Raw genomic sequence first — 72,089 nt, 5'->3', positions numbered from 1 at the left:
TTTCTTGGGTTTTTGGTATTTGAAAATGTTGTGAAGGCAAGAATGTATTATGCGGTGCTGGCGCTCACCATAGGGAGTGACCTGGTGGTTGGACAGATGACCAGACATTGTTCGTAGGATAATACTGAACTGGATTATGTGGAGCTCGGGATATGTTTGGGCATGATGGACAAAAAATTGTGGCTTTGGTGGGTAGTAAGGTTGTGGGGGTCTGGATTGGTAGCAGGGTGAAGGACCTCTAGATCTGGACCAAGTACTCGCTTCGACTGTTGCGACTTCTTCCCCTTCTTCTTCCCGAGCACACCTCCCGTGCCGCTCTGAATGGCCTGAGTTGTTGCCTTAATTGCCGAATAGCTCAGGATTTTGTTGGACTTAAGTCCCTCTTCGATCATACCGCCCATTTTCACCACCTCGTTGAAGGATTTGCCAACTGACGTCACCAAGTGACCAAAGTAAGTTGGCTCTAGAGTTTGCAGAAAGTAGTCTACCATTTCCCCCTCTCTCATCGGAGGATCAACTCTGACTACCTGTTCTTTCCACCGGAACCCAAATTACCCGAAGCTTTCCCCGGGCTTTTTCTCAAGTTTCAGTGATATGAGACGGTCTGGGACGATCTCAAGGTTGTACTGAAAGTGACCTGGGAATGCATGTGCTAGATCGTCCCAGGTGTACCACCTGCTCGGATCTTGTCTTGTGTATCATTCCAGTGCAGAACCGCTCAGACTCTGCCCAAAGTGAGCTATCAGCAGCTCATCTTTACCACCTGCTCCTCTCATCTTGCTACAAAAGCCCCGCAGATGTGCATAGGATCGTCGTGCCCTTCGTATAGATCAAACTGTGGCATCTTGAATCCTGCCGGCAATTGAACGTTAGGGAAAGGGCACAGGTCCTTATAGGCCATGCTAACCCGGTTGCCTAACCCGTGCATATTCCTGAAGGATTGCTCCAGGCTTTTAAATTTTCGAAGCACTTCGTCCTGCTCTGGGCTCTTAGCCGACTTTTCAATCTCTACCGGGACCTTAAAGTGGGGATTATAGGCATGTGGCTCGGGTGCTTTGAATGTAGGTTCAGGGGGGGTAATATTGGTTATCGTGAGCCTGAAACAATGGCTCACTGGACAATCTTTGTAGCGTGGCTGGTGGGGGTGCCACGAAAATAGGAACATTTGGGGGAAGGTTCTGATTGAGTGGTGGAACTTGGGGATCGTAGGCATTTCTTCCCTGATAGTAGTGGTGACTCGGGAAGCTTGTCGAAGGGCCGGGTGGAGGATATTCCGGCGTGTGTCCTGGTGGGAGAGTAGGAGTAACGGGTGGTTCGGGCCCCTTTTGTACCTTAGCCAAGTCTAGCTGCATTTCGTTCATCTCCAATCTCATTTTTTCCATTTTTTCCATTGCCTCCTTCAGCATCTGACTTTCCGTCTTTTCCTCCTCAACACTGTTTTCTGAGTTAGTCATGTTTTTTGGTATGGGCCCTTTAGATCTTGTTTGATAATGGTATGGTGCCAGTACGTTCTAACAAACTAACTGTTTGAGATTGGAAAAACAACAAACTCATCAGAGTTAGAGTTTTAACACATATTGCAATTGCACGTTGGAATGCAATGTACCTAGGCAGTTTAACCATTTCTATCATGTATTTTTCTCTTTTCTCTTTTTTTTTTTTTTTGCTTTTTTAGTTGTGCTCGAATCTTATGGAGATTGCCTACGTATCATGACCCCGCATGAATCAGACCTTGCATAGTTTGGACCAATGCAAGGTAAAAAAAACATATTTTGGAACTTTCAATTTTTCATAGTAAAACACACTTTGATTATAATGATTTAAAAAAAACTGACAAACTTAGACCGAACTAACAGACTCTGGTGAAAGACGAGATACAGACTTGAACATTAAACAACCCACATACTCTAATGAAAAGAAATTAAAAAACAGACTGATAGATTCCTTCCCCCATTTGCCACTTTCAACCAAATGGTTGTTTTTTTGCAGACGTGGCCCCTACCCAATTTTTCATGAATTTTGAGACCGGGGAGGATCTAATTTATGACACTTTTACAAACTTGTCCATTCTTTTACGAAAATAGTCTTTCAACAATTGAAAGATATTCTAAGGCTATCTCGGCAAGAACAGTTTAATACATTGCCGAAGCTGGCTCGGCTTATTTTGACCAACACATCCAAGCGGCATTCACTTGCCCACTGACAATTTTTCTTCTTATTTTTTTTCTTTTAAATTAAAATAAAAGACCTAGTATTGCAAACACGACCTTTCAGCGCCTCGGGGACGAAGATTTTAAGGTTGTGTAGGTCAATCGGTCAAAATCCAAAAAAGACCCAAATGTGGCTGTTTATACAAAGTCAGCCTTCCGGCGTCCCTTTCGGGAACATTCGGCTATTTTTGACAAAAATAGCATCACCAGACTTATTTATGACTCTTTCTCTTGTTTTTCAAAATAGGAAACCCGATATAGCAAACACGGCCTTTCAACGCCTCGGGGACGTAAATTTTTAAGGTTGTGTGCGTCAATTGGTCAAAATCTAAAAAAAAATGACCCAAAGGTGGCTGTTTATGCAAAGTCAGCCTTCCGGCGTCCCTTTCGGGAACATTCGGCTATGTTTTGACAAAACAGTGTCACCCGACATATTTATGACCTTTTCTTGTTTTTCAAAATAGAAAACTCAATATTGCAAACACGGTATTTCAGCGCCTCGGGGACGAAGATTTTTAAGGCTATGTGGGTCAACTGGACCAAATCTAAAAAATTGACCCAAAGGTGGCTGTTTATGCAAAGTAAGCCTTCCGGCGTCCCTTTCGGGAACATTCGGCTATGTTTTGACAAAATAGCGTCACCCGACTTCTTTATGATGAAATTAAAATTTGACATATTTTTTGGCTATTTTAGCAAAAGGGAAGGTTGGACCCGATGAAGGGTTGCCTACGTATCTCACGCCCTGTGAGAATCAAACCATGCGTAGTTCGGGCAAATTAACTGAACTATTTTAAAACAGGACTTTTTTTTATTTTAATTTTTGGCAGCAAATAACAAAACCACTTTCAAAATACGACGCTTTTCATTTTCATTTTTGGCATTTTCATAAACAAATAAAAAAATTATTTTAAAAATAAGACTCTTTTTCATTTTCATTTTTCATGGCAAGACAAACTATTTTCCTTTTCTATTTTTGAAAACAAGACAGAACAACGACTCTTTTTTTCTATTTTTCCTTTGCTTTTAGTAAAACAAACTAATAAAATATTTTTTTTTCATTTTCTCAAAATTTCGGCAGAGTTTCGACAATATTTGGGCATTGAGGTTTTCAAAAATAAACAATTAACTCCCTAACCGCTATTTCTCTCTCTTTTTTCTTTTCCTCAATTTCACAATATTCCTGATATTCAAAAGCAGGTCAGCATGCGGGCGCGAGACAAATAAATGCAAGGAAAACAAATAGGATGCATTAGGATGGCCTTTTCATTTCAGGTTGCTAGTCCTAGACGGACCCAACCCTTGTGTTGAGTCCCCTAAGTCAAATGCAACGTGATGCAAATAAGCGTTCCTACTAGGGATCCGGCATGAAGTCACGTTATTCTATGTTCAAAACCTGGGTCGGTGTTCTAGACTGTGTGCCCGAGCAGACAACTCGAGTCGAGGAGGGGGCAACTTTCTGGGAACCAAAAGGCCATCCGACTTAGTAACTTATCCGAGCCTATTTCTTATTTCAAGGTATGACACTAACAGAATAGGGAGTCGCAACCAGTAAGCATATCCCCGGAGGTGAAGAGAGAAGGGTGTCGGCACAATTTATATACAGTTCAGATAATATCAAAGCGATAACATATAGCACGTTCAGCACAAAACATGTAGGAAAATCATATATAACCAAATACAACAATTTATCTAAGCTCGAATTCTGAACCCTGAACAAAACGTTCTGGGTTCTTGTCCCCAGCGGAGTCGCCAGAGCTGTCACACCTCCTTTTGGCGCGCCCACCCCGAGGGATAAACGCACAAGGGAGTTTTTCCAATTTAAGTGACAATATTCAAAATGGGATTTGTTTATTTATTTCAGAGTCTCCACTTGGGATAGGTTTGGCTTTTGGTGTCCCAAGTCACCGGTTTATCTTGAATCCCAATTCGAGGAAAATATTCGACTTTCCAAATGAAGTTTGCGAACCAGAAATTCTAAGTAAGGAATTCTGTTGACCCGAGGGAAGGTGTTAGGCACCCCCGGATCCCGTGGTTCTAGCACGGTCGCTTAAATTGTTGTAATGACTAAAATATCTGATTTTAATACATGTTCAAAACTATAGTGCAATTTTAATTATTTACCGCTTTATTATTATTTTTTAAAGGAATTGCAACGTCGTGAAAATGCGTCTCGAACTACGTCGCAATCAATGCACCCGTGGTTGTTGAACATTTCGACTCCGTTAAAGTTTGGATTTGGGTCACATAAATGTGCACCCGAGTTTAGGGAGATAACATTATTAAATACGCGCCTAAAGATACTAACGCTTTATTATTTTGGGAAGGCCGCAAAATTCGCTAAACGGCATGTCCCGAAATCTAAGCATTTAAAATAACCATCTATTGAGGGCCTCGCAATTTATGCATTTTATTTGGCGAGACACATCTCATTTTATTAAAGGCCAATCCTAAAGTGACTACGATTTCTACTCTACCTCTTGTCTCTAATAATAAAAGCAATATCCTAATTGATAAATGAGTCGGATTGTACCATGTTAAACTATATATTGCAATCTTTAAATCAGGCCTCAAATCAGATTATTCCCTCATGGCCTATGTCATCAAAGCTTTAATCACAGTCAACTTTGTTATCAATCCCAAACAAGAAATACCCAATAACAAAATCATTCTAACAACATTACTCAAAAGTAATTCAATATCAATCTATGAGGACATTGCAAACACGAGCAATTAAACCCAAATAACAAGAAAAAAGCAAAGTAAACATGATATATTCCATGAAAGTATAAACTAAATCTTCACAAATAATTAAAACAATAACATAAAGGATAAGGAAGAAACCGACCTTAAAAGAAGCTTTCTTTATATTTAGCCTTTGTTCGGAGGTACAAGTAAGCAACCGAAATGAGAAACTGAATGGAAAATCAACGAAACAGCAACAACAGAAACAACGAGAAATATACTCGGAATCGCAGATCGGACTACGAACGGGATCGGAACCTCTTGGCCAAACACGAGCATCTCATTGCAACTCCGGTTTTGTTTCGATTTTTCTTCCTCTTGAAGTAAAATCTAATCAAAGTGAAAAATGGATATAGCTCTCCACTCTTATGGTGTGAGATTGTTCTCCATATTTATGAGTATTTGTGTGGCAGATAATTCTCAAGAATGAGGGGGTCTACGCCATTTTTAGTTCTTTCTGCCGCTGTATATTCCTTGTATGCAAAATGTATATCGTGTATATCCTATGTATATTTACTGTATATCCAGTGTATACAGAGTGTATACCACTCCCTTTTTAGCTCTAGAGGCTAACTTTCTATCCTCTTTTTTCTCTCTTTGGTGATCGATTTGAGGTGATTTTATGGCTATTTTTGGGGTGGCCGAAAATGGAGACATGGCTGTCACTTTTTTTTGCTTTTCATCCATTTTGTGTGTTGTTTTTTGTGTGCTTGTAGAGTGTGAGTTGTAAAGTGTAGAGAGTGTGTGTGTTCATGTGCTAGCATGTATTGGCATGTTTTAGTATGTGTTGGCATGTGTTGACATGTGTTAGCATGTGTTGGCATGTGTTAGCATGTGTTGGCATGTGTTAGCGTGTGTTTTCATGTGTGTCTCGACTGAAAATGTTTTGGGCTAGGTCCGAAAATTAGGCCTAAAAATGGATCTTTTGAATCCAAATGTTATTCTTTCCCCGCAACCGAGAACAAAAACACGATCCTATTTAATTAGTCCCACGTAAACAAAATAACTATTAAACTGAGAGTGATAATTAAAACAAAACTATTTTTGGATATTTTTCAAGATTAAAATGACTACAAAACATTAATGAATTTTTTTTTTTTTGTAATTTTCGTTTTTATATAGAGATAAAAATATAAAGTACAATTTTTTTTTATTTTTAAGGACTAAAAAGACTACAAAATATTAATGAAATTATTTTTTGTAATTTTCGTTTTTCTATAGAGATAAAAATATAAAGTACTATTTTGGTATTTTTAGAGTATGAGAAATACATGAACTAAAATTTATATATCCTTTTTTTTGTAATTTTTCATTTTTGTGACTAAAATAAAGTAAAGAAGTCAAAAATAGTTGAAATAGCTATATTAGGCCTAAATTAAATATTTACGCTAAAAATGTGAAAATTCTCGGGGAGGGTAAAAAATCACACGTCTACACTTGTCACCCGGTGAAAGATTTTTAGTCACACTTATTTTAGGCGGGGAGCACCACCAGCAAAGCCGGAAAGCAATGCTACCAGTACGCTGACCCTCCTCGGCTCGAGTTGTTCGCTCGAGTAAGCTAGTCTAGATACATTCTCCAATAGGATCTAAACCTAGAAGAACAAACCTTATGCCGAATATCCCTAGTAGGTTTGCTTTATTTGCATCACGTGCATTTGACTTAGCGAAACTCGACACTGGGATCGGGTCCGTATAATATAGGTATCCTCTTTGAGACCATCATGTTCACGTATGTGCTACTTGATACATCATTCGGAAGGCTTACTTGCATTGTCGACCGATTTTAAAAAAAATTAGTGTAATTATTAAAAATGAAAAAAAAAGAGAATAATTCTCCTAGTTTAGTGCAAATAAACCTTTTTTTAAAAAAAAATATATTTTGTAGTAGTCTGGTGTGAGTTGTAAAGATTAATTTTCATTAAATAAAACAAAAAGGGAGAGTACCCTATTTTACTGAACTACGCGGGTTTGATTCTTACCGGATGTGAGATACGTAGGCAACCTCCATCGGGTTCATCCCACACTTTTCAAAAAAATGGGAGCATAAAATTCTGCATTTGCGAAAAAATTTCGAAAAAAAGAGAGCCTATTTTGGTCAAATTTTTATTGTCTTGCCCTCATGTTCCGGTTGTTTTGCCAAGACATCCTTAAAATTTTCCTGGGAAGTGCCGAAGGGTCGTTTTTGTAAAAAAGGTTACTTTATTCATATTTATTCACCTTTTACCATTTTGCCCTTATGTCTGGCCATTTTTATCGAAGCAGCTTTAAACCTTTCCGGAAGTACCGAAAGGCTGTTTTCGCAAAAGTAACCATTTTTATCCAGTTTGTCTGGTTATATTTGCTGAAACAACTTTTGAACCCCTCTCGGAGTAGCAAAGGGTCATTTTCGTAAAAATAATTTTTTATTTATTATCTTGTCTATTGTTTTATCATTTTGTTCCTCTGTTTGGCTGTTTTTGCCGAGACATCCTTTATGCCTTCTATGGAAGTATCAAAGGGCCGCTTTTGTAATAGCAGCCATTTTTCCGCTTTTATCATCTCAACTTTTGTGTCCGGTAATTTCAAAATATATATTATAATAATAATAAAAAAATAGATTGAGTCCTAAATTGAAAAAAAAAAAGAATGATCATAATTTGCATATAGTTTAGGTAAGTCCTAACCCTTTTTATCTTATTCTTAGGATCACCGTGAGTTCTCCACAAAGAAACAGTCAGAAAAGGGTAAGGGACGAGAAACCTCCTATGTTCTTGATCAGAGATAAGACCCCGAGTAGTCTCTGTAATTAGTGGGCTAGTTTTGCTACATGGGAATGGAATCGAGTATTTAAGCACCTTAAGTTCCTCACAAACATCATGAGAATTAAGCCTAACAGAGATTTAATCGAGACTCTTGTGGGTTTTTGGGACCCCGCGAACAATGTCTTCAGGTTCAAAGATTGTGAAATGACGCCCACATTGGAATAATTAGGTGGGTTCACCGGATTGGGGAGAGACCTTCGTGGGAAAAAGCGTGCTGCTCCGAGATAAGTTGGTGTAAACAACTTTTTAAAGAAGTTATGCCTCCGTCGAATTCCAATGGTTTGCTTAAACGAAGGTTGGGTTCCGTCGGAATATCTTTATGACAGATTTGGGGACGAGAAAGGGTTTGAGAACTTCTCGGGCACAGAATTCGTCAACCAGTTGTCAGATGCTTTGGATATGTATTGATTGATATGGCGGGGCCCTGTCCCGACCTTTATGATTTTATGTACTTTTAGAGGCTTGTAGACAGATGTCAGGTTTATGGATGTTTGTATGGCCTTGTTGGCCTATGTGTTGAGTTTACAAATGGTCGTGTTGGCCCTATAGGCCCGTATGTCACATGTATGAGTCTCTACATCATATTAGGTTGTCTCATGTCTGTATTCTTTTATGTTTTATTCTGGTGATCTCATGACGACCCTTTTGGCCCATTTACCCATGATAGTATGTTAAGAAATGAAAAGCTACGTTGGTACTCGGTTGAGTAAGGTATCGGGTGCCCGTCACGGCTCTCCTATTTGGGTCGTGACAAAATCTGCTCCAAATCACTTCAAATTTGAGTTTTGAACTCCCCTTGACGATCCCAATCAATTGGGCCAACACCCAATCCAAACAACTAACAAAATCGAAAAATCCAATTTCTGAAATTGAAGCTTCAAATGACCTTTAATGGTAACTCCAAAAATAATAATTCTCTTAAGTGGTATTTTTTCTTCTCATCTTAATAGTGATTATCAACTTTGAATTTGAAAGGAGAATTGAAGAATATATATAATGGTAGAGAAATTTTGTGGTGCAAAGTCGTGAAAGAGGAAGAAGAAGAACGAAGAAAAGAAAAAAAATTAATTAAATAGGGTAGGTTAACTGGTGAAAAATAATTTTCAGATTATGTAACCTGGGCCATATCAGGTAATGGCTTCAAACGTGGACCATTTTTTGATGGACTGTTGGGCCAAGTGACGAGGAGTGTAATTCCCCCAATATAAAACTATAGGAACATTGTGTAAGCTCTAGTAATGAGAATCTTAGACTGAAATTATAATTAATAATACTGGCTTGAAAAATTTTCCAAATAATAAATTTTCAGAAGGTTGAAGCCACAAATCACATGGTAGGTTTAAATTTATTTTTATCGATATAGAAAATGCTCACACGATGTAGAAACCAGCACGTCCCTGTTCTTCCTAATTAAACTTAATAAGATTAATAAACTTCAATTTATATAAACTTTGGTCAACCATATTGCACATGTATATATCTTACACTTAATCACAGTTGTAATCCTTTCGTCCTTAACAACCATGTGAATTTGGAAATCTCTACCAAATTATCACGTTACTTCTCCTTCTTTCCGTTTCTCTTTTTTTTCCACCTTGTCTTAGTTTACTCTAAAATAATTAACAATTTTTGAGCTCCTTAGGCATAATTAAAGGCATTGTGATATTACTTGTTTCTCAAATTAGAAATGTACTTGTATTGAAGTTATTAGTTATAGAAGTGTTCAAAATAATTATTGAAACGTATAAAAAAGAAAAGGAAAGAGATAGATTAAGAAATAGCACACCAAAATCAAAATGATATATACAGTATCAGCAACTTTAGTTTTTACTTGAAAGAAATCGTCTATTAGCGAAAAGAGTCAAGACTTTTATATTAAGTGTTCAAATTAATTGTTGAAACGTACCAACAAGCAAGCAAGCAACTTAGTTTATTACTACTTGATAGCAATTCATGAATATGTGATAGATCTTCACTTAGGAGAATAAAGAAAGGGGAAATCCTAAGATTAAAAAAAGCTCACCAAATACTTTGCAACACAAAATGAATAAGTTTATATATGTTATTTTGTGGCTTGAATTATTTCCTTATAAATTATAATCCTTGTAGGTTTAGGAAAACTCATTGCCCTAATAGATTTGGGAAAGGAAAAACTATTGTCCTTGTCAAATTGGGAAACATTTTTCTTATAGGTTTGGGGCTATTTGGGATCTATATATAGGGGTTGTAATTGGGGATTCTATAGATTGTATTGTGTTTTTCTTTCATTCATAATGGAAAATTTTCTCTGCTTTTGCCCCAAGAATTAGGCTTAGCCAAACCTCATTAAATACTTCTGTTGATTTTTCTTCTCTATTTGTTTTGTGTGTCATGTGTGCTAGTTAACCCGAAATAGAGAAATTTGACGGGGGTTCTAGTTTCAGTCTATGGAAGATTAGGATGAAATCGTCTCTGGTGTTACAAGGGTTATGGAAGGCAATTGATGAGGATTTTCCTGAAGAGATGAAAGAGACAGAGAAGGCATGCCTGGAGGAGAGGGCTTTGAGTGCGATCTTCATGCGCTTTACAGATAGCGTTCTTCGGGAAATTGCTGAAAAAACTTCTACAGCAATGGCATGGAAGAAGCTGGAAAATCTGTATTCTAAGAAATCGCTGACAAACTACCTCTACCTAAAAAAAAGGTTATACAATCTCAGTATGAATGAAGGTACACCTGTTAAAACTCACATTGATGAGTTTAATTCAATTATAATGGACCTGAAGAACGTGGATATCAAAATTGAGAGTGAGGATCAGACCTTGATTGTGTTATGTTCTTTACCACCGTCTTATGATACTTTTGCTGATATTCTGTTATATGGGAAAGAAGTATTTCACTAGAAGATATTAGTAATGCACTAAAATCTAAAGAGTTGAAAAAGAGCTTTCCAAACAGCAGAACTGAGGGTGAGGGTCTTGTAAGTAGAGGAAGAACACAACAAAAGGACTTTAATAGGAAAAAGTCAACTGCCAGATCGAAGTCCGGAGCAAGGAAGCAGAACTTTTATGAGTGCGGGGAGCAAGGTCACTACAAGAGAGAGTGTCCTGAGCTGAAAGAGAAAAGAAGAAAGCAGGAATAAAATAATTCAGCAAATGTTATTGGCACTGGCAATAATTCTGATGATAGTGATTATGTAGGGGAAGTCTGTTCTGTGAGTTCTAGTCATGGGCAGAATTCTTGGGTTCTTGATTTTGGTGCTACTTTCCACATGTGTCCACACAAGAATTAATTTGCAATTTACAAGCAAATGGGTAGGACTGTCTACATGGGAGATGATATTCCATTACCAGTAGAGGGATTGGTAACATCAAATTGAGAATGTTCGCTGGAATTATCAGAAACATTGAGTGTTGGCATGTTCCTCAGATAAAAAGAAATTTGATTTCTCTGTCGACTTTGGGTGATCAAGGTTATAAATTTCACTCCGATAATGGAATACTTAAAGTGTGTAAAAGGCTCCATGGTCCTTATAAAGGGCAAACTGCATTCTAAATTGTATCATCTTCAGGCCAGTGTAGTTAAAAGGGAAGTTGTTGTAGCTTCTGGGAAAGGTGATCTGAATCAGTCTCAGTCGTGGCACTTGCGACTTGGCCACATGAGTGATAAGGGATTGTCTTTGTTGAGTAAGCAGAATTGGATAAATGGGTACAAAAATCAAGTTTTAAATTTTTGTAAGTACTGTGTGTTTGGTAAACAGACAAGGGTAAAGTTCAGCAAGAAAGCCGAGCACAAGATGAGAGACAAGTTAGATTATATACACTCAGACTTGTGGGGTCCAAACAAAGTTCCCTCCAAGAGTGGTGCTAGGTATTTTATGACTTTGATTGATAATTACTCAAGTATGGTGTGGGTGTATTTTCTGAAAACAAAAGATAAGGCATTTCTGACATTTGTTAAATGGAAGACGATAGTTAAGAGGCAAACAGAAAGGAAAGTTAAGCTTCTTCAAACTGACAATGGGTTGTAATTTTGTAATTCTGAGTTCGATAATTTCTACAGCAGAGAAGACATAGTGAGACACCACACTTTTGTCTGAACACCATAACAAAATGGTGTTGCAGAACGTATGAACAAAACGCTTTGTGATAGGGCACGAAACATGCTTTCACACTCATGTGTTAGCAAGGATTTTTGGGCTGAAGCAATCAATACAGCTTGTTATTTGGTCAATAGATCTCCATCCACAGCTATTGAGTTCAAAACTCCTTTTGAGGTATGGTCCGGTTCGCCTGCTGATTATTCAAATTTAAGGATATTTGGTTATCCTGCTTATGCTCATGTGAGGGATGGAAAACTTGAGCCGAGGGCAAAGAAATGCATATTTCTATGATATGCAACTGGAGTGAAAGGTTATAGGTTGTGGTGCACAGATCAAAAGATTTCAGGGCTAATTATTAGTAGGGATGTAACATTCAATGAATCTGCCTCACTGGACAGTTAGAGGGAGAATGCAATAGTAGAAACAGATCGCGGTGTCAGTGACCGCATAGAGCTAGAAATTGAATCTCCTCTAATTCAGCCTAGTAGTTCTAAAGTAGAGGAAGTGGAGGAGGTGCAAAATATTGATCAAGATGATAATATTGATGCACCTGCGCAACAACAACCATATAGCATTGCAACAGGCAAAGAGAAGAGAATGATCAACCGACCGCAAAGGTTTATAAACGTAGTTGATAGGAATCTTCTTGGATATACGAATCCTGTGGGATTTGCTTTGGCAGTTGCAGAGACTGTTGATGCGTTTGAGTGTTATAGCTATCTAGAAGCTATTCCGGGTACAGAACCAAATCGACGGATTAGTGCTATGGTTGAAGAGATTGAGTCTCTTAACAAGTTTAGGCATTGCCTAGACTTGGTTGATGTTTGCGACAATGGGTAGAGCCCTTGCCAGGGCTGAAGGCAAAGTAGAGAGACGTTGTTCATGTTGATGAAGAGAATTCAAGCCAGGGGGGAGATTTGTTGTTTTATGGCTTGAATTATTTCTTTGTATTTTTAGGAAACCCATAATTCCTATCGATTTAGGAAAATCCATTGTCCTAATAGATTTGGGAAAGGAAAAGCTATTGTTCTTGTCAAATTGGGAAATCTTTCTCTTATAGGTTTGAGACTATTTGGGATCTATATATATGGGTTGTAATTGGGGATTCTATAAATTGTATTGTACTTTTCTTTTCATTCATAGTGGAAAACTCTCTCTGCTTTTGCCCCAAGGATTAGGCTTAGCCGAACCTCGTTAAATTCTTGTGTTGATTTTTCTTCTCTATTTACTTTTGTGTGTGATTGTGTGCTAGTTAACCCACGATCTTCCGCAACAATATATTTAAACTTCTAGAATTTTACAGTCAGTCAAAATACTAGTAGAATGCTAGATACGGATTCAAAGATTTGAAAATAGCGGGAGCACAACATCAAATAAAAATTTGAGTAATAATTGAATCAACGCAGAACACTAAAAGGTAAGATGTCCCCCCCCCCTTCCTGGGATAGCAATGGGACGGTGCGGATGCAGTTGCGGGGCGGGGCGGATTTAGACATATGTGGGGTGGTGAGGGTTTGTATATATGCAGGTGCAGGACGGTGCAGATTAAAATAAAATAAATTTAATTTTTTGGGGGTGCGGGTGTGAGTTTAACATTTTTACGAAATTACAACTTTTTAAGTTTTTTGGTTGTTGGTATGGAATTTATTCTCACTTCTTTTTTTATTTGTGATGGATAAATTAATAGGATCTTTACTAATATGAACAAAATGCTTTAATTTTTCTGACAAGTTGACTTTTTTAGTAAAGAGCTTTTGTAATTTGTTGTTATTATCTCCCTTCTGTACAGGTTTTGTAATTTGCTTTTTTTGCCTTCCTACATGGTTTATCTGTTACTATTTTATATTCCTTTTCTTAATAAAATTATACTTCTTCAAAATATAACCAGTGAAAAGACTATGTGTTTGATATTTGAGGATGGAAAATTTAAAATCTGACTGAGAAATTTTTCATGTTAGCCCTCATTTTCTCACTTGAAATAAATTGAGATTGATAATATCATAATTAAATTATGGTGCTCAATACTCACTTTGAATGCTTGATTCTAAATTTAAATAGTTACTGTTTAAGTTATGCATGCTTATAATTGATAAGCAAAAATACAAATGAAAGAAGAAAAAAATTTGCAGGGTGGGGTAGTGCGGGTGGACGCGAGTATAGTGCGGGGCAAGTGAATGCGGGTTAAAAGAGCACTATGCGGGGCGGAATAGGACGGGTTGAGATTTTGCGGGTTAAGATAGAACCCGCCCCGCTTGTCATCCCTATCCCTCACCCTCCAAAATCGATCGATGCAACTACCTAAGCTTTGAGTCTTATATATATATATATATATATATATATATATATATATATATATATATATATATATATATATATATATATTATTTTATTTTGAAGATACTGAAGGCGTGCCACTTGCCGTGGCCAATTCTTCTTGAATTTCATCCCCGGGCACACACACACCAAAGAAAAAACCAAGAAAAAGTAAATAAAATTAACCAAAAGAAAAGGAAGACAAAAGTAGTGGCAGCTGAGACTATTTCCTTGAGCAAAAGAATTGTCGTTAAAATTTGAATGAAGATTTTGAATCCATCTATATATTTATGCAGAATAGTTCATGATTGGACAAAGTATTTGTTATTGCATGTAGAAGCCCCACATAGTTGAAACTTTATTACTAAAAGGCGTTGTACTATGACTAATTACCTCAGGCGAAAGAAAAAAAAGGATTTTTTTCCTCCTTATGATTATTTTTTTGCAACTCCTGAATTTGACCACCATCATACCCATCCAAAAAATGACTGACTGACCAGATCTAGTCACATAAAGTCTAATAAGCAAGGCCTTTTATTTTTATTTTTATTTTATATATCTATCTTTATTGTATTTTTTAATATGTATATATATATATGAGCATCTAATTCAAAATGATAAAATATGGGTAAGTACATTAAATATTCATGTAATATAACTCATTTAGGAAGACAAGCATCGAGCAATGGTAAAATTATTTTCGTGTGACTAATATGTTATAGGTTCGAACCGTGAAAGCAATGGTGGAACTAGAATTTTTACTAAGGGGTATCAAAATATAAAAATTAAATATACACGAAATTAAGGAGATTCAACACATAATATATATACATAAAAAAGTTTTTAAACATATTTACACAATGTTATTTTTCGGCGAAGACACCCCTTGGATGCATGTGGCTCCGCCATTACATGGAAGCAGTCACTAATGCTTATATTAGGGTAGATTGTCTACAATACCTCTTGAGGTGTAGCCTTTTCCTAAATCCTACATAAATGCTGGAAGCTTTGTGCACCTAGCTGCCCTTTAATATAACTCACTTATATATACATTCCTTATATTTTAAAATTAAACACTCTTATACAGTCAAATCTTTCCATAACAGTCTCGTTTGTTTCGATATTTTTTGGCTGTTATAGTGAAGTGCTATTATAGAGAATATATATTATAACATGATATAAATATTGGTTCCGAAAAAATTTAATTTTTATAACAAATGTTTATTATATAGAAATATTATTATAACGAGGTCTGAGAAAATATAATGACAAGTTACAAACGTACCCTTTTAATAGTGGAGGTTGGGAATAATTGTATGGTGAAACATCAACGTGGAGTCGGCTAAAGGAGAAGAAGCGAAGACCGAGTCTTATGACTAAGCGCCAGTTCACTACTAACTACATACACTAAGGACTAAAGCAGTAGTATGAATTTTGAGTTTAATTAATGCTTAAGAAAACAATTGAAAATAGAAAGCAGCCAGCCAGTCATCCACTGCCAAGAAAATTAAACGTGTTTGACCATTTAATATCATTTGGTCTTACTAACCCTTTTTAAAATGGAGGACCAGCTGATGGCGAATATGGCATTTTCCCACTCTCGTTCCAATGCGTATAAACCAATCGACCGATCAATTTTATATTTTGTCCTTTTTCATTTTCTTGTTATTTTTATCTTAAGCGCCAAACAAAAGCTAGCACAAATTATTGAGGGTGTGTTCAATAGTATGACAAGGTTTACTAGTGAATGTTTTTACAATTTTAGTATTCCTTCGATTTTAATTTATATGGCACTATTTTCTTTTTAAGTTGTGCTAGAAATGATATCTTTCTTTTTTTTAGGAATAATTTACCTTTTAACCTTCTCATTTTGCTCTTAATCCTATGATTTTATAGCCATACAAATCTCATGTTGTATTAAAATCACAATTATCAAAAAAATTCTTTTTTTATTAAACTTTATGGTCAATCAAATGGTTCATATAAAATAAAAAAACGGATAAGTAATAATACAAAAGAAACCGTTTGGACATAAGAATTTTTTCCCTTTTTCCGAATTTTTTTTTTTTTTTTACGAAATCAGTGTTTGGCCATAAAATTTTCAATTTTTATTTGAAGATGAATTTTGGAATTTTTCGAAAATTTGAAAAACTCCAAAAAACTGTTTTCTCAAAATTTTCACTCAGATCACTCCCAAAAATTCAAAAAAACCCAAAATTTTATTTATGTCCAAACACATTTCTAATTTTCAAATACCATTTTCACTTAAAGTTTACAATTTTTATATCCAAACGCCCACTATAATGTGATGTCTAAGAACAAGTTTTGTCTTCGTTTTTCCACCGCCACTTGCATGGCGCGTTGGCGACTTATTCTTTCAAACAAGAACCAACGTAGCTAAGTAACGTTAATATAAATATCCCGCTGCACCCAAATTTACGTAGCAAACAAACTATAATCTGCAAATCAAAATCAAAGCAAAATTAAAGAAAGAAAGCAAAAATGCCTTGTGCAATAGCATTAACAAACTCTCCAATTTTCTCACCATCACAACAAACACCAAAACTACTTTCGCCATTTTACTGTAAACTATCATCTGTATCATCACCAACAAATCGCAATTCGTTTTATGCATCGTCGTCTTTATTATCTCCATCACCAAAATCACCTTTATCACCGTTGACTTACAACAGAAGTCTCAGAGAAGAGGCGGAGAAGGAGGCGGCGGTGTGTTCCACGTCATCATTACCGTCGCCGACGATTTTGAAGAGGAAAAGACCGGCGAGGATTACGATTCCGATTGCATCTTTGAGATTAGAACAGGTTGATCAAACGCCGAGGGAAGAGAGTAGTAGGTTAGATGAAGTGGAAGTTGAAGGAGAAGGATACTCTGTGTATTGTAAAAGAGGGAAAAAGAGAGGTGATATGGAAGATCGGTATTCGGCCATAGTTGATGAATCTAAGGACGGCTCTAAACAGGTATAATACTTATTTGCTAGAAATGTTTGCTTATCTCTTACTACTTTATTTAGAGTTCACAATTTAAGACTTCTGAAAAAGGATTTAAGTTATATACACCGACAGTATAAAGATTTTCTGGTGCTTTGATCGATTGTATGTTAGTTATATTTTAATTAATGTTTATCTTGATGCTTTGATCGATTGTATGTTAGTTATCATATATGACCTGATTGTGTAGTACATATAATTTAAACTCTTTGAAGAATAAGTTATCACTTATGCCTATATGTATTGATGGGTATCACAATCTTCAATTGAGAATTCCAATATTGGGTAGTGAATTTTGCCTAAAGATGGGTATACAGGGTAGTTTTTGAATGTTGATAGCTTGCTTGAAATGAAATAGGTCCAAATAGAGCTGAATTCATATTGCAAAAACTTGTCCCAAAGTTTGTCATTTATAAGATTAAATTAAACGGTTAAACAACACGATTCAAAATGAATAAATAGAAATTCAACTCCATTAAACAAAATTTATTGAAGTGTTACCCTCTCATCTAAAAGCTTAAAGTGTTAGAGAGAATATACTTTTATTTACTTAATCATGTCTTCAATAGAGTTAATTAACTCAATTACTGCTTTGTTGCATATAATAAGCATAGATAAAGAAAATTTGATGAACTGGTGTAATACTTACAAAAAGCAATATTCCCTACTGAATTAGATATATATATTTAACGTGATATATTCTTATGCTGAGTGTTATTTACCCTTATTTTTTAGGCCTTTTTTGGTGTATTTGATGGACATGGGGGAGCAAAAGCTGCAGAGTTTGCAGCAAAGAATTTAGGCAGGAACATTATAAATGAAGTAGCGTTAAGGAGTGAAGACGGAGTTGAAGAGGCAGTTAAAGAGGGTTACCTCACTACAGATACAGACTTCCTAAAGCTAAATACAAATGGAGGAAGTTGTTGTGTGACAGCACTGATACAAAATGGACAACTTATTGTATCAAATGCCGGTGATTGTCGCGCTGTATTGAGCAGAGGAGGCGTAGCAGAGGCGCTCACAGTCGATCACCGCCCTTCTAGGCAAGATGAAATGGAAAGAATTCAAAGCCTGGTAAGAAACAGTGACTATTTTTCAAGAATATTAATCCTGGAAATGCTGTGAAGAGGAATTATTCAAAACCTTCTATGTTTTGTACTTACGTGTTTTTGAAAATTTTAATTTGCAGGGTGGTTATGTAGATTGTTGTCGAGGTGTGTGGAGAATTCAAGGATCTTTAGCTGTGTCAAGAGGAATAGGAGATTCTCATCTTAAAAGATGGGTAATAGCTGAACCAGAGACAAAAATATTGACTATTGAACCAGAATGTGAATTCTTGATCCTTGCCTCTGATGGACTTTGGGAAAAGGTAATTGCTGAAAAAAAAAGTCACTTAATTTGAATGGTAGAACTAGAATGTACCTTTTGAAGTTGTGAATAAAGGGCACTCAGGTGCATAAAGTATCATGCGTTTACACAAGGTACGGGGAAGGACCGTCAAGGGAATGGCCGTATCCCTAGGGGTGTGATGTGGACAGCCTACCCTAATGCTTTCATGGTCGGAACTCGTGACTTGTAGGTCACACGGAGATAATTCTACCGTTGCTCCAAGGTTCCCTTCATCTTTTGTAGACAGTCTACCCTAATGCTAACATTAATGTATGCTTTCACGGCTCGAACTCGTGACCTGTAGGTCACACTGAAGATAACTTTACCGTTGCTCTAAGGCTTCCCTATCTTTTGAAGCTGTGAATAAATCCGAACTTCTTAAGTTTAAATTGTTTAAAGAAATTGGGAAATTGGGATGCTAAGTTTTCTTTGAATATTTTTTCAGGTTACTAATCAGGAGGCGGTGGAGGTAGCGCGACCTTTGTGCATAGGTGTTGATAACGTACAACGATTATCTGCTTGTAAAAAGCTTATTGATTTGGCAGTAATGAGAGGATCCTCTGATGATATAAGCGCAATGATCATTCAGCTAAGTCAATTTGTTCAATAAACCAATGCTAGGAAGAATTAATTGAATGATTTGGTCACTTGGGGAAAATGGACTGCCTAAATAAAGGGGCAGCCCGGTGCACAAAGTATCCCGCGTTCACGAGAATCCGAAGAAGAACCACACTTCAAAGGGGTGTGATGCTGATTCCACGACTCAAAACCCGTGACCGAAAATTATTGGAAATTTTCAGTCTTAATCAAGCTTAATAGGACAGTTACTAGTGTTATATGTAATTTACTGGATAACTATAAATGCTAAGGTGTTAGAATTAGAGGGCAATTGTTGATGTTCATATGTGTGTTATCTACTAGATTTCTCGGATCATCTGAAGTCAAATTTTACTTGGATAGGCCTAACATGTTACTTGTTACACATTCTTTTCTTGGAAGCAAATTATTTAGGCTATAGAAGGCATGATTTTTCTGTATATTTTCCCACATTTCGGGATGACTTGTAAACCTTAATCATCAAATTTAGATATGAAATATTAGAATTTAATGACTTATGACCTTTTTGCTTTATTTTATTGACGGTTAAAGTCCCATTTTAAATATGAGTTTATTTTCAAGATGCTCTTATGAAAAATATTACCGTGACAAAGTTCTATATTTGTGAGAAGTAAATAGTTCACTATATAATTAGGTGCAAAAGCAAAATTGGAGGAAAATAAACAATGAGGAGAATAACACCAACTGAATTTGCTGAAATTTTGTTCATAAAACATTCCATCGAATCCTATGCCAAGGCAGATTAATTAAATGTTAAAAAGAAAAGGAAAAAATAAAACTTGTTAAGTCTATAAATGTTACGAACGATAAAATAATGTAACAAGAAATAGAAGACAAAAATAAAAATGTCATGAATAGAATTCTATGGCCTAATTTAGCTTGAGTCTGAGCGGCACGACGTTGGAGTGGTACACTCGTCAGGATCACAACAGCTTGTAGAGAGTTTTACTTTGTGGCTAAGTCATTTTCCTCCTATAAATAGAGGGGTCCTACCCCATTGTAAATCATCCCAAAATTCAATAAGAATTTCCTCTCTCTCTTTCTCTGTAATATTGTTCTTCTACTTTTATTGTTTTATTACACGTTATCAGCACGAGACTCTACCGTCTCAAGAAGCTCTTTGAGAAGATTAAGGTAATTTTTCTCCTCTTTTTAATTATGACTGATATTATGAAAAGAAAGTTCATTGCCCTTGAAATTTCGGGCAAGAACTATATGACATGAGTGTTGGATGCTGAAATCCATTTAGATGCAATCGGTCTTGGAGACGTCATTAAAGACAAAACTAAAGCATCCACCCAAAACTGTGCTAAGGCCCTGATTTTTTTTGCGTCATCACCTTGATGAAAGGTTGAAAATAGAATATCTCACAGTGAAAGATCCACTTGTTTTGTGGAATGGCTTAAAGGAAAGATATGACAACTTAAAGTTGGTCACTCTTCCACAAGCACGATATGATTGGGCTCATCTGAGGCTCCAAGACTTTAAGTCTGTTTCTGAATATAATTCTGCAATGTTCAGAATTACTTCTAAATTGAAACTTTGTGGAGATACTATCACTGATTATGATATGCTTGAAAAAACGTTCACAACGTTTCATGCCTCCAATATGGTCTTGCAACAGCAATACAAAGAGAAAGGTTTCAAGAAGTACTCTGAGTTGATTTCTCTTCTCCTTGTGGTTGAGCGAAATAACGACTTGCTCATGAGAAATCACGAAAATCGACCCATTGGGTCTACACCATTGCCTGAAGTGGATGAGGTGTATTCCCATTATACTAAGCGTGGAAAAGGCCGTGGCCCTATTCGTGGTCGTGGTCGTGGCCGTGGACAAGGAAAAAAATTCCTGGTGTTAATCACCCCCCAAAGAAAAATAACCACCAAAAGTGGAAAGGGAAAGACGAGAAGCCAAAGGCAAACGGTTCAGAAATCGAATGTTATCGTTGCGGTGGAAAAGAGCATTGGGTAAATATTTATCGTGTACCAAGACATTTGGTTGAACTTTATCAAGCATCTCTAAAGAACAAAGGCCCTGAAGCTAATTTTGTCTCTGACAATGATTTTGACATCACTTACTTGGATGTGGCAGACTTCTTTGAGCGCCCTGATGGGAAAATAGACCACTTGATCGGTGATGGATCCATGGTTAAAGAAGATTAAGTAGTCTGATTTTATTTTATTTTGCTTATTCGTATTAGTTAGCAAATAAACATCATGTAATTATCGTAGTTTACATGAGTAGTAGTTTTAATTAATATGTAGAATTAGTATAATCTGTCATTGAATAAAGTTTGATAGCCAGGCGTGAATCCATGTTTGCTACTGTAATGCAGCAACATAAGTTAGTCTTTTCATCTCTACTAATCAGTGCTAAACGACAAATAAAAATAACTATTATTCGTTAATTAAGAGCATAACGGTCTAACCTTCAACTTCTCCTTCAATTGTTTCAAGAGCATCATATTTGTAAAGTGCATGCCTTCTGAAAACACACTCTGTACCAACATATATTGGTCCTTGTATACCATCTAAGCCTTTCATGTTAATCTGTAAAGAATTTCAAGAAATTTTGTTTTCTAATCAAGTTGTTCAATCAAAGATTGTGCCTTACGAAATTTTTTTCTTTATCTCTGAAAATACTAATATTTATTCGTATATTTCTTTTTGTATGTCAACCTATGAGAAGCAAATATGGATATTCCACAAAGCAAACTTGGATCAAAGTTCAATTGTAAAAATATTTGTTTAATTGATTCATGTACGACACATATAATATTCAAAGAGAAGAAATATTTCTCTCATTTAAATATGTGTAAGGCAGATGTTACTACAATTTCTGGTAGTAGTAAATTAATTGAAGGCTCTGGAAGAGCTACTATAACTCTGCCTAAGGGAACAATACTTATCATAGAGAATGCAATGTTCTCCTCCAAGTCCAAGAGGAACTTGTTGAGTTTTAAAGATATCCGTCGAAATGGATATCATATTGAGACAATAGATGAGAATAATCTTGAATATCTCATCATTACCAAGAATGTCTCTGGCCAAAAGAGGGTTATTGAGAAGTTCCAAAGTCGCCACTTGGAAGATTTAGGGTGTCCCAAGTCACCAATTTTAATCCCGAATCGAGGAAAAGAATGACTCTGTATTACAGTCTGCGAACTAGAAATCCGGATAAGGAATTCTGTTAACCCGGGAGAAGGTGTTAGGCATTCCCGAGTTCCGTGGTTCTAACACGGTCGCTCAACTATCATATTCGGCTTGTTTATCTGATTTATACATGTTGAACCTATGTACGAATTTTAACTTTTTACCGCTTTCATAATTATTATTATTTTTATCAAAAATTGCAACATCGTGGAAACACATCACGAACCACGTCACATCAATGCACCTGTGGTTGTTGGCATATTTCAACTCTGTTGAGATTTGGATTTGGGTCACATAAATGTGCACCCGAGTTTAAGAATCCAACATTATTAAATACGCGCCTAAAGCGACTAGCGTATCATTGTTTTGGGTAGGGCCGTGAAATTTGCTAAACAGCCCGTCCCGGAATCTAAGCAATTTTAAAGCAAATATTTACTGAGGGCCCCGCAATTTTGTATTTTTATTCGGCGAGACTCATCTCATTCTTATTTTTAAAAGGAATTTGCAACGTCATGGACACGCATCTCGAACTACATCACAATCAATGTACCCGTGATTAGAGACACATTTCGACTCCGTTGAGATTTGGGTTTGGGTCACATAAATGTACACCCGAGTTTAAGAATGTAAGATTTATTAAAATGCGCGCCTAAAGCGATTAGCGTATTATTATTTTTTTGGGTAAGGTCGTGGAGTTCGCTAAGCGGCCTGTCCCGAGTTTTAAGTAATTAACACATACATTTTTTGTGAGGGCCCCGCAATCTATGCATTTTATTTGGCGAGGCTCGTCTCATTTTTATTTAAAAGGATAAACCTACAGCGACTACATTTTTCTATTAAATTTGTCTCTAAAAATAAAAAGAAAATCTCCCGATTAATTACATGCTTAAACAAACGTAACTTATTAGTTATTAGTTTGTGGTTAATGCAAATGGAAAATTGCAATCGAGTTTGTACCAAGAAGGATTTCTTTTATTCTATATTCTATCATTTACTAACACTAGAACATGAGATAGATACATAATAATATCGAAACAAATTAATTATTCTTTGATTAATTTAAACTAGCATTATTAGATGAAGAAGTTATACATGCGCAACTCCATTACTCATTAATCAGTCAACTACATTTTATACAAAGAAAAGAAAATTCTATTCAAACACAAATCTAAACAGGAGGAATTCAACAGGAACAGAGCCGGATTAATATTTCATTTCGCTTCAAGCCGAGAGTGTACAAATGTGTGTAGACACTTGATTTTTGACCCTCCCCGAGAATTTTCACATTTTTTAGCATAAATATGTAATTTAGGTCTAATATAGCTATTTTGACTATTTTTGCTTTATTTCATTGCAAAAAGAAAAATTACAAAAAATATATATATAAATTTTTAGTTTATATATTTCTCATAAACTTGAAAAATACAAAAAAATAGTACCTTATTTTGTACTTTACATAATTTTGAAAATTACCAAAAAAAAATATAGTTCTATTAATGTTTTGTAGTCATTTTAAATTTTGAAAAATACAAAAATGTTACTTTATATTTTATCTTTATATAAAAACGGAAATTACAAAAATAGTTTTATTAATATTTTGTAGCTATTTTAATCTCGAAAAAAAAAATATTAAAAAATAATAATATAGTTTTGTTTTAAATAATTAGTCTTATTTTAGTAGCTATTTTGCCTACATAATCAGTTGAGCAACGTCGTGTTCCTATTTCTCGGGTCCGGGCGAAAGAATAATATTTGGGTTCAAACTACCCGGTTTTAGGCCTAATTTCGGACCTAGCCCATAATAATCCGAGTCCACCACACATGAGGGGACACGCGTGGGGAACACGGACGGAATCCCATACACGGGGAACCCCACCGCGCATGGGGGACACATAGGGGGTCCACTTTTCTTGGCTAAAGCTACAAATGCACGGGGTTAGACAGATTTGGAAAGGACTTGGGGGATTTTTAAAATTTTGGGGGGTCCTGTTCACGTTTCTTCTTCCTCAAGGAGAACCAACAAAACCCTAAGGGAACCCTCACCCAAACGCCGCCCAAACCACCACCAAAAACCGCCACCAAACAGACCCTTCCCCCACCAAAACCACCATCAACCCTACTGCCTCACGAGCACCAAACAGAAACCAGTCGCCCCCCCCCCCCCCGACGCCGGAACTCCAGCTCCCTCCGTCGTTCACCATCCTCGCACCCCCCGTCACCAAAACCACCATCACCAGGCACCACCAAACGACCACCTCCCTCGACAGCCCAAACACCACCTCCAGTCATAACCAGTCGACGACCAAACGACCCAGCTCACTCGCCATTGTCGTCACTGCCCCCTCACACGCCTGAACCGCCAGCAAACAACCATTCGTCGTCCCAGCTGCCTCACGACCACCAAACAGAAACCAGTCGCACCACCCTATTCCCCCAGCCAGCGAGCTCCTGCTCGTCGTCATTGTCCAACCGACAACCAAACAACCCAGCTCAACACCACCACCAAACGCCACTGCCCAAACGACCCCTCGTATTCCCAGCCATGAGCGACCCTCCCTCCTTGCCATGACTGACCGAAAAACACACACACACACCAACTGAAGCTTAACCGGAAACGTTCGAAAAGGTAGCCCAGAAGTTCTGTCCGGGGTGAGGTCCGTTGAGGTCGTCTTTGGTTCGTCGAGGTCCGGTACGTCGAGGTTGTTGCTGTCCATTTTTTGGCGAGTTCGAGATGTTGAAACTCGACGTTGCTGTTAAACGTGAGTATTCATGTTATTTTTGTTGGCTCAGTGTGTTCTTTGCTTTCACGTCTTGTCTCGGTAAATTTGAGTAATAGTAATATATTTGCCATATTTTAAAGTTTATCTCGTCATGTTAGTTTATCACTGATTGTTAGTGTTATGTTCTGTTGTTAATTTTATATTTTTGTTTATCACTAATTGTCAGATGTTTGCCATTTATTGTTAGATTATTAGCTTATATTTCATTAAACTAGATTAAGAGGAAAAAGAATGATAGTTTATAAATAGCGTCAAATTAGTGATTTATGGCAATATTGTTGTTTGTATGTAATTAGATTAAAGGAACCGGGGGTGCATCTCATGTGACCCGGCTCCAATTTGGAACAAAGTTAAATAGAACTTGTCGTGAACCACTAGTGCATTACGTATAGCATGACTTGCAATATATTTTAATAACTTTGAATTAAATAGATAAAGTAAAAATGTAGTAATTTTAAGTTTACCCTTTTAAAAAGAAAAAAAATAATAAAAATGAGACGAGCCTCGCCAAATGAAAACGCACAAATTGCGGGGCCCTCACAAAATATATGTATTAAATACTTAGATTCCAGGACGGGTCGTTTAGCAAATTTCACGGCCCTACCCAAAATAATAATGCGCTAGTTGCTTTAGGCGCGCCTTTAATAATATTATCTCCTTAAGCTCGGGTGCACATTTATGTGACCCAAATCCAAGTCTCAACGAAATCGAAATGTGTCTCTAATCACGGGTACATTGATTGCGACGTGGTCTGAGATGCATTTCTATGACGTTGTAAATCCTTTTAATAATGAATGAGACGAGCCTCGATAAACAAAAATGCACAAGTTGCGGGGCCCTCTAAATGTATATATATTAAAACACTTAGAATTCGGAACATGCCGTTTAGCAAATTTTACGGCCTTCCCCAAAATAACAATACGCTAGTTGCGTTAGGCACGCCTTTAATAATTTATTTTCCTTAACTCAGGTGCACATTTATGTGACCTAAATCTAAATCTCAACCAAGTCAAGATATGTCAAACAACCACGGGTGCATTGATGTGACGTGGTTCGAGATATGTTTCCACGACGTTGCAACTCTCGTAAAAATAATAACAATAATTAAGAAAGCGGTAAAAAGATAAAATTTTGCACATAAGTTCATATGTGTATAAAATCAGATAATCAAGCCGAATATAACAGTTGAGCGACCGTGCTAGAACCACGGAACTCGGGAATGCCTAACACCTTCTCCCGGGTTAACAGAATTCCTTATCCGGATTTCTGGTACGCAGACTGTAATATGGAGTCATTCTTTTCCTCGATTCGGGATTAAAATTGGTGACTTGGGACACCCTAAATCTCCCAAGTGGCGACTCTGAAAGAAATAAACCAATCCCGTTTTCGATTGTCCTTTAATTGGAAAAACTCCCTTGCACCCTCTCGGGTGCGGAAAAAGGAGGTGTGACAATGTGTACCTGGAAATGGCAGTACAAGAAGAAAAGAAGGAGGAGTCAGCAGCAGTAATAACACAGCAACAGCAGGTTCAGCAATACCGCAAAACCAGTAACGACCAGTAGAATAACCCAGTAACAGATTGAAAACTCAGCAATACCAAAGTGCAATCGCAGTCAAAGCAGAAGAGAAACGTATACAAGATGCAGTAGTTTACAGATTTTGAATAACACTCGAGGAAAGGCAAACGGAAATTATTCAAGTGAAAGTTCAAATTGTCTTTCTCTTTTACTCTCAAATTCTGATTTCTCAAAATTCTTTCAAGTTCAAATCTAAGTCTTCCTCTCTCTAAGTCTTCCTCTCAAGTGTAAAAGTTCTGTTTTGTAAAAGTCCTTTTTTCGTTCCAGTCCCCCCTAAAATGTGTCAAAATGACTCTATATATAACAAGACTCTTGTCTTGAATCCCCAACCCAAAATATTCCCCCAATTTGCATGCTTTGCTTCCCACTTTCTTAAACAAATAAATTATTCCCCACTATTTTGTGTCTTGTCCCCCACTATATTAAACTAAAGAATTATTCTCAACCCATTATGTCTTGTCCCCCATGCCTAACATAAACAATTACAATATTCCTCTCCACTACATTATGTCTTATCCCCCATTATATTAAACAATTATATCAACCCCACCCATTACATTTTGTCCCTCATGCTTAACATAAAGAATTATTCAAAATGTTCAATTCGAAAACTACCCCTCCGACCTTACTACAATTACCAATTTACCCCCATCAGCTATAACCAATCAATTAATCAATCTCAACCAAAATATAGCCAATAAGACCAATTTCTAAACAAATTCAACAACAAATCATATGAACACAGATTAATCATACAACTTCAAATTAATGGAAATAAATTAACCATATTGGGAACCAATCCTGGTTAACTTAGACCAAAAATGAATGAGCAAAAGAGACAACAATATTAACAACAAAATACATGATTCAAACTAAATCAACAAATCAAAAACCAAAACAAACTCAAATTAAATTACTGGATGAACTTCAAACAAAGAATAAACATGCATTAAATCCATATTAAATAACAAACATGACGGATTCAAATGATTAAACCAATATATTTCCCTATTACAACTAAATTCTTTTAGAAAAATAAAAACAAAACCGAAGAAGAAACAATTATGAATTTAAACTTGAATCTAACAACATTAACAATTTCTGAAAAATACATAAAACACATGAAACAAACTGAAGAAATAATTAATTAAATTTCAATTTGAATCTAACAAACATTAAACTAACAATTTCACATGAACAAACTGAAAAATTAACAAAACAATGAACACGAACAAAACAAACATTTCCCGATTTTAGATTTGAGAATATCAAAACAAAAATACAGACAAAAGTGAAACTCAAAAACCCACTAACCGGATCGAAACGATGAACAACGACTGACCAACGACGAACTCGAACTATGTATGGACTGTTTCGACAAACCTCGACCAAAGCTCGAACAAACGAGATGGTTGAGTCTCGTTTTGGGACTGATGGCGACGAAGCAAATGTGAAGCATCAACGATGGGGTCTGTTTGGACGTAGCGAAGAAGAAGCAGTAGCAGCTGGTCGTTTGGATGGAGACAAGTGAAACGAAACCCCACGTCCATGGCTGGAGCTCGGAGATGGCAGAGGTGAGCGTATGCAGCCATGGGAGCTCGAGTTCGAGCTCGACGAAAATGAAGAAGATGAAGCAGCAGCGACTGGGTTTCGCTGGACGAAGCAACAGGTGAACGGGAGCTTCTGCGAGTGGCTATGGTGAGTGGTCGTTTAGGCGGAGAAGATAAAGCAGAAGGCAGAAGCAGCTGCGACGAGCATCGTCGATAAAGCTGGAAAAAACAGCAGCAAGGGGCAGCGGTGGAAGCACTAGCCATGGCAGCCATGGATGGTGGTTGACGAGCGACGGGGAGCAGCCATGGACGACGAACGCAGCAGTGATGGTTGATGCAGCAACGATGGTTGCTCGTCAATGGCGGACGTGAGGAGGAGGCTGGTTTTTTCCGGTGATTGGAGGGGTCATTTGGAGGTGAGGAAGAAGATGAAGACGTGAGGGGTCTGTTTGGAGGGTGGTTGTCGGGCAGCCATGGGAGCTAGTCTTGCAGAGGTGAAGGAGAAGGAGAAGAAGAGGGGGGGCGGGGGCTTTAGGTGTTAGGGTTTTTTGGAGTGGAAAATGAAAAAATGGGTCATTTTGGGGTTAATGTGGCGGACCGGGTCGACCCGTGTGGAGATGGACCGGGTCATGGGGAAGGTTGGACAATTTTTTGGGTCTGTGGCTTGAATTTGAAGAAGAGCCCAATTCCGATTTTCTTTATATTTTTGCTCTCTTTTCTTCTTTTATTTTTCTAAAACTAAATTCTAAAATCCTTAAATATTATTAAGTTATAAAAGTGCAAATTAACTCCCAATAACAATTAATGCACAATTAAGTAATAATTAAACATAAAATTGTACATTTGGACATTAAATGCTAAAAATGTAAAAGATGCCTATTTTTGTGATTTTCATTTTTTATAAAACAAACTTAATTACTAACAATTGTAGGATTAAATCCTAAATGCAAATGCGACATATTTTTGTATTTTTTATTAATTTAACAAATAAGCATGCACAGACAAATACAAATAATTATCCAAAAATGTCACAAAAATTCTCAAAATTGCACACCAAGGAAAATTATTTTATTTTGAATTTTTTGGGAGTAATTCTTTCATAGGGCAAAAATCATGTGCTTACAGACAATAGATGAGAATAATCTTGAATAGCTCATCACTACCAAGAATTTCTCTAGCCAAAAGAGGGTTATTGAGAAGTTCCAATCTTTATCTTGTGGCCTGTATTGGACAAAAATTAGTGCAATTGAGGCACATTCTACCGTAAACCAAAAGGTTACTGATTCCAATACTTTTGTACTTTGGCATGATCGATTGGGACACCCTGGATCAATTATGATCAGACGAATTATAGAAAACTCAAATGGGCATACATTAACGAATTTAAAGATTCTTTTAAATAATGAATTTTCTTGCACTTCTTGTTATCAAGGCAAGTTAATTATTAGACCATCACCAACAAAGGTTGGAATTAAGTCCCCTGTGTTTTTGGAACGTATACAAGGGGACATTTGTGGACCTATTCACCCACCTAGTGGGTCGTTTAGATATTTTATGGTCTTAATAGACGCATCTTCTAAATGGTCTCATGTGTGCCTATTGTCATCTCGCAACCTCGTGTTTGCAAAATTAATGGCACAAATAATTCGACTACGGGCACAATTTCCCGATAATCCAATTAAGTCTATTAGACTTGATAATGCTGCTGAGTTTTCATCCCAAGCATTTAACGATTATTGCTTATCAATTGGGATAAAAGTGGAACATCCTGTAGCTTATGTTCACACTCAAAATGGTCTTGCAGAGTCTTTAATTAAACGTTTTCAATTGATAACAAGACTGTTACTCATGAAAACGAGGCTGACCACTTATGTTTGGGGTCACGCTATTTTTCATGCAGCAATGCTAGTTCGTCTCAGACCGACAAATTATCATAAATATTCCAGTTGCAACTAGTTTTGGGTCATAAACCTAATATATCCCATTTAAGAATTTTTGGATGCGCAGTATATGTGCCTGTAGCACCGCCATATCGCACCAAAATGGGTCTGCAAAGAAGGTTAGGAATATATGTTGGGTTTGAATCACCCTCCATTATTCAGTATCTTGAAACATTAACGGGGGATTTATTCACTGCTCGATTTGCAGACTGTCGATTCGATGAGACACTTTTCCCAAAATTAGGGGGATAAGTTGGTGAAACCAAATGGGAAATTTTGCGGAAAATTCATCATTATCTCATCTTGATCCACGTGCCTCTATTTGTGAAAAAGAGGTGCAAAAGATTATCCATTTGCAGAGAATAGCAAATCAAATGCCAGATGCATTTACGGATTTGAAAAGGATAACAAAATCACATATCCCTGTAGAGAATGTTCCAATCCGTATTGATGTCCCCGTTGGACAATCTTCTAGTGTCATAGCTAATGAGTCAAAAGCACGCCTAAAACGTGGTAGACCATTAGGTTCTAAGGATCGAAATCATAGAAAAAGGAAAACAAATGATCAAAATGACACTACGAAAGAATCTTACGAAGAAATCCACGATTTAATAAATTCTAAAAATCACGAGGAAACCACTGAGCCCGAGACTCAAGAAAATAAGGAACTATCAATAAATCCAATAGATATTGAGACAAATTTGAATCGAGTAGATATAGTGGTGGATTATGTCTTTGCATATAATGTTGCATCTAGCATTATGCAAGAAAGTGAGGATCTTGAATCTCAATCTGTTGGAGAATGTCGACAAAGACTAGATTGGCCAAAATGGCAAGAAGCAATCCAATCAGAGTTGAATTCACTTGCAAAACGTGAAGTTTTTGGGCCTGTAGTCCAAACACCTAATGGTGTTAAGCCTGTTGGCTATAAATGAGTCTTTGTACGCAAGAAAAATGAGAAAAATGAGGTACAAAGATATAAGGCACGCCTTGTTGCACAAGGATTTTCACAAAGGCCTGGTGTCGATTATGAAGAGACATATTCACCCGTTATGGATGCTATAACTTTCCGTTATCTCATTAGTTTTGCTGTCCATGAAAAGCTTGACATGCGTTTAATGGATGTGGTTACCGCCTACCTTTATGGCTCACTTGATAATGAGATATACATGAAAATTCCCGATGGATTTAAAATGCCAAACGCACATAATTCAAAGTCCCGATAAATGTTTTCAATCAAATTGCAAAGATCGTTGTGTGGTCTAAAGCAATCAGGACGAATGTGGTATAATCGTCTTAGTGAGTATTTATTAAAGGAAGGTTATATAAATGATGCCATTTGCCCATGTGTTTTTATAAAGAAAACAACATCGGAATTTGTTGTACTTGCCGTATATGTTGATGACATAAACCTTATTGGAACTCCTATAGAACTCCAAAGGGCAATTGATTATTTAAAGAAGGAATTCGAGATGAAAGATCTTGGAAAGATAAAATTATGTCTTGGTTTGCAAATCGAACATTTGGCAAACATAATTTTTGTTCATCAATCTACCTACATAGAAAAGGTATTGAAACGGGTTTACATGGATAGAGCACATCCATTAAGTACTCCGATGGTTGTTCGATCACTTTATGTGAATAAGGATCCATTCCGACCTCAAGAAGAGAATGAAGAGCTACTTGGTCCTGAAGTACCATATCTTAGTGCAATTGGTGCACTAATGTATCTTGCCAATACTACAAGGCCTGACATTACTTTTTCAGTTAACGTCTTAGCAAGATATAGCTCTGCTCCTACAATGAGACATTGGAATAAAATCAAACACATATTGCGGTATCTAAAAGGGACTACCGATATGGGCTTATTTTATGGCAATAATTGCAGTCCTGATCTTGTTGGTTATGCCGATGCTGGGTATTTATCCGATCCACACAAGGCTCAATCTCAAACAGGTTATGTGTTTACACGTGGAGGCACTGTCATATCTTGGCGATCGACTAAGCAATCAATTGTGACTACTTCATCTAATCATGCCGAGATAATTGCTATTCATGAAGCAAGTCGAGAGTGTGTGTGGTTGAGGTCTATAATACATCTTATTAGAGACAAATGTGGTTTGAGATGTGACAAACTACCCACGATTTTGTATGAAGACAATGCAACATGCATAACTCAATTGAAAGGAGGATTCATAAAAGGAGATAGGACAAAACACATTTCACCAAAATTATTTTTCACACATGATCTTCAAAAGAATGGTGATATCAATGTGCAACAGATTCGTTCAAGTGATAATATGGCTGATTTGTTCACAAAATCTCTACCGACGTCAACCTTCAAGAAACTAGTGCACAAGATTGGGATGCGAAGGCTCAAGGATGTGAATTGATGCTCTCATCAGGGGGAGTTAATGCGCGTTGCACTCTTTTTCCCTTACAAGGTTTTGTCCCACTAGGTTTTCCTTACAAGGTTTTTAACGAGGCAATCAAAAGGCGTATTGTTAGATATGTGTACTCTTTTTCCTTTTCTAGAATTTTTTTCCCATTGGGTTTTATTTTAGTTAAGGTTTTAATGAGACACATTACTTATCGAGTAGACATTCAAGGGGGAGTGTTATGAATAAAATTCTATTTAGAGTGAATGTCTATCTTGTAGAGAGTTTTACTTTGTGCCTAAGTCATTTTCCCCCCTATAAATAGAGAGGTCCTACCCATTGTAAATCATCCCAAAATTCAATAAGAATTTCTTCTCTCTCTTTCTTTGCAATATTGTTCTTCTACTTTTATTGTTTTATTACAAAAAACTAAATATGAACGAGAAAAATCATGAGGTTGATTTGTACTAAGTGGGATTTGAATATGCTGGAATTTTATCACAAGATGTTTCATCGAATCCTAAGCCAAAGGAGACCAATTGCATCTTAAAAAAAGAAAAGAAACTTGTTAAGTGCATAGATTTTGTGAACGATAAGGCAATGTAATTAGAAATAGAAGAAAAAAAACAAAACATTGTAGAGAGTTTTACTTTGTGCCTAAGTCATTTTCCCCCCTATAAATAGAGAGGTCCTACCCATTGTAAATCATCCCAAAATTCAATAAGAATTTCTTCTCTCTCTTTCTTTGCAATATTGTTCTTCTACTTTTATTGTTTTATTACAAAAAACTAAATATGAACGAGAAAAATCATGAGGTTGATTTGTACTAAGTGGGATTTGAATATGCTGGAATTTTATCACAAGATGTTTCATCGAATCCTAAGCCAAAGGAGACCAATTGCATCTTAAAAAAAGAAAAGAAACTTGTTAAGTGCATAGATTTTGTGAACGATAAGGCAATGTAATTAGAAATAGAAGAAAAAAAACAAAACAATTATTTTGTCAGAAGTGGGATTTGAACCCACGCCCTCTCACGAAGACCAGAACTTGAGTCTGGCGCCTTAGACCACTCGGCCATCCTGACTTATTGCTTAAAGCTCTTCAAGATAATGTCAAAACGTAATTCCAAATATAATAAAGAATTAATATTCAGCATAATTTCATCACACTAACAAGTTAACATTTTTACACTATCAAATCATTTAAAGATAATTAATATATATACAACATACTTCCTTCATCCCAATTTATATGATATTGTTTGACTGAACATAAAGTTTAAGAAAGATTAAAAAACTTTTGAATCTTATTTTAATAACTAAGCCATAAATTTTAGTAACTATTCATAATAGTGAAGGATAACTAACTATTTATAAAAAAATAAAATTAGTAACATAAAAAATAATAGTATGAATAATCTAATACGACATGTCAACTGCACTATGTATAAAAAATATTTACTCATTGATATAAAATAAATCCTTCAAAATTTGCCTTAGTTTGATAAATTTAAGTTTAAGTAGTAGTAAGTATTTTCCTTTAATTCGTTCTCTCAGATCCCATTATCCCATTTCATTAACTTTAATCTTTTTTAAAAAAAAATTAACTTTAATCTCCATATTTTCTTTTTTGACACGGACGCACACTCTTAACCAATTCATTATTTTTTTCCAAAACCAAAACTCCATTTTCACCATCGTCCTATATTATCACTTCCCCACTCCTTCTCTCTCTTCAAAAGAACCCCTTTCTCTCTCTAGATCTCTTTCCTCTCGGAGGATTCCGAGGGTTTCTTCTTCATCGGAGATCTTCCGTTCGCTATCCCTACAGATCTCGCCGTCATGGCGGCCGCTAATGCTCCGATCACTATGAAAGAAGCCCTAACGGTAGACTATTATTCATGTTTAACTTTTTTTTCCCCAACGATTTATTGCAATTTCATATTGACAGTTTAAAATTGATTGATTTTCCTACTCTTACTAGTGTTTCACGTGTGAATTGTTGCTTAGTACTGTGATTTGAGTTTGATTGAAGATCTGAAACCCTAGGCTATGATATTGTCTTAAATATTTGAACTTTAGTTTCTATCTGATACTAGAATCTGGATTTAAATTTGTATTTTAATACGTTAGAAATGTAGCTCAGAACTTTGATATTAGTTCATTGCCAGATCTGAATCCTAGGTTATGATATTATTTTGGATTGAGAACTTTATGTTTCTATAATGAATTTAAAATCCAGATTGAATTTAGTATTCTTATTAGTATTTCTGGCAACTTGGCACAAGCTAAATGTAGCTTAGAACTGTGATTATTTTGTTACGAGATCTGAGGACTTGGTCATGATATTATTTTGGATCGATAACTTTAGTTTATATTTGAATTTTAAATCTAGATTGAATTAGGTATTTTAATACGTCTGAAATGTGGCTTAGAACTGTGATTGGTTCATTATAAGATCCGTGACCTCAGTTATGTCTATGTGAATTTAAAATCTGGATTGATTTCGTATTCGTATTAGTGATTTGGTAGCTTAGCATGTGTGAATTGTGATATTACTTCATTACTAGATCTGTGACCTATGTTAGGATATCATTTTTTTTGGATGAAGTAACAGTGTTTTCATTAAAGGCATCAAGAAGATGCAGACAAAAATTTACAAAAGGGTAAAAGACTGCTCAGATACAGGATATCATTTTGGATTGAGAACTTAAGTTTTTATGTGAATTTAAAATCTGGCTAGAATTTCATATCTTTATTAGTGTTTTATGCAATATATCATGTGTGAAATGTGGCTTAGAACTGTGATAAGTCATTACCAGATGTGTGAACCAGGGTATTATGTCTTTTGGACTGAGAACTTAAGTTTCTACATTATTGTTAAATCTGGACTGAATTTCGTATTCATGTAACTTTTTCTGTGAACATAGTATGTGTGAAATGTTGTGGGAAACTACTTCATTACAGATCTGCAACCTAGGTTATGGTATTATTTTGAATCTGGAGAGCAAGAGTATATGCGAAATCAAATATATGACCGAAATTTCGTATTCTTGTTAGTGTTTCTGGCAACTTAGCACATGAGAAATGTGGCTTAGTTCATTACCAGATCTGCGCCTAGGTTACAATATTCTCTTGATTTGAGAACTTAAGTTCTATTTGAATTTAATGTCTGGAATTTTGTTTTCTTGTTAGTGTTTCTGGAAACATAGCACGTACGAAATGTGGCTTAGAACTGTGATTTTAGTTTATTCCCTGATCTGTGAATTAGGTTATGATATTATCGGGAATTGAGAACTACAGTTTCTATGTGAATTTTAAATCTGGATTGGATTTCATATTCTTATTTGTTATTCTGGCTGGCTGCTTAGTATGTGAAATGTGTCTTTGAATTGTGATATTATTTCATTACTGGCTATAGGTTATGATGTTATTTTGCATTAAGAACTTAAGTTTCTGTGCACCCAAGCCCTAGCGGTGAATGTAGTGGGAGGAAAACCATGAGTGTCTTAGAGCCCGTTTAGCCAAGCTGCTAAAAACTGCTAATTTTGAAAAGTACTTTTGTTCAAACGTGATTTTCGAAAAATTATCTTTGGAGAAAAACAAGTTGTGTTTGGCCAATTCATTTGAGAGGTGCCTTTTGCAATATTTGATAAGCAAATTGTGTTTGGCCAATCTTTTCAATAAGTACTTTTTAGCATCAAATTACAGAAACAGGACAGTAAAAGCTTACTGTACAATCAATATTATGTAAAACATATTTATTATAAAATAATTTAATGAGTTTTTATTTTTATTCAGTTAAAATATAAAGTAAAGTATATATTAAAGATTTTAAACAATATATTTATCCAAAATAATAATATTGGGTATCTGGTATTATTACTTACTGTTTAAATGATGAATTAAATATATCAAATACATCATTAATTCAGTATACATTAAAATTTTACTCCATAATTCACTATCTAAATATAAAAGAAAGATTTATTTATAATAGAGAGACTGTTCCAAAGAGGAATAGGAGAAGGAAAAAGAAATACGATTGAAATAAAAAAGAGAAGAAAGGGATGATAGAAACAAAAAGGAAAAGGTTAAATTAATGAGGGATTTTATGGTGTTTTCTGACAAAAAAAGTACTTTTGGCCTACTATAAGCTTGGTCAAACATGCTCTTACATTCAAAACTCAGCGGAGGCAAAAAACCACTAGGCCGATTTCTTCCCATCTGCCTAGCTTTTGGTGGCAGAATAACCCGATATCGGTGAAGTACTTTTGGTGCGTGCAAGCTAGCATCGCCACCACTGCCATCCAAAACAAAGAACTTAAGTTTCTATATGAACTTAAAATCTCATCGTATTCTTAGTAGTGTTTTTGACAACTTGGCACATCTGAAATGCGGCTTCGAACTTTGATATCAGTACACTACCAGATCTGTGACCCACGTAGGGATATCATTTTGGACTGATATTTTAAGTTTCTTTATGAATTATATAGCTGGACTGGATTTCGTATTCTTATTAGTGCTTTGGCTTCTTATTACTTGTGAGATGTGGCTTAGAACTGTGATAGTTCGTTGCCAGACTGCGAGCTAGTCATTGAGAACCTTTGTTTTTTATTCAAAGATAAAATCTGCATCGAGTTTTGTGTTCTAATTAGTTTTTTTGGGCAATTTAACGCGTGAAGTGTGGCTTAGAACTATGATATTAGTTCATTCCCAGATTTAAATATGGATTGAATTTTTCTTGTGTCTGTCGGTGTTGCAGTTGCAAAGTATAGGGGTTAATCCGCAGTTCATCACGTTCACCAATGTTACAATGGAATCAGATAAGTATATATGTGTTCGGGAGACTGCACCACAAAATAGTGTGGTGATTATTGATATGAACATGCCTATGCAGCCATTGAGGCGTCCAATTACGGCAGACTCTGCTCTTATGAATCCGAATTCCAGAATTTTGGCTCTAAAAGGTATTTGATATTTACTAAGAATTTTTAATGGTTGTATTATTAGCTCAAGTTATTGTTTCGTATAAAGTTGCAGTGACAATTTCAGACATGCTAGTGCTATTTATTATTTGCTGACTTATTTGAGCCGAGGGTCTCCTGGAAACAGCCTCTCTACCCTTCGGGGTAGGGGTAAGGTCTGCGTACATATTACCCTCCCCAGACCCCACTTGTGGGATTATACTGGGTCGTTGTTGTTGTGTTGTTGTTGACTTATTAGGTTTGTTGGCTTATTCAGACTTTCTAGTGAAAAAGCTTTCCTTCCCCTTCTTATTCATCATCTTGATATGCAAAAGAACTTGCAACTAGGCAAAAGACGACAGGAATGACAGCAAATGTACTTTTGGTTATCAAATTAATGAATAAGGGACACATTGAGATACTTATCTAAAGAATAAAAAAAAGGATACGTTAAAGTTGATTAGGATTTGACTTTGTTGTGTTAGTGATTTCCTTCTTAAGGAGGATTTGAGGTGGATATCACCTTGGCAAATGAGAGTGACAGAAGTAGTATGCGCAAGTCATCGTTCTTCACTTTTTAGGGAAATGGTGAAAGGACTGCTCTGCCACTGCTGATTTTTTTTCTGTCCTTTTATGTTTGCTGACGAAGCAATCGTCTATCCTCTTTCTCTTGAAGCTCAAGTCCCAGGAACTACTCAAGATCACTTGCAAATTTTTAATATTGAGGCAAAGCAGAAAATTAAATCACATCAGATGCCCGAGCAGGTAATAGCTCTTTTATTTGATTTGCTTACTAGATTCTTTTAGCTGCAGCAGTTCTCGACATCTGAACCTTTAATGTGCATTATTTCATATAACTTTCAATTTGTTGTATGTTCAGGTTGTTTTCTGGAAGTGGATTACGCCAAAGATGTTAGGTCTTGTCACACAATCCTCTGTGTACCATTGGCCAATTGAAGGTAAGGTTTTCTTTTTGCTCTTGCGTCTACACTCTTAACATTGTTGGCTTTTCTTCCTCCTGTTTGCCTGGAGAAGCTCTGTTTTTCCACTTATTACTGTTTTCACAATTTTTTAATGGTCGACTGTCTGCCCTTAAGAATCCCTAATTCTCTTTGTACAGGTGATTCTGAGCCTGTGAAGATGTTTGATAGAACAGCCAATCTAGCTAACAACCAAATTATCAACTATCGATGTGATCCTTCAGAGAAATGGTTGGTTTTGATTGGTATTGCCCCTGGTTCACCTGAGGTGTGTACTGTTGTTATGCTATGTTGCTAATGGAAATCTTATTTTTGATGTATACTTGGGGTACCAGATTTTGCTTCTCCCACCAACACTGTCATTGATGTCGTTAGGAAAGGGGGAAACTGGGAAAAGTCATATAGGGTTGAATGGCTTCTTACCTTTTGTAATTCATGTGATTCTTACATGTGTGCGTTGCATCATCGCCCCTCCATTTGTTGTAACATACATAATGGCCAATTTGGCCACATTCAACTATCATGCTGCAAGAGTTTTCTTCATCTCTTTTTTTGGGGGGTGGGGGCAATGCAAGTGTTTACTGCTGGACTGTTGGATGCTTCCAGCTGCAGCAAGTCAAAATGACCATCTTTAGTTTTGAAAATTCTTTTGACAATAGGGCAGGGATTTGGGTATTAACAAGGTTATTTCCACTACCAATAATGGACCAAAAGAACTTTAAGCTCAATAATATGTGGCTGTTTGAACTCTGCTATAGATATGTTTAATCATGATATTTGTTCTGGTTCTGGTGATTTCTCATGATTTTAATATTCAGTGAAGATTTACGATTATCATTTGGCTTTCCATTTTGATTGGTACTGTTAGAGGCCCCAACTGGTCAAAGGGAATATGCAATTGTTTTCGGTGGATCAACAACGCAGTCAAGCTCTTGAGGCTCATGCTGCATCATTTGCTTCATTAAGAGTAAGAAAAGCTCCTCCAAACAATTTCCCCATTCCCAATTTGTCTGGTGGCCTTGCTTCCACATTTTCCTGCTCTGAGTGTTGTATGCTTTAATCAGGTACCTGGAAATGATAAGGATTCCATACTAATTTCTTTTGCCTCGAAGACCTCAAATGCTGGACAGGTTACATCAAAGTTGCATGTCATTGAGCTAGGCGCGCAGCCAGGTGAGTACCTCCCTTTTTTTTTTCCTTTTCTCTTTTCATGATTAGTTTAAGTTGAACATTGTTTAACTGACTTTCTGCAGAGAACAAGTCTGTTATGACTCTGATCGTTTTTCTAATGAGTTGAAAATTTGCAGGGAAACCCTCTTTTTCAAAGAAACAGGCAGATCTTTTCTTTCCTCCAGATTTTGCTGATGATTTCCCAGTTGCCATGCAGGTTTGTTTTCTCCCTGTCTGTTATCTGTGCTGTCTTTTCTTATTATACTAAAAGAATTCAGCTTCTTGTAACACAGTTCCTCTGTTACCTCTGCAGATATCTCATAAGTATGGTTTAATTTATGTCATCACAAAGCTTGGGCTTCTGTTTGTCTATGATTTGGAAACAGCTACTGCAGTGTACAGAAATAGGATCAGCCCAGATCCTATTTTTCTGACTTCAGAAGCTTCATCTATTGGTGGTTTCTATGCCATCAACAGACGAGGCCAAGTTTTGCTAGCCACAGTAAATGAAGCAACAATTGTTCCTTTTGTCAGTGGCCAAGTACGTATGCTTTCGTATCTTTCTGGTGTCATGTATATTTCTGTAGATGCATTTCCAGTACCGTAAATTTTGTTAATCTATGACCATGAAAGACATAAAATTTTGTTGCAGTTGAATAATCTTGAGCTTGCTGTCAATCTTGCCAAAAAAGGAAATCTTCCTGGTGCTGAGAATTTGGTAAGTTAAAATCACTATCTTTTGAATTGATTTCTTGATTGGATGGAGATTGGAGTGTCAAATGATGGTATCTCTTGCCTCTGAAAACTTTTCATACTTCTAACTAGTATGTGCTACAAATCATGGTTTTTGCTCTTCAACATGCATCTCCTTTTTCTAGATCAAATGTGGACTTAGTTAATTGGTTGTATTGATATCATCTTCTAGAACAATATTTGACAAGGCTAATGACTTTACATTACCTGAACTCTCTTACTTTGATTGGTGTGTTTAGCAGTTGGTAAATTTATTAAAAGCAGTGGTTCTGATGGATTCAACATGTTGAGAGTTTGTTGATGTCTGCTATTTACAATGATCTCATATCTTATTAATTTTGTATTGCATCAGGTTGTCCAGCGCTTCCAAGAGTTGTTTGCTCAAACCAAGTACAAAGAGGCTGCTGAGCTTGCTGCAGAATCCCCACAAGGCATACTCCGTACACCAGATACTGTAGCTAAATTTCAGGTATTGGCTGTGTTACCAAGTCCATGTTGTTCCCTATCAGATATACTGCTCTTCAAGGTCGCCGAGAGTCCCAAAATCAATTTAATATGTGTCTTAGTTGCTTATCTTGTGAAAAGTAATGTGTTATGTTATCTTATTTGCAGAGTGTGCCCGTTCAAGCAGGGCAAACACCTCCTCTGTTGCAGTACTTTGGTACACTTTTGACAAGAGGGAAGCTCAATGCTTTCGAGTCTTTGGAACTTTCACGACTTGTTGTCAATCAGAATAAGAAGAACCTCTTGGAGAACTGGTTGGCTGAGGATAAGCTAGAGTGTAGTGAGGAACTTGGCGACCTTGTGAAGGTTAATTACAGGACTTGGCATTGATTGATTCATTTTTTCTGTTGTTTACTACTTTTAGTTGGTTTCTTTTTCTGCAAGTAGTCCGTTCTTTAAGGTACTGACCACAGTAAGCTGTTTTGTTGTAGACTGTTGATAATGACCTTGCCTTGAAGATATACATCAAAGCAAGAGCAACACCAAAAGTTGTTGCTGCTTTCGCTGAGCGCAGGGAGTTTGACAAGATTCTGATATACTCGAAGCAGGTTAGTGATACATCTTTTGCTGTGGTCATTACTGACTATTTTTTATTTGTCTGAGCTTTAATCCAGTTTTAGACTGCGTCATATCCTTCTTATATAAGAACATTCAGAGATTCGATAACTCATTGTTTTTTCTTTATACAGGTTGGATATACGCCTGACTATTTGTTCCTTCTTCAAACAATTCTTCGATCTGATCCTCAGGTATGCTGGGAATGGTTTTACAAGTCATATGTTTATCAGGCCGTCTATCTCCACAGGCTTCATGCGGTCAATTTAACGGGATTAAGTCATCGTATTAATGTCAAATTCAGTCTTTGACATGGTGCAAAATTTTGCATGCGTTTTATTCTTTGAGGGTGTATCTCTTATTCAATTGGATCACTTATGAAATATTGTTCTTACATTGGAAACATTGCATCTTTATGCGCAGGGTGCTGTTAATTTTGCGCTCATGATGTCCCAAATGGAGGGAGGGTGTCCTGTTGATTACAATACAATTACTGACCTATTTCTTCAGGTTAATTTACTATTTAATGATGTTTAATGCACTGATTGCTGTCTAGAACCCTTTTACAATTTTTATGAGGTGTAATATTCCACCTGATGATGATTCTCTCTTTCTTTTCTGACATCAGAGGAACCTGATCCGTGAGGCAACAGCATTTTTATTGGATGTTCTGAAACCTGACCTTCCAGAGCACAGTTTTCTGCAGACTAAGGTTTCTCTCGCTTCTCATTAAGAGACATCTTTCTGCTCATACATTTCGCTCGGGCTGTAATGTTCTTCTGTACAGGTCTTGGAAATCAATCTTGTGACTTTCCCAAATGTGGCTGATGCTATATTAGCCAATGGAATGTTCAGTCATTATGATCGACCACGAATCGGTCAACTTTGTGAAAAAGCTGGTCTTTACATTCGGGCATTGCAGGTTGACTGGTTTTCAACATTTTTGACTTTTAACTTCCCCTAAGATATGGCTAGCAAGTTGGCTGATTTTGTATGTTTCTGCAGCACTACTCTGAACTACCTGATATCAAGCGTGTTATTGTTAATACACATGCTATTGAGCCTCAGGTTGGTATGCTCCAGTGATCGTATTGACTCCATCTTGATGGTTGTTGGGTGTTTATTTAGCTATGTTGTTTGTTTCAGGCTCTGGTTGAGTTCTTTGGGACTCTCTCACAAGAATGGGCGCTTGAGTGCATGAAGGACCTTCTGGTGATCAATATCAAAGGCAACCTTCAAATAATAGTTCAGGTATTCATATGGTGTTATCATATATTATTTGTGAAGTCTGTTAGAAATATGCACCAATGATGCATTATCGTTCTTTGGGAATTGTGACGTACTCGTAACAGCATACCTGATTATGCTTGCGTTTATATCAGGTTGCTAAAGAGTATTGTGAGCAGTTGGGTATTGATGCCTGCATTAAGCTTTTTGAGCAATTCAAGTCTTATGATGGGTTATACTTCTTCTTGGGATCATATCTTAGTTCCAGGTGTGTACTGATGTGACGGGACATTTTGGATGGGCTATTTTTAAGTGTTAGTCAATAAATGATTTTTTTGGGCCTTGTGCAGTGAGGATCCTGATATCCACTTTAAGTATATCGAGGCAGCTGCCAGGACTGGACAAATCAAGGAGGTTGAGCGCGTGACTAGAGAATCTAACTTCTATGACCCCGAAAAGACAAAGAACTTCTTGATGGAAGCCAAACTTCCTGATGCCCGACCTCTGATTAATGTTTGCGACCGTTTTGGTTTTGTTCCTGATCTCACACACTACCTGTACACTAACAATATGCTACGATATATTGAGGGTTATGTTCAAAAGGTTTGTATGACTTCTGTGTAGTGCTTGCTTAATTGAAGTGTTTCCTAATATGTGAATTACAAGCTTCATCCTCTATGGAACAGGTCAATCCAGGAAATGCTCCTTTAGTTGTGGGACAGCTTCTAGATGATGAGTGTCCTGAAGATTTTATTAAAGGCTTGATCCTTTCTGTTCGTTCTCTGCTTCCTGTTGAGCCCCTTGTGGCTGAATGTGAAAAAAGGTTTATGTTTATCCCTGTCACAACAATTTTTGGATTGTCATGTTAAATCTTTGTATTAAGCTTATCCTGTTGGTTGTCAGGAACCGGCTCCGACTGCTTACACAGTTTTTGGAGCATCTTGTCAGTGAAGGAAGCCAAGATGTCCATGTACACAATGCTCTTGGTAAGATCATCATAGATAGCAATAACAACCCGGAGCATTTCCTCACGACCAACCCATATTATGACTCACGTGTTGTGGGTAAATATTGTGAGAAGCGCGATCCGACCCTTGCTGTTGTTGCCTATAGGAGAGGGCAATGTGATGAAGAACTTATTAATGTAACAAATAAGAACTCTCTGTTCAAACTGCAAGCCAGGTTTGTTTTTGTTAGTCTCCAACTGTTGGTTTATCAGATTTTTGAAGATGAACAAACCATATTATTATAATGTTTTTAGGTATGTTGTTGAGAGGATGGATGGTGATCTTTGGGAGAAAGTTCTTACACCTGAGAACGAGTTTAGAAGGCAGCTTATAGATCAAGTTGTGTCCACTGCTCTGCCTGAAAGCAAGAGTCCAGAACAAGTATCTGCAGCTGTTAAAGCTTTCATGACTGCCGATCTTCCCCATGAACTGATTGAGCTTCTTGAAAAGATTGTGCTCCAAAACTCGGCATTTAGTGGGAACTTTAATCTGCAGAATTTGCTTATCTTGACAGCCATTAAAGCTGATCCATCTAGAGTTATGGACTATATCAATAGGCTTGATAATTTTGATGGTCCTGCGGTCGGGGAGGTTGCTGTTGAAGCCCAACTCTATGAAGAAGCTTTTGCAATCTTCAAGAAGTTCAACTTGAATGTTCAAGCGGTCAATGTTCTGCTTGACAACATCCGCGATATAAATCGAGCAGTGGAGTTTGCGTTCCGAGTTGAAGAAGATGCTGTTTGGAGCCAGGTGGCTAAAGCTCAACTCAGAGAGGGATTAGTGAGTGATGCTATTGAATCATTTATTCGTGCAGATGATGTCACCCATTTCTTGGATGTCATTCATGCTGCAGAGGGCGCAGATGTTTATCATGACTTAGTGAAGTATCTGCTGATGGTTAGGCAAAAGACTAAGGAGCCCAAGGTTGATAGTGAACTCATTTATGCTTATGCTAAGATTGATCGATTGGGTGAGATTGAAGAATTTATTCTGATGCCAAATGTTGCTAACCTACCAAATGTTGGTGATCGCTTGTATGACGGAGCCTTATATGAGGCTGCAAAGATCATATTTGCTTTTATTTCAAACTGGGCTAAGTTGGCAAGCACCCTTCTAAAGTTGAATCAATTCCAAGGTGCTGTTGATGCAGCACGTAAAGCAAACAGTGCAAAGACTTGGAAAGAAGTCTGTTTCGCTTGTGTTGATGCTGAGGAGTTCCGCTTAGCTCAAATTTGTGGGCTTAACATTATAGTTCAGGTACCTTTTTCATTTCTCTTTTATTGTGCTTGTCAGTATTTCTGTTGAACTTGCTCATTTAAATTGTGAAGGAGATCTTCTGGATTACCGGTGATAGGCGGTGTCTGTTTTTTTGATTTTGCAGGTAGATGATTTGGAGGAAGTGAGTGAATACTACCAAAACAGAGGATGTTTCAATGAATTAATCTCTCTTATGGAGAGTGGGCTCGGTTTGGAGCGTGCCCATATGGGTATCTTCACAGAACTTGGTGTCCTTTACGCCAGATACCGTCATGAGAAGCTCATGGAACACATTAAATTATTCTCCACCCGTCTTAACATTCCTAAGCTTATTCGTGCCTGTGATGAGCAGCAACACTGGAAGGAACTCACATATTTGTATATGCAATATGATGAATTTGATAACGCTGCCACAACTGTTATGAATCATTCCCCAGATGCTTGGGATCATATGCAGTTCAAAGATATTGTTGTGAAAGTTGCTAATGTGGAGCTTTATTACAAGGCCGTCCACTTCTATTTACAAGAGCATCCCGATCTCATCAATGATCTTTTAAATGTTCTAGCACTTAGGGTGGACCATACACGTGTAGTGGATATAATGAGAAAGGTCTGACTTATCATTGAAACCCTTTACTTACTAGGATTGTTTGGATTACACTCTTTAGTATAGATTCTTATTAACCCTTTCTTTTCTTTTTCGTGTGATTGATACCAGGCGGGTCACCTTCGCCTAGTGAAGCCGTATATGATTGCCGTACAAAGCAACAATGTTTCTGCTGTGAATGAGGCCCTTAACGAGATATATGTTGAGGAAGAAGATTACGACAGACTACGTGAATCAATTGAATTGCATGATAACTTTGATCAGATTGGGCTTGCACAGAAGGTGATGGCTGGTTGTACTAAATTGTCTTTCTCCGTAATTAGCATATGCCTGATAATAGTTCCATTTTTGTGTTCCACTTGAGCAGATAGAGAAACATGAACTTCTTGAGATGAGGCGTGTCGCTGCTTCTATATATAAAAAGGCTGGTCGCTGGAAGCAATCCATTGCTCTGTCGAAGAAAGATAATCTTTACAAAGACGCAATGGAAACAGCCTCGCAATCTGGGGATCGTGAACTTGCTGAGGAGTTGCTTGCTTACTTCATTGAACAGGTACCAGTTAGGATTTCAAGATTCACCCATGCATATCCTCCACCTCTGCCCCCAACCACTACCAACTACTCCTCAATCCCAAAATAGTTGGACTCAGTCACATGAATCCTTGGTATCTGTTTAGCTCTATTTGGACCCGATTTTGATAATCAAGAATGTCTTCTGATAAAAAGTAGAGGTTATCTGACTCTACTGGTTCTCTCCATCTCATACATATTCTCAAAATTGCATATATACATATGTGTGTGTGTGTGTGTATATATATACATATACATATATATTATCTTTAAAAAACTAAAAAGACTTTTGGCAATTTCAAGAACTAATATAAGTGTGTCAACACTGGCTAAGCTTTCGCGACTATTTGAGAAACATGAGGGAAGAGATGAAAAGAATCCACAGAGAATGAAACAAAAAAAATCTTGCATTGGTGCCAGATGATTCTGGCATGTAATAACACATCAGTTTGTAGTAACTGTTTATAAACCATGAATTCTCGCATAAGGTTTGATGTGATTGTGGGATAAATATCTGGTACCCATGGAGTTCTTGATCATTTGTTATTTGGAAATTTTATTGCTAATATATAGGTAACGTGGTTGGTTAATGAGTCTAGCTTGTAATCACTCAATCAATTATGCTTAATACCAAACTAGTTGGGATCGGCTATATGGATCCAACTAGACTTTATTCACATTTGCTGTAGACTTACTGCAACCCTCCTCTATGTATTTATGCTTTCTGAGGATCACATAGCAGAGTTCTCGTATTTATGAATTATCATTTAGGAAAATTAAGGGAGAATGTATCGTATTTTTCTTGGAAATGATATTGCTACTCCAGGAGTAGGGCAACTTGGATTGTAATAATTGTGCATTGGTTAATGCTCATCGTATTTATGCTTTTTTGTGCTTTTGCAGGGAAAGAAAGAATGCTTTGCATCATGCCTATTTGTTTGTTATGATTTGATTCGCCCAGATGTTGCCCTTGAGCTAGCATGGATGAATAATATGATTGACTTCGCGTTCCCATATCTATTACAGGTGCTCTCTGAAACCTTCCCCAGATCTGTCTGTTTGTTCGGTCGTGCATTTGCATGTTTGCTTATCTACTTTTAGGGAGAGCTGTATCTGCATTTGTTGTGTCCTTTCCTCTGGTAAACATATTAATATTATTTCACTGTTTTGACAAGTCTATGTCCTAAACCCTTGATCTGCCTCTGCATTTTTTTGAAGATAATAATTTTTTTGATCAGTAACTAGAACATGATAATTTTTTTCATTAACCTCTGTTATTGTGCTGTGTTCTTCCTCTTTTACCTTGTCATTATGTTTGAGGGGAAGTACCTGAAACTTTGCATGTTTCTCATAGCTCTCTAATTTGTACCTTCTGCGTTCTCTGTTTATTCCCCATCATAGTTTTGCTGTCTGCCTCAGTTTTTTTAATTATCAGTAGTCTGTTGTTATCTGCATCCGCATTTTAACTTGGGTCTCTCTCTCTCTCTCTGGCACAGTTTATCCGTGAATACACTGGCAAGGTAGATGAGCTGATAAAAGATAAGATTGAGGCTCAAAAGGAAGCAAAATCCAAAGAGAGTGAAGAAAAGGACGTTATTAAGCAGCAGGTAGTTATTGACTTGTCTATGATGTCAACTAATTGCACATTTTCCTTGCTTTTAGCCTGGAGTTGACCAAAGTTGCACAGTATTTTAATAATGTTTTGATAAGTGCCACATCACATGCATGCCTGTGTTATATTGACAGTCTCTTTTGCTATTACAGTCTCAAAGTTACCTTGCTAATCCTGTTCATTCTTTTGGTGCAGAATATGTATGCACAGCTGCTGCCTCTGGCTTTGCCTGCACCGCCGATGCCTGGTATGGGAGGTGCTGGTATGGGTGGAGGTTTCGCTCCACCCCAACCACCTCCAATGGGTGGAATGGGAATGCCTCCCATGCCTCCATTTGGCATGCCACCCATGGGTTCCTATTAATTTGATGGGGTGTTACCACAGGGGTGTAAACAAACTTCACAAAGAGGATACAATCTGGACTGTTTTTGGTTTCTTTTATTTACTCTTGCCCTTAGATTTTTATCTATTGCCTTGCAGTTAGTTGCTGAAGTGCACAAGTGGAGGATAGATGAAATAATTGTTTCTGTTGTGTGTCATAGTGTGTTGATATCTCCTTGTAATATTCTTTTTAGAAGAGGCATTTTTTGCAGTTAGGCAACAAATTGAGGATATTTTGTGATCTTCACAACCGTGTAAAGATGCGCTATATTACCTTTACTGGTTTTCTGGGGTCAGCTAAGGTTCTTCAGTTCCCAAGTGTTGTAATTTTTCCAGGTATTCTTTTGGATACAATCTTGTTGAATGTTTTGTTTTGGTATGTTACACCCAGCCGCTGTAAATGAGTACTTATTTACTTCTAACGCTTTCAGTCTTTCAGACATCCTAGTTTGGGCAAGTCTTTATCTCATTTTTAACTATAGTTGTGTCGTGTACCATGCAAGGTTTTGTGGAGTGGAGAAAATGACCTGAAAATTTTCTGTTTCAAGGGATGCCTAAAAGGAGAGGCAAGTAAAGCATTTGCTTGAGGCCCTAAATTTTGAGGCTCCAACAACTTTTGATAGTGCGTTTTAAGATTTTATTTTCGTTTATATGATATTTGAGTTTGTGCAGAAAAAGTACAAAATATTTATTTAAAATAAAAAAGAAAAGAAAAGACGATGGCCTACTTTGCGACTGAAAAACGACTCCTAAGAAAAACGAGACATAAGAATTTGGAAAATAAGAAAAAATTACCTTGACGTTGAAAATGCTGTTCGATTAGATCTAGTCACCACTTCCCTCCAAAATTATTCATTTCCTCTTCACTTACCACATAATAATCCATGAATTTCCTAAATTGTCACTTCTAGTATTCCGTTAGGCACTAGTGAAACTTCCAAAGTGCTAACAAGATAATTCATTAATTCTAGCAGACATCAGAGACTTCTTTGAAGAATTGAACAGGAGCACGAACAACAGGTGATAGAACTCCATAAACAATTGTAGATTTCCCATTAAGAAAAATGAGTGTCTCTCTTGAGTACAAACAACAACAACAAGCCCAGTAATTTCACACAAGAAGGGTCCGAGGAGGGTAAGACGTACACAACCTTACCCCTACCTTAGAAGGGCAGAGGGGTTGTTTCTGATAGACCCTCGGCCGGAGAATGGAGGAAAAAAGTAATGGCAACAAGTAGGAATAACAAGAAGATAAAAAAGACCGAAGCTAAGAAAACAGTTAAACTCTAGGTAGCAATAGCAATCTTGAGTACACGATGAAGTAAATCGACAACGTCAATTCAAAAGGTGAATTCCCAGAATATGAAGTAAATCAATATTGTACTGTCGAAATAAAGAGGGAGATGAGGAAGCTGATCCTTTAAATATACTTCAAGATCAAACTATTTATGTTCCCGAAAACTTGCGGATACCTGCTGTCAATTTTATTTGGACGGCGACAAAGTTGCTCAGAGTATATTTAAGGGACCATTTTGAATCTATCCCAAACATTAGGGGCTACTTTTGTCATTTTATCCCAATACTTCCATCTCTAGTTCTCTCCAATAAGTAGAGGCGGATCCAGAAATTAAATACTATGCTTTCAATTTTCAAGGCTTTTAGCATTGAACCCATTATTATTTTAAAGTTATGGGTTCATTTCTTACTAGTTTTGCAATTGCAATGAATTTTTTTATATAAACTTTTACTTCGCGTTGAAAACTATGAGTTCAATTGAACCTGTCGGTTGAACACTACGTTCGCCCATGCGTGCAACAAGTACTTATTGAGATTTATAGAGTTGCACATCCTGGAATAGAGATAAAGGGAAAGAAGGCACGGTGGAGAGATATTTCAGTAATTAATTATGAAGAAAAAATTATAACAAAAAGTAAGAATCTCATACAATTTAGTTTGTTTGGTACACAGGACAACAATATCTTACAGTTTAGGTTGTTCGGTACAAAGGACAAAAATCATAAGTACAAACTCTTGTAAAGACATTGGATTCTTGTAATAAGATCAAAACACAAAATTTTGTAGTGGAAATCAAATTAGAAGTAATTAAGGTTATTTAGGTGGGCAGTAAGTTGGTCGAAAAGCCAAAGGACCAGCAGTATAAATTACAGCTTTGTAATCACTTCTGTCAATTGTCTTGTCTTCAAATCTGAGTTTTGCACCATTGAGTCCATTGTTAATATTACTAAAAACATTGCATGTTTCTAAAGGAGAAGAGACCAATTTCACACGACATGAATGTAAAGGATGGTCTAAATAAGAATGTCCCATTTCAAAACCTTGTAATTCTGCATAGAAATAACCATATTCATTTGTTTCAAATGGCTTGTAAAAGTTTACTCTTTTCTTGTAGGTTTTGCAAATAACACTCACTTTAGCTTTTGGGATTGGCTTAGCTCCTGATAATGACCATGATCCGTAGTTATCGCAACTTTGGCAATAAACCATACCCTCGATCACCACGTTTACTGTCGTCTCCATTGGCTTGGCCGGGACATGAGCATACGCGAATGTCACTGGAAAGAACAGAGCAAGAGGGAGGGATGAGACGATTAGGATAACTTGGATTTTATTTTCCATCTTTTTGGAAAGATGTGGAAGAGATTATGTGAGTTTTGGAATGTTTGGTTGATGATGTTGAGGGAATTGAAATGATTCATATATATAGTTATGAGACAAGAGGGGTTGCTCTGATGGTAAGCAACCCCCACTTCCAATCGAGAGGTTGTGAGTTCGAGTTTCCCCAAGAGCAAGGTGGGAAGTTCTTGGAGGTAAGGATGCCGGGGGTCTATTCTCTCTACCCTAGGGTAGGGGTAAGGTCTGCGTACACAGTACCCTCCCCAGACCCCACTAAGTGGGATTATACTGGGTTGTTGTTGTTGTTGTTGCATATATATAGTTATTGGCATTAGTCTGTTTTTTTTTTTGTTGTTGTATCACTGACGTGAAGACTACTAACTGTATTCGTTAAAGTTGGAAGATTCATCCTAGATTGGTTGCTAACGTGATGACCATTTTCCGAAGTTTATAGTTTGATATAATAATTGATGAACTTATAGGGGTTGACTAATCTGCTTATTAATAGGATTTAAGTTATATATATCGTTCAATTTAGAGACTATTTCCACTATCAGTAAATTAATATCGATTTTTACTATATTAGTAACAATTAATACCTATTAAATATAATACGTGCAATTACCTATTGCACGACTTGACTTTTTAAATTTTATTTACACCATTAATACATAATTTAAACTCTAGCCTTTTATGCACGGATATTTGTACAAGTAGTTTTGTACGTGCATACCACTTTAGGAGGTTAGTTTGGTAATGATGTATATTATAGAGAAAATCTCACTTTATACCCATTAATTTCAAACTATTTACCCTTTAATGTTCAGATCCAAACTATTTACTACTCCTATTCATGCGCCCCAAATTATTTACCCGTCTTTATTTTATTCCTCTTCTTCTTCTTCCTCATTTTACCTTCCTCCAATTTTTGAAGTTCACGACTGATGGCTTCTTCGGAGGGAGGGGTTGGTTGTAGAGTCGCCTGGGAACAAATTCTTACAACTTTTCTTTTGCCCAAGTCTTATCACCATCAAGAGTCATACCAGCTAGATGTATTGGTACAACATGCACTGTCAAATTGCTTTTGGGGTAATGATTAATTAGTCTCCCCTTGTAACGACCAACAAATGGCCATAGTATAGTTTTGGATTCTTTAAGATAACCCCCTGTAATTCTTTGATCAATTTTTGAAACAATTTGTAAATTCAAGAAATAATTTTTGAAACTCCATATGAATGAGTTCAAAATGTCAAATCTGATTTTTTATAGTGTTTTAATGTTGAAATTTGTTAGTTATTGTTCTTTGATGTGTAGATTGTACCTTTGATGCTGTTTTTTGGAGATTTATTGTACAAAAATTTAAATCCACCATTGAAGGACCTTGAAGCTTGAAACTCATAACTTGGTTTGTTTGAGTTTTTAATTGTATTGATCCGAACCTGTATAAGTTTGTTTGAAAAGTTGATTGGAGGTTGTAGCTAAAGTTTTAGTCAATTTGGTGGGGATTTTGTAGTAGATTTTAGAAATTTGGGTTGAAATATAGTTGAACCAGAGAAGAAGACGAATTTCTATTGTATACTCAAATAGTATACAAATATACCATTTTAATATACAATTCATTTCAACTATATACCCTATTAGTATAGCTATATACTATATTGGTATCATATGCTAGTTGAATCATTTTTTGGTTGTATTAGCTGCATTTAATTGGTACAATATTTGATTTTCTCTTAATAATTGTAATATAGTACAATATCTTGAAATACCTTATTATATTAATATGTGGTACACTATTTTTTTATTTTTCTCTTTATGAATGTATGTTATGTAATAGTAGTATAGTCATATAATTATCGGGAATTAACTAGTAAAACTGTATACCATGTTGGTATAGTTATATGCCATATTGGTATCATATGGTAGTTGAACATTGTTTTGGTTGTTTTAGTTGCATCTTAAGTGAATTCTATTATGAAATTATTTATATGAACATGAGTTGCAATCTAGATTTTTTGTGTGCCGATGGACATAAATTATGTGTATTATGTAATAGTTTTTATAGTTATAGGCAATTAATGGAACAACTGCATACAACTATATACCCTCTTAGTATACAAAATGAGCAAGTTGTTTTGTGAATATTTAGCTTGCAATATTCTAGATTTTTTATAGTCGCAGATAATTGTAGCAATATTCTAGAGAAATTACATGCTCTATTGGTATACATATATACCATATTGGTATCACATGGTACTAGAAGTCTTTTTTGCTATTTATACTTTTGTTGTATTTTTTAATATTTTATTATCATTTTTATTCTAACTAGTATATATGGAGATTTGGTTGCCGTAGATTATGTTTTCTTTCTCTATAACTGGTTGTATTACTGCTAATGGTAGAGTACAACAACAATAATAACAACAACCCAGTATAATCCCACTTAGTGGAGTGTGGGGAGGGTAGTGTGTACGCAGACCTTACCCCTACACTGGAGTAGAGAGGTTGTTTCCAATAGACCCTCGGCATCCTTCCCTCCAAGAACTTCTCACCTTGCTCTTGGGGAGACTCGAACTCACAACCTCTTGGTTAGAAGTGGAGGTTGCTTACCATCAGAGCAACCCATCTTGTCTTAATGGTAGAGTGTGTACTAATATTTATAGGGAAGTAGATCAAGGTTTGCATGACAATCACGTGTTGATTCTTAGAATCTGATTATGTAATTTATGGTGCTCAGCAACAATCAATGTGATATTCAGTGAATTAGATCAAGTGATAACTAATATTATTTTACTTTAATAATTGAATTTAATAAATGAGAAAGAAAAAAAAACAAAAGGTATATTGTACTAGTTATATTAAAAAATTGAATAAATATTTACTATATCAGTTATCTTTTCTTATTGTATAAAAAAAGAATAATAAAAAATAGTGAATACGTTAAATAAAATTAGATTATAAAGAGAAAAGAATAAAAAAAATTAAATGAAATTAGAAAAGGAAAAAAGAATAAAATAAGAAGAAAACGAAAAAAAGGAAAAGGAGAAAAGAAAAAAAGAAAAGAAAAAAAGACGCATAGAAATAAAAAAAGAATGGGAGAATAAAGAAAAAATTTCCCACAAAAACTATTATGGGTAGGAAATATAATTAGTTTATGGGTAGAAAAATAAATGGGTAGACAAAGATAAATAATTTTGTTTTTGTGGGTAACTGTGTCAAAACCCCGAAATTATACACTTCCGACATAAGAAATTAAATATTTAGTCTTAATTTGTATAGTTCTTATAAAAATATAAAATTATGATTTGTTCAATAAAGAAGAATGTATTGATGCAAGAAGTGATCTTATTCTTCTCGTCTGTGTCATCACTATTCCAGTTGCCGTAGAAAAGCAGATTCTTTTAGGGGAGAAATTAAAAAATAGCCACATTTACAATTGGTCGTTTAAAAATAGCTCAGTTTCATAAGTAATCAAAATTTAGTCATGTAAAAATAAATCTGAGTGAAAACACTATTCAAAACTCGAAAAATACGCCAGTATATTATACTGGAGTTCCAACATAAGTATGCTTGAACTCCAGCATATTATACTGGAGTTCCAGGATAAGTATGCTGGAACTCCAACATAATATGATGGAGTTCCAGCATAAGTACACTAGAACTCCAGCATAATATACTGGAGTTCCAACAAGTATAATTGTCCAGTATAATATACTGAAGTTTGGAGCACCGATGCTCCAGTCTCCAGTATATTATACTGGAGTCAGCAAAATATACCGGTCCAGCATAATATGCTGGAGTTCATACACAAGTGCACCGAACTCCAGTATATTATGCTGGACCGGTCTCTGTTGCAGCAAAATAGTGGTTATTTTTCATTGACTTCGTAAACGCTGACTATTTTTCAATGACCAGTTCGAAAACTGGTTATACCGTGCTATTTTTACTTCTTTTAGGCTTCCTTTTAAAATAGCATTTACTTTAGAATTTTAATCCTATAGTTCATATAATACGAAAATTACGAAAACTTAGTCTTACTCTTATTTATATAACTTTATTTCTTCTTAATTTTTATTATCTAAATCACAAGTGGTAAAATATGTAACCGTACATATTGCTAAACAAATAATAAACTTTCATTGTCAAATCTTTTGGGCAAAGATCACTTTTACCCGTGATGAGATTATTTATGTTTGGTAACCGCAAAGTGTGTAAAATATGTATATATTTTATATATAATATATATAAATGTATATATATACAATTTTTTTTATATATTTTTTACTATTATTTTAAGAGCGCATATACAATGTCATTTTTTCAAATATTTTCATCATTTCTTTGATTTGAGTATTGGAAAAATGACACTGTATAGCCGCTTTCAAAATAATAACCAAAACAAGTGTATTTTTTTGTCTATTCTTTATGTTATATAAAAAAGTTATATATTTTTTCGGCTACCGAATGTAAATAGTTAAAGTAATGCCATTAGAGTATTTCCTGTCCTCTGGACTAATATAATGTTTTCAAAAACACAATTACAACTCATCTCCAGACTTAATAAGTCTTCGTTTCTAAATTTGGATAGTTCCAATTACCAAAAAAAATAAAAATGGACGTGGGAAAGAATGAATTCTAGTGATACATTACAACAAAATTTGCTTCAAATTGAGAATTATGTTCTTTTCCTTTTGTATGCATAATAGAGATAAATAGGTGCAATAAATATACAAAGGGAACATAGCTATGTGTTTCATATTCTGACTTTATCGTTTGGACGCCAAAAGCCTTTCTTACCAACAAGAAACTGCTCTTGATGCAGAGTTACTGACCAATGGAGCGAACGTAAAATCGAGCTAAGCTCGTTAAGTATCTGCATTGTGTCCTGAACTAAAAGAAATCCGCCCGGTCTCAGTATTCTATCCATCTCCACAACTGCTTCCGCGAGGCCACATCTGTGACAGAGAAAGACCAAAAAGTTCGCCTCGTGAGAAAAATTTAGGATATCTGCAGAGGCGGATTCAGAATTTAAACTTAATGTGTTCAATCTTTAAGGTTCTTAATACTGAACTCATTGTACTGTCAAAAATTACGAGTTCAGTATTTAATGTGTTGAAATTATAGTTGTTTTGCATGGTTTTTCACTATATAATACTGGATTCAGTTGAACACATAATACGCTCAATTTGCCTTTCCATACCAATTAATGGAGCAAGGGAGCTAAAAGGAATGAAAACACAATAACTGCACTATTCGTATTAAAATAGATCAATAATAGCAACAAGAAGGTAGTTATTGAACCTTTGAGTTAAATTTCCAAAGAGGAAGCTGGAATGTAGAAGATCATATGTCCGAGGATAGGTATTAAAGGACTCGCACCAGTCGTGGTACATACCAATCAGCCCTCTATCAAAGATAACGGAGAGAGTATCTGGCCCAGTGATGGGAACGACATTCATTACCCATAGGGGTCGATCAATTATTGCCGAGGCAAACCTGTAATTACCATGGAAAAAATGACCCAAGAGAATGAGCAGAGAAAATAAAGCAGACAAGATAAAGCGATTCCAACATACAACTCTCTTACCCTCCATAACCGGCATTCATGTCCATCACGTTCCTCACACTCGACCAATTTATAGCAAGGCCGCCTATGTAAACATCCGACACCAGTGCTGCCCAGTGTTTTGTGTCCTCGTCGAAAACCTCTTCCGCATCTGTTTTTAGGGAGAGGCGTTGAGGTTTATTGTTGAGCCTCTGGGGCCAGGGTGCAGGCCACCCATATGTATTACCAATGCTGCTTGTCGGGAGTGGTACAAGACAATTGTCAAGAGGCGCATACCTGGACATAGGACATAAAAAAGATGATTAAGGCAGAACGATGAACATGTGGTAAAGTTAAGGATATAATGATATAATGATACTCAAGGTGTATTGAGCATACCATGAACTATTTGGTCTATTGTTCTGGTCACATAGGGGTGGATTATTTTCTTTGCGATTATCATAACAGGAAGATGTAACTGGCTTTTGATATATAACTAGCCCAACTCCAGCCGAGTAAAAAAGTCTTCTTCACCACTTTCCAGCATATTGCTTCAGTCAGTGAAACCATAGCTGCAACAAGAAGGAAAGTAAAGCGCCACTTAGAATAACAAACTCACTTCAAGAAGATTTACATTTGCAGCTCTTTGGTTTATTGTCCTTCACATAGATTTTCGATAAAATTTATTGACAACAAACAGAATGAATTTATAGATGAGTAACAACCTTTCCAGACTTTCTTATCCCTTTCGTCGTCCCGATAAACTGGCGTTGCTGACCACACGAAAAAACCTCCAGGCCTGAGAATTCTGTTTAGTTCCATCAATGGTTTTCCTCCTGCGATTAGAAATCGATTACCAAGTAAAACAATATAGATTATGGGTTTGGTAATTTGAAAGTAGTGATTACCATCTCCATCCCAATGAACCCTGCATCTTGCACAATGAATCATATCGTAAGCATTATCCGGAAATGCCAGCTTTTGAGTTCCAATGACTGAGAGAGTAGCAGGGATTCCACGCTCGAGCGCAAACTGTATCTGAGCCTCATGTTCATCCTTTGGTGCAAATGACATAGTAATGACATTTTTATCCAGCAAATAACCACCAAAACTAGCAACACCACAGCCAACATCTAAAATGACCCTTATATGCTTTCCCCATTCAATTTCCGGCAAAGTCTGAATAAAAAAATAAGATAGATCTCAGCTTAAAATACAATTAGCAACAATTGGGCTGCACCAGACCATCACCAATTCCGGCATATTGACTGTATAACCAATAAAAGATAAGAAAATACCCTCCCCTCCTTCCCTCCCTCCTCATACACAAGAAAACAATCAGGAAAAGAAAAGAAAGAACAAAGATAAAGAACATGAGAATAAACCAAATAGTACTACTACTTCTTCCGCTACTTGCTGCACGCTGAATATATAGTCAAACTACATGCAATATGATGTCCATTAAAGTGGACGCAGTCTTAACTTTGTCACTAGGCAATGGCTTATACTGATAACTCATCCCTTCGAAGTGGTCACACAACAATGCATAGAAACAACAACATACCCAGTGTAATGCCAGGAGTAGGATCTGCGGAGGGTAGTGTATACGCAGACCTTACCCCTATCTTGAGGAAGTAGAGAAGTTTCCGATAGACTCTCGGCTCAATGAAAGCAAAATTACAGTAGTTTAAAAAGAAATATGATAGCGAAGAAGACATGGAAAAAGAAACGGTAACAACAGCAAGATAATAATAAGAAAACCAAAGCAGACAACAATGCATAAGGATTATCAAAAATGATTATGCATTAAAGCTTCTGGCATTTTCCAAGCGGTCGCATTTCACATAAAACATACGGTCAGAATAATTTCATTCAATTGACAAAAGCAATGAATTTGGACAAGAATGAAATCCAACACAATGTAACAGCAGTAAACATATACTGTATACTGTTATAGCGAAGAAGAGCAATAAGTATGTAAAGTAGGCACACTACCTTCTCAATGGATTCAATATAGTTCGTCACTCCATCCTTGAACTGTGTTCCACCACCAGGAAAAACAAGATAATCACCAGTTTTGACCACCCAATTCTGGTCCTTCTTATATTCCACAAGTTTAGGGTGAGGAACGTTGTTGTACCATATCTATCCGAAGTTATAAATGACGAAACAGTTAAGTCATGGTTATTTTCTGACAAGCAGAACAAAATATATGACTAGATTGAACATGATAATTTTCTATAAAAACACACATTAATTTCATTAGAGGATTGCAACATATAAATAAAGACGAAATCAATTAATATTTGAACTTATAATGCTCACTAAAAGTCAAACTCGAACAATACGAAACTAGTAAGTGGACTACAATGATCCGTATTCGGACCAATAATACCAAAGAGTCAAATGGCAAGCAATTTTAGCCCCGCAGATATTGCACACATAAAGAAAATGTATCACCCAAGGAATAGTGGGATAGTTGTTTCTAAGAACTACGGTGCCCGTAAACAATCCGGGCAATAGCTTAATCCCAAATCATCTCAGCTGTATGTGTGCCATTCACAATTTCATTTCATTAGATTAAATAGGAAGATAAAAGAGAAAAATATTGCGTTCTGTGAACGATTCTGCAACTGACGATTCATTACAGACTGTGTCAATCAATACACAAATGCAAAACTATTTTGGCGGAGATAAATGCCAATTTCTTTCTCAATAAAAGCCACCTAAGGACAGTAGCAGAGATTTAGAGTGGTTTCTACAAGTTCAATTGCACCCATACATTGCCTTAGGCTCAAATTGTATATACATATGCAAAAATATATTAAATGCTCACGCTCATACTGAACACACTAACTATAAGGAAATAAAAGTTTTTGCCAATTAAAGCCCTAACACTACTAAGGACACTCTTGTACAACCACCAAATAAAGACACCGGTAACAGGACAGTCAATACTTAGCAAGAGCTGCACTTCTCACATCTCTATGACAATATGTACTATGCCAACAAAATCTAACTGCTACAACCCCATAACTCACTGTAGGCAGTCCGGTGCACTAAACTCTCGCTATACGCGGGGTCCTAGAAAGGGTTGGACCACAAGAGTCTATTGTACGCAGTCTTACCTTGCCTTTTTGTACGAGGCTGTTTCTAAGGTTCGAAACCCTGACCTCCTGGTCACATGGAGACAATTTTACCAATTACGCTAAGGCCCCCATTCAACCCTATAACTCACTGTACTAAGGGTAGTCCGGTGCACTAAGCTCTCATTATGCGCGGGTCCGAGGAAGGATTGGACCACAAGAGTTTATTGTACTCAGTCTTACCTTGCATTTTGTACGAGGCTGTTTCTACAGTTCGAACCCGTGAACTCTTGGTGACATTGCAGCAACTTTACCAGTTATGCTAAGGCCTCCATTCAACCCTATAACTCACTGTACTAAGGACAGCCCGGTGCACCAAGCTCCAGTTATGCGCGGGTCCGGGGAAGGGTCAGACCACAAGAGTCTATATACGCCGTCTTACCTTGTATTTTTGCAAGAGCCTATTTTACACGGCTCGAGCTCGTGATCTCCTGGTCACATGGCAGTAACTTTACTAGAGGGTTCCCTTCACTCACCGTACTATAAGAATAAAATCTAGTAGCTATAACCACTTTAAGATCCAGCTTCTACTAAACTTAAATTAACTTCTAAAGTCATTAAACCAAGTATATAACAAAACAGGACATACCAAACCACAGCTAAAAACAAAATTAGAAAACAAATTAAATCTTACCAACAAAAAAACCTATCAATCTCACCATATCCCTACTCTTAGGCCATGGAACTGGCAATTTATACCCATCAGGCAATGGAATCAAACACTTTGGACTTGGCTTAGGACAATGTCTTTCCCTATGCTCCATATGTCTTCTTGATTTTAATGCTTTTATTGCCTCCAAATTATCAAGACAAGGTATATAATCAACAGCAACTGAACCCTTACATAACTTCCAATCAAAATTATCCATTTCCACCTCATCATTTTTTGTATTATTTGAAAGAATATCATCATTCTTGAAATTTTGTAAAGATGGGGTTGGATTAATACTATGATTTAATTGGGGTTGAGCTATGTCGGTGACAAGATAAATCGGGGATTTTTGAGAGTTGGAAATGAGGATGAAAGTGACAAAGATTAATAAAAGAAAAAAGATGAACAAGAATGGGATTTTGCGTTCTTTGAAAAGGTTTTGCATGGCTATGGCCATTTCTTGGATTGAGCTTAGTTTTTTGGAAAAACAAAAGGAGATGCAATGAAGATCTAGAGAAAAAAAGAGAGAGATAATTAAAGAAAATGTAAAGGGGTCAGGGGAAGGAGTCAGTCAAAAACTTGATACTACTACATGCTCATTTACTCTTTAAATTTAGGTTTTATATGCTATGTAATTAATATTTTTTACTTTCAAGAATAACTAATACTAAGAACAAAATGAAAAAAAAATTAATTATATTTTGATTTTTTAAAATAATAAATTTCGAATTCTCTATTTTTAGTAACCACGAAAACTAAAATAAACCTGAGGAAGCAAAATTAGTTTTATCTTGATTTGCTAAAAAGAATAAGTAACAAAATTTATTTTTTGTATACCAGATAACAATACTAATAATATACAATATAATTTTACTAGTGGATTTGGAACTATATTTAGTATACGTAATCTTACCTATACCTAGTACGCATAGATAGTGGCGGATCCAGGATTTCAAGAGGATAAGTGCACTATTGTAAAGAGGTGAATTTAAAATTTATATTTGACGGGTTTAACTTTAGTTTCTTATCATGAGCCCACTATACTTTTGAAATTATATGTTCGAAATTATATTCCTTTTGAAATTTTAGTGATTTTTACATATATATCTATATTCTGTGCCTAAAACAAGACCGTTCAGAGTGAATTTGAACCGTCAATTTTATTTGTAAAGGTACACACAATAAATAATTGTACCATAAGAGCTTTGAGCATGGATTCTCACACACACACACACATACATACATACATATACATATATATATATATATATATATATATATATAATATTATTATACGTAATTTAGGGAGAGAAGTATGGGTAAACCCATATCCCTCAACCTGGATACATCTATTATTTACTTTCTGCTCAAAACACATAAAATATACTCTCTCCGGTCCACAATAAGCGATTAATTTGCTTTAGGTACACCCATTAAGGAAATACTAAATTCTAGACAAAAATAGTTAGTGTGACTAAACTACCCTTAATTAAATGTTGCAGCATAGTTATAGTAGCACTTACTTCTCTTCTCAAATGTGAGGAATAAATGAATTTTTATGGATATGTACATAAGGGTAATTTTGAAAAAATAAATTAAATTTTTTCTTGATTATATAAGTGGACACTTATTTTGAACTAAAATAAAAAAAAATTAATCAATTATTATAGACTAAAGAAAATAAAAAAATAATGTTTTTTGAAATATCATTAAAAGGGGAGAAGACAAAAGAGTCAAGGACCCACGCGGAAAGAAATCTACTGACATGAGAATCTATTGGAGAGTATGTGACTGTTTCTATCATTATCACCTACTCCTTAAATTTCCTTTTACAAGTTACTTTTGTTTTTATGCAATAGTTTTAAAACATACGTTCGAGCGGGTTGGGTTATGATTAATTGTTTAGCCTATTTTGATTCAGTTCATCTTAACTTAAGTACATTTTGGACTAGCTTGGTCAATGATCCATTTATTAACTTAACCCATCTTAACCTACCCAAATTCAGCTCAACCCGATCATTTGTCACCCATGTATACTGTTTCTATCATTATCACGTACTCCTTAAATTTCCTTTTACAAGTTGCTTTTGTTTTTATGAAGCACATGTATTGCTGGATTTCATAGGTACGTGTAAGGCAGAGAGCTCCGAATCCAATGCACTACTGTTTTGGTTGCACCCCCTCAAATTTAAATAACTTATAAAGTTTTTAGTGTTAAATTTTGCTTTACTTTTTAAATTATAAATTTAAATTTTAGTATTAGTATTTTTTTCGTTCTAATTTATGTGATAGTGTTTGATTGGATACAAAATCTAAAAAAGAAAGAAAAATTATTAAAACTTATGATGTAAAATAAATTATGTAGGCAAGGTGGGTTGCTCTGATGGTAAGCACTCTCCGCTTCCAACCAAGAAGTTGTGAGTTTGAGTGAGTTCGAATCACCCCAAGAGCAAAGTAGGGAGTTTTTGGAGGGAAGGATGCTGAGGGTCTATTGGAAACAGCCTCTCTACCTTAGGGTAGGGGTAGAGTTTGCATACACACTACCTTCCGTAACTTCCACTTGTGAAATTATACTGAATTGCTATATTGTATGTAAAATAAATTATGTAAATATTTGTTTTGCTATAAATCACTTCATTATGTGATGTGTTACGATTGATATTGACCAGACTAGTTGAGAATGAAATGGTGATTGTTCCCTTGCGAGAAAAATGCATTGGAAAAGAGGGTGTTAGACTTGCCTAGCTTCGAAGCAGCGTGAAATTCAGAATTTTAAAGTTATGGGTGCTCGTTGATTAATATTCTAAAAAAAAGAGGGAAAATGGGTTTAACTGTAAGTGTTCACTTAATGTTTATTTAAATATTTTTATAATTACTTATGTTAATTTACTAAATATGCTCAAAGGTAATAAACTTGAAAAAAGAAAAAGTGATTTATAGGTGTTTTGTTCATTTAGAAAAAAGAAAAAGTGAAAAACGGATCATACACCAAGTTGTAATAAACTTGATTTAATAATTTGAAAAGTAGTGAGGACTTCCCGTCTAAGAATCTTAGGTTTTTTATTAGAAATAAATAAATAGGCATACATGTCAAGAATTACAGAGAAATGTCTGATTCCGGAATCTAATGACTGTTTTTGAATAACAATTTACTGGTAATTGAACCCAATTAACAATGATTATAAATTCGAATAATTTAACCCAAGGCATAATTTAATAAAATATAGTTGAAGATTCTCACCACGGTAGAGAAAATGGGATGATTAACAGCTTGTTTGGATGGTAGTTACCTGTTGTATTGTATTATATTGTATAGTATTGTATTGTGTTGTTACTTTAAATACAATGTTTGTTTTAATTGTTATTTAAATTTTATTGTATCGTATTGTTAAATCCGTCGTTAGGTAATAATGAAATGTGCCACTTTATGTAACGATCCATTTAGTGTGATCGCGTCGTTACTTCTTTTTCTCTAAATCTCACCCTTCATTATTATTAAATAATTTTATTTTATTATTTACCTATTTTTTTATATACCATATCATAATTTTTCTTTATAATATTGCAAGTTTATTCATTATATTACTGGTGCGTAATACCATGAAATGACGGCAAAACGATACAATCTATCCAAATATTATATTTATCAAACGATACAACACAATACAATACAATACGATACGATACATTATGAAACGATATGTAACTGTACGGGGCGTCTACTCCTTCAGAAGTTGAGATATTTTAAATCCTTTTCATAAACTGACCAATTTTTGAAGTGAATAATTCTTGGAGCTATACTCTTCAGCATTAATAATTCTTTGTGAATAATAGAGTAGCACTAGGGAGATCAATGGCATTTTGCAGCCATCCATTAAATTGTGACAACCCTTTTGTTTATACTATATATTCCTTCTATATTTTTGAGTCTAAGTTCTTTTTTTGGGCAATTAAATAAGTTTTATTAATTACCGAGTAGCTATACAAAATGAGGGCAAAACAAATTGGTTCACGCCCCTCTCAAAAAACTATATCATATGCAACTATAAGCCTTAAAACATCGAGACACCTATAGTGGACGTCAAAACACCTATAATGAACAAATAAACTCAAATAATTTCCTGTTGCCTCTAAGTTCAGTGCACTGACAACATATATTAAGTGAATTTATAATAATAAGTAACTTTCATATCAAGTTTAATATGGTAATGTGAAAAATATTGTAATAACTTGATATAACACTTAAATCTCATTTCTTTTTCAACCTTCCACTTGTGTGAGGATTGGTGGTTTAGGTGGACAGGTTGAGTAACTGCAATGGAGCATGGCAGGCCCAGCCCATTCCCACTGCAGCACTCTTTCACTCTTGTTTATAGATTTTTTTCTCTCTCTTTTCCATATGAATAAATTTTTATTTTTTTTTCTTTTGCTTTTTGATCATCTTTAGTTCTTTTGTTGCTAACAATATTTTTCTATTAGTCTATTTCAAAAAGATTGACATCTTTCACTATTTTCTTAATAAGAAGTATTTATAACTTTACAAATGTTGTAGCAGGTTTAACAGCTTGTTTGGGTGGTTGTTCTCCATTGTATTGTATTGTATTGTTATCCCAAAATAATATTTGTTTTGATTGTTTCATTAAAATTGATTGTATTGTATTATTAAATCCATTATTCCGAAACAATGAAAAGTTCACATTTTTGAAACAACCCATTTGATGTGGTGGGATTGTTTTCTATGTTTCTTTCCAATTATGCGTAAGTTATAACTCCACAATTATATTTTATCCTTTAGCTTTTTTTTTTTGCTATTTTAATTCCAAATCTCTAACCTATAACCTACTTTATTTTTTTCCAGAACTTCTGCCGCCAACGTTAAAAGTGTTTTGCCACTTTCTGTTTTATTTTTTTCTCCTAATTTACTTTTAACTCAATTCTAATTAGTTGTGTTCCTTTGTTTTGCCTTCTTCTGTCTCACTCCTTTGTTTTTCTTTCTTAAGGTGTTTTGTTTTCTATGTATAATTTTTGATAAATTTAATATTTAAACAATTGAGGGTATTTTAGTAAACTTATCAGTTATAGTACATTACGATATAGTCAAACCAAACAGCAAAATATTATTTAACAATAACAAACAATACAATCTATCTAAACATTGTATTTATAAAACGATACGATACAATACAATACATTATAAAACGATGGGGAACAATTGATCCAAACAGAGTGTAAAACCACTAGTTTCAAAAGTTTTACAAAACATAAATGGTATGATTTATTTAATACCACATATATCAAAAATCTTTATTTATTTATTAAAGTTTGTATCAAATCAAACTAGGATAATTTTTTTGTAACAAAGTGAGTATATTTATCATAATATCATCGATCTGGAATATTTATTTTCTTTAGATATCTTGGAAAATAAGAAGTTCCATTAGCTTCACACTTCAATAATTTCCATTATATAGGAACCTCGAATCTAGAGACCTTGATGTGAGTTGTGACCCTTGCTTTGATAAGATCAATGTGATCCTTTCTGATATATGAAATGGTGAATAAATTTACTTAGAATATGACAAAAAAAGGTATTAAATGCGGTACTCCAATAAATTTATTTTTCTTCCATATACTGCAAATCTCATTAAAGCTTAGTAGAAAAATTCTAAAAGATAATAACGCCCACCGTGGGGCTCGAACCCACGACCACAAGGTTAAGAGCCTTGCGCTCTACCAACTGAGCTAGACGGGCTTCTTGTATGTTTTTGCTAATTTGTTGTAATTGTATGGTACTGCATCTCGCAACTTATAAAGACAATCAAACTGCTTACTTCTTGTTGTTGACAACCATTATAAATTAAAATACCATATACAGCACAATATTTTTTGGCTTCTATCAATCCAAAATCTATTTTAACTTGAAGTTGTAAATACTTGACAATGATTTTGAATGGAAAGTTTACTAGGGGTTGATTGATGGAACGTAAAGGAAAGAATTTGAATGGATAATATAGATTAGAGCTGTCAAAACGGCCAGCCCAGCCCAAGCCTCGTAGGCTTTTAAATTTGGTGGGCTAGGGCGGGTCAGCCCGCCATATGAATGGGCCTTAAAATGATCAGTCCAACCCAGTCCTAAGAGGGTCGCGGGCTAGGGCGGGCCGGCCTGTTATGCCCCGCAATATTACTTCGATATTACGTCCCGCAGTATTATATTACGATGATGTTACGCCTTGCAGTATTACATTACGATAATGTTACGTTCGCAATATTAAATTACGACAATGTTGCACCCTGTAGTATTGTACGTTGAATTTGTCGTAAGGTAATTGACAAAAGTCCAAGGAAAAGATTATTTGGATATTATAAGGATTATGCTATTTCAAACAAGTAATGAGTAAATTCGTGAAAGTGAGAGGGGAAGCAAGTCAAAGAAAATGAAATTTCATCCAAGTTTGGCAGTTGGGATAAAATATGGCCAGAGCTAAAGTACTCGGTATTTATGGGCTAGTGACATACAAGGTACCACATGACCATGATAGTAAGGTGTATAAGGTATGTGAAAAGTGAGTAGTATTTTAAGTAATTTGAGGTAATTCTTAATTATATGGGTAATTGGTTAATTATTGAATAATGAGATATTATCCAATTAATTAAGGAATTAATTATTGGATAATGCGATTCTTAATAATGGGATATTACTCATCAATTATATTGCATGAGGTGGCAGCCCCCTTGCCAATTTGAAATGACTCATGTTATAACATGAAAGGTGGCAATCATTTAAGAAATGATTGAAAATTTCTTCTTAAGTCCAAGGCTTGCATTATTCACAAAATAGAGGGAATTCACAAGAAAGGCCATAAAGGCTCTAACGTATTGCTTCAGAAACAACCTTGAAAGGTTGTGATCAAATTAACAAAGTGAGCATATGAAATTTTTTACAAAAATTCGTATGATATTTCACAAGGTAATATTAATGGGATTTTGAGATTCTAAGGGAATACGGTGCAATCTTTCTCAAGAATATCATACGATTTTTTTCTGACTCCGATCTTGCCGTCACGCGTTTGTCGAAATTAACATGTGTTAGAGGAATTGCCAAGAGAATCAACTCAGGTATGTTAAGGTTATTCCTTCTTTCTTTTTGGCATGATCTATACGATACGAACGAAGCGAGCAAATGCATAATTTCCATAAATGACTATTCATAGAAATATTAGAGATGCTTATGTTCTTGATTCCCCATGTGTAATATTATTCTATCATCTGTTTATGGGTCTCATAGAATACGTAAGTTGATAAAGTTTACTTTAAGGTATTATTCAAAGGCAAAATGGTCTTATGACACTCTGAAAGATTTTATTGACGTACTTCTCATGCATTGAATTCATGTACATTGACCCATGACCAGATGGCGTTATATACACGTATATATGTATATTATATGTATATGGAATATGGGGAAAGGTTACGGCGTTATATACGCACCACCACCAAATCAGCTGGTATACGTTGATGATTTGACCACAGTGGCTGAAATTATATGATGGGATGCCCTCAGAGGATTGATAATGTTATGAACGCCTATATCCATGCATGGTATGACATTTATACACATATGCATGACACTATAAAAATGAAATGATTCACAGAGCTATGCAAAAGTACATGTCGAGTCTTTTACTCCATGTTTCTCTCATGTCTTTTATTTACTGATTTTCACTCCTTACAGACTCGGTACATTATTTGTACTGACGTCCCTTTTGCCTGGGGACGCTGCGTTTCATGCCCACAGGTCCTGATAGACAGGTCGAGAGCCTTCCAAGTAGGCTATCAACTCAGCGGAAGATGTTGGTGCACTACATTTGCTTCGAAGTTGCTTGTTTGGTTAGTATGATTTAAACGTGTATTCTTAGAGGCTTGTAGACAAATGTCATGTACGTTGTATGCCCTTGTCGGCCTATGTTCAGTGTACGAGTGGTTATTTTGGCCTTATAGGCACGTATGTCTTATGTATAAGTTGGTTTCACATGTTGTATTCTACTTATCTCACGGCAGCCTTCCGGCTCAGTTATCCATGATAGTATGACATGAAAAGATACGTTATGTTGGTACTCGATTGAGTAAGATAGCAGGTGCGCATCACGGCCCATCGGTTTGGGTCGTGACACGGCCCTTCATTTTTTTTAGAAAACAAAATTCTTTAAATCCTTAAATATTTTTTGTGACATAGTCGATTAATCATGTTAACAACTTCTGTTTGCTTAGAGTGCACAAAAAACTTGATATTTGACGAGGAATCTCGTAATTGAAATGCAAATTCTCTATATCTCTAGCTCTTCTTTTTTAAAGTTAAATGAATATTTTCTTAATACTTTTCTTTCATTTTTCTCAGATTCAGGGATTGCTTCAATAAATTTATATGTTGATGTTTTTTAATTTATGATTAATGTCATTTGTTGATTTCATAATTATAATCCATAAAAATTTTAAAATTTCTGAAATTTGCTAGTGGTCAATTCTTTTTTGTGTGTATTTAAAATTGATCTTTTTCTATATTGAAGGGCAGTTTAAATATTAATAATATTTTAACATAATCCAAACTGATCATTGGCCACTTAAAGTAATATTTTCTTTTCAAAAAAGATTATTATTGGCCACTAAAGCTTTATGAGTTCGTTATTAATTAAGCAAAAGAAAAACTAATTTTGTCATATTACATGCATGTCAAAAATCTAAATTCTAGTTGATATGGAAGGGTAAATGAGCAATGTAGGGTTGGGGAACGAGAATTATAGTTAATAGTTTTTTTAGTTTTTAGTTTTTTAAATATTAAATATTTAATAATTAATTAATTTTTGGCCCACGGGTCGGCCCAGGCCCAGCCTTAGTCAAGCCTCAAGGGCCAGCGGGCTGACTTGGGTCGGGCTCATAAGCCTCGATTTTAAATGGGCTCAAAAAATCCTAGCCCAACCCTACTCAAGTAGCGGGCTGGGTTGGGCTGGCCTCACGGGCCAAGCCCATTTTGACGACTCTAATATAGATGTTGCACTCTAAAGTCAAAATATAGTACTCAGTGGGCGTTTGGACATAATAATTGTAAAATACAAAAAAATGTAGTTTTTTTCAAGTGAAAATGGCATTTGAAAATTAGAGTTGTGTTTGGACATGAATATAATTTTGGATTATTTTTGAAGTTTTGTGAGTGATCTAAGTGAAAAAATTTTGAAAAACAGTTTTTTAGAATTTTTCAAATTTTCGAATAATTTCAAAATTCGTCTTTAAGCAAAAATTGAAAATTTTATGGCCAAACACTGATTTCGAAAAAAAGTAAATTTTTTTTGAATAAAAGTGAAAAAAAATTCATGGTCAAACGGGCTCTTAGTTGGCGTTTGGACATAAGAATTTTAAAATTCCAAAAAAATCGTGAAAAATTTTTCAAGTGAAAATGGTATTTGAAATTTTGAGTTGTGTTTGGACATGAATATAATTTTCGATTGTTTTGAAGTTTTGTGAGTGATTTGAGTGAAAATTTCGAAAAACAGGTTTGTGGAGTTTTTAAAATTTTCGAAATTTTTTAAAATGCATCTTCAAGTGAAAAATTAGAAATTTTATGAACAAACGTTGAGTTCGAAAAAAAGTAATTTTTTTTTGGAAAAAAAGAAAAAATTTCTTTATGTCCAAACGGGCTCTTAATATTTCACATGTTGTTTCCTTTTCAATCTTGTCTTTTCTATTATGACAACCCTAAGCTTTTTTTTTTTCTTCCTTTTTTTCCTTCACTAATATGAATGAACTTGTGCTAAAAACAAATTGTTGTTCCTCTAACTTTTCTTTGGCTTGAATCTCATTAACTACAAGGAGCTTTTGCAACTAGCCATTATTTCTAGGACTTTTATTTATTTATCGAGGCATTTGATTCAGAGAGGAGTACAATTAAAAGACATTTGTTGTTTAATTGATAATAATTTCATTACTTTCGTTTATATGGAAATTCTTGTGATGATTTCTTAGGGTCTGTTTGGAAAGTCACCATGTAATTAGATTTGGGTGTAATTATATAGTTTCGGCATGCTTGTCTAACCAAGTAATTACTTCGTCAGCATATAATTGGGTATAATTGAAGGGATGTAATTACACTCTCCAATTCTCAAGTGGGGTTGAGAATTGCTGATAATTATATGGTGTAATTAGAAGGTTATTTCTTTTGTGTCTATTTTTTTCTTTTTAATTTACTTTTTAATTCCAAGTACATGGTGGCTTTTCAATGAGACCCTTGACTTACAGTATATGTTGCTGTTGTGCCATGGTCTAAGACTGGCCTGAACATGAACTCATGAGAGGTTTCGAAGTTTGCCTCTTTTTCTAAGTTTACTTAAGGGTGGTGGCTGGTGTAAGCAAAGTCGGACCCAAAATTTGAAGGTCGAAAGTGTACTTTTTTTTAATCAAAATCTGCTTTGTATATAGGATATCACTACAAGAATACAACAATAAAAACATATATATATATATATATATATATATATATATATATATATATATATATATATATATATATATATTCATGAAAATTTTTCAAAGGAAGTGTGCCGTTGACCCCTCACCTTATTATAACATAGAAAGAAAACAAGTTCTAGTTTCTATTACAATCGTTTTGTTTTCTTGTTCAAACACGTTTGTTTGCTTTTAAAAAATGTAAAAATATAAACAAATCAAACTATCTTAGAATAATCTTGTATACGGTCAAAATCGTATGCCTGCGATTTATAAGCTCGAGGGTCCGTCCTAGGCCCGAGTCCGGGCAAGGTCGAGTTCGAGACCAACTGACCAGACTTGAGCTCGAAGACAGAGTGCAATGCCCAGGGATAGGAGTTCGAGGAATACCGGGGCCAAGTATGCTAGGCCCTGAAATAGTCGTTATGGATTTGTACCAGAATGAGCTAGATTACTGCTACGTCCCCAAAGTCATAGCGCAAATCCCGGAATAAGGTTGTAGATTCCGTACTAGGCGGTCAGACAGTTGTACCAAGAATATTCCTTACTATAAATAGAAATATTCCTTATTTTAGGGTTCACCTATTATATAAAGGGGACACCAATCATTTGTAACATCATCTAATTATTGAGCAAAGAATATACTCTCTACTTTTTCGCCTACTGTTTATCAGAATTGTCTTTAGTTCTATTGTTCTTTCTTTACTTTTCTTGCTTAATAGTTCTTACTGTTCTGAGCCCACCTCGAGGTCACTAAGCTCGAGGTCACCATTGCTGAGTAACATTGGTTTGATTCACTTCTATCTTTCATTTCTACTTCATATTTCTTGATTATTAATTGGTATTGAATTAAATCACATATCTTTAAAATCACTAATCAAATTTAATTGTTACTCATATTTTTGAGGTAAACAGTTTGGCGCCCACCATGGGCTAAAGATAATATTGATTATTTCTTTACTGATTTTCATTACACACGTTATTTTTACGCTTTTTCTTGTCAAGAATTTTTTATTCTCAGGCTGAAACATGTCTAGCACACAAAACGTACATGTTCATGACAACAAAGGTATTGGAGAAAACAACAGTATTGGGGTCGGTGCACCACCAATAAACCCTGATGAAGTTCCAAATATGGAGCCAGTTGATATCAGTTCACATAATGCTCTAAATGCGGATTCAGGCATAGACCCCGTAGGGAATGAACGCAGGAAAGCCCGATCTGGTGTCCAAGGAGCACGAGGAATGAGAGATGGGGGGATCAGCCTCCAAGTGATATTCGAGATGCTTCAAGCTCAACAAATCGCCATCGCTCAACTTCAAAGACATGATAAGACTCCGAGCATAGTTGAACATGAAAATACTCGACATGCTGAACCAGAACCGGAGAGGTCGAACGAAAATAACTTGGGAACTGACCCCACCATTATGAGGATGCTCGAAGAGCTCGCCAAAAGGATAGAGTCCGGAGAAAAGATGATTGAAGAAAAT

General features: G+C 35.7%; 4 protein-coding genes and 2 non-coding genes across 6 annotated transcripts; 2 read left to right on the top strand and 4 right to left on the bottom strand.

Annotated features, from left to right (window-relative positions):
* The first annotated feature begins 16,576 nt into the window (after window positions 1–16,576).
* LOC107782328 (putative protein phosphatase 2C 53) lies at window positions 16,577–19,656 on the top strand. Its single transcript, XM_016603203.2, has 4 exons — window positions 16,577–17,126; window positions 17,892–18,230; window positions 18,346–18,525; window positions 18,991–19,656. Exons 1-4 carry the CDS (start codon window positions 16,650–16,652, stop codon window positions 19,153–19,155), a joined length of 1,161 nt encoding a protein of 386 aa, XP_016458689.2. The 5' UTR covers window positions 16,577–16,649; the 3' UTR covers window positions 19,156–19,656.
* Window positions 19,657–33,538: 13,882 nt separating this feature from the next.
* TRNAL-CAA (transfer RNA leucine (anticodon CAA)) lies at window positions 33,539–33,622 on the bottom strand. The gene has a single exon. It is a non-coding gene; the product is annotated as a tRNA-Leu (tRNA).
* A 571-nt stretch (window positions 33,623–34,193) lies between these two features.
* On the top strand, window positions 34,194–48,569 carry LOC107815033 (clathrin heavy chain 1). The gene is made up of 30 exons (XM_075225718.1): window positions 34,194–34,424; window positions 37,303–37,507; window positions 38,181–38,269; window positions 38,385–38,463; window positions 38,625–38,752; window positions 39,353–39,451; window positions 39,549–39,657; window positions 39,792–39,871; window positions 39,968–40,195; window positions 40,307–40,372; window positions 40,760–40,876; window positions 41,020–41,217; window positions 41,343–41,459; window positions 41,601–41,660; window positions 41,890–41,976; window positions 42,095–42,178; window positions 42,254–42,388; window positions 42,472–42,534; window positions 42,613–42,717; window positions 42,849–42,961; window positions 43,044–43,296; window positions 43,380–43,516; window positions 43,597–43,875; window positions 43,955–44,957; window positions 45,082–45,567; window positions 45,676–45,846; window positions 45,932–46,117; window positions 47,038–47,160; window positions 47,631–47,741; window positions 47,942–48,569. The coding sequence occupies exons 1-30, from the start codon at window positions 34,380–34,382 to the stop codon at window positions 48,107–48,109; spliced, it is 5,124 nt and encodes a 1,707-aa protein (XP_075081819.1). The 5' UTR covers window positions 34,194–34,379; the 3' UTR covers window positions 48,110–48,569.
* Window positions 48,570–50,236: 1,667 nt separating this feature from the next.
* LOC107798902 (non-classical arabinogalactan protein 31-like) lies at window positions 50,237–50,764 on the bottom strand. The gene has a single exon (XM_016621934.2). It carries the CDS (start codon window positions 50,762–50,764, stop codon window positions 50,237–50,239), a length of 528 nt encoding a protein of 175 aa, XP_016477420.1.
* A 4,639-nt stretch (window positions 50,765–55,403) lies between these two features.
* On the bottom strand, window positions 55,404–60,687 carry LOC107798911 (putative methyltransferase PMT23). Its single transcript, XM_016621941.2, is given in 9 exon segments — window positions 55,404–55,716; window positions 56,063–56,257; window positions 56,349–56,603; window positions 56,706–56,827; window positions 56,829–56,878; window positions 57,032–57,142; window positions 57,215–57,485; window positions 58,302–58,451; window positions 60,112–60,687. Coding segments are annotated over 9 exon segments (1,806 nt in total). The 5' UTR covers window positions 60,562–60,687; the 3' UTR covers window positions 55,404–55,514.
* Window positions 60,688–65,783: 5,096 nt separating this feature from the next.
* TRNAK-CUU (transfer RNA lysine (anticodon CUU)) lies at window positions 65,784–65,856 on the bottom strand. The gene has a single exon. It is a non-coding gene; the product is annotated as a tRNA-Lys (tRNA).
* Between the last annotated feature and the right edge of the window lie 6,233 nt (window positions 65,857–72,089).

Source organism: Nicotiana tabacum, chromosome 11 (genome assembly GCF_000715075.1).
Source record: "Nicotiana tabacum cultivar K326 chromosome 11, ASM71507v2, whole genome shotgun sequence".
In the NCBI taxonomy this organism is placed as follows: domain Eukaryota; kingdom Viridiplantae; phylum Streptophyta; class Magnoliopsida; order Solanales; family Solanaceae; genus Nicotiana; species Nicotiana tabacum.
This window is presented reverse-complemented; position numbering and strand designations above follow the sequence as displayed.

Bases quoted from the DNA above. Each gene is read 5' to 3' on its own strand.
- LOC107782328 (XM_016603203.2), top strand. From the start codon at position 16,650: ATGCCTTGTGCAATAGCATTAACAAACTCTCCAATTTTCTCACCATCA. The intron at 17,127-17,891 runs GTATAATACTTA...CTTATTTTTTAG, and splicing joins CTAAGGACGGCTCTAAACAG to GCCTTTTTTGGTGTATTTGA. The intron at 18,231-18,345 runs GTAAGAAACAGT...TTTAATTTGCAG, and splicing joins TGGAAAGAATTCAAAGCCTG to GGTGGTTATGTAGATTGTTG.
- LOC107815033 (XM_075225718.1), top strand. From the start codon at position 34,380: ATGGCGGCCGCTAATGCTCCGATCACTATGAAAGAAGCCCTAACG. The intron at 42,962-43,043 runs GTGTGTACTGAT...GGCCTTGTGCAG, and splicing joins GGATCATATCTTAGTTCCAG to TGAGGATCCTGATATCCACT. The intron at 43,517-43,596 runs GTTTATGTTTAT...GTTGGTTGTCAG, and splicing joins GTGGCTGAATGTGAAAAAAG to GAACCGGCTCCGACTGCTTA.
- LOC107798902 (XM_016621934.2), bottom strand. From the start codon at position 50,764: ATGGAAAATAAAATCCAAGTTATCCTAATCGTCTCATCCCTCCCTCTT.